Source organism: Oncorhynchus nerka, linkage group LG27, assembly GCF_034236695.1.
Source record: "Oncorhynchus nerka isolate Pitt River linkage group LG27, Oner_Uvic_2.0, whole genome shotgun sequence".
Taxonomy (NCBI): Eukaryota; Metazoa; Chordata; class Actinopteri; order Salmoniformes; family Salmonidae; genus Oncorhynchus; species Oncorhynchus nerka.
The window spans coordinates 44524755-44595272 of record NC_088422.1 but is presented as its reverse complement, the minus strand read 5'-3'; the positions used below and the strand labels follow the sequence as shown (position 1 = coordinate 44595272).

Sequence of the window (70518 nt, the reverse complement as noted above, 5' to 3'; positions counted from 1 at the left end):
TTTTTTATTTGGCACATTTCATGATATTACTTTTACATACAAATATCAAATATATGTCAACAATCCTTCCTCCAAATGACTATTCTAAGGATTACGTTTGAAAATCACAACAACAAAAATTGGTATAGTTTTGTGAGGAATCACTCTACTGCAGTTCAATAACCAAATGAGATGTTTTCAAACTCAAGGTGTCATATCATAACTGACACCCCATTCTTTCCGTAGATATCGTTTAATCTTAATTCGGAGTATATATACAGTGGGGCAAAAAAGTATTTAGTCAGCCACCAATTGTGCAAGTTCTCCCACTTAAAAAAGATGAGAGAGGCCTGTAATTGTCATCATAGGTACACTTCAACTATGACAGACAAAATGAGAAAAAAAATCCAGAAAATCACATTGTAGGATTTTTTATGAATTTATTTGCAAATTATGGTGGAAAATAAGTATTTGGTCACCTACAAACAAGCAAGATTTCTGGCTCTCACAGACTGTAACTTCTTCTTTAAGAGGCTCCTCTGTCCTCCAGTCGTTGCCTGTATTAATGGCACCTGTTTGAACTTGTTATCAGTATAAAAGACACCTGTCCACAACCTCAAACAGTTACACTCCAAACTCCACTATGGCCGAGACCAAAGAGCTGTCAAAGGACACCAGAAACAAATTTGTAGACCTGCACCAGGCTGGGAAGACTGACTCTGCAATAGGTAAGCAGCTTGGTTTGAAGAAATCAACTGTGGGAGCAATTATAAGTAAATGGAAGACATACAAGACAACTGATAATCTCCCTCGATCTGGGGCTCCACGCAAGATCTCACCCCGTGGGGTCAAAATGATCACAACAACGGTGAGCAAAAATCCCAGAACCACACAGGGTTACTTAGTGAATGACCTGCAGAGAGCTGGGACCAAAGTAACAAAGCCTACCATCAGTAACACACTACGCCGCCAGGGACTCAAATCCTGCAGTGCCAGACGTGTCCCCCTGCTTAAGCCAGTACATGCCCAGGCCCATCTAAAGTTTGCTAGAGAGCATTTGGATGATCCAGAATAAGATTGGGAGAATGTCATATGGTCAGATAAAACCAAAATATAACTTTTTAGTACAAACTTAACTCGTCGTTTTTGGAGGACAAAGAATGCTGAGTTGCATCCAAACAACACCATACCTACTGTGAAGCATGGGGGTGGAAACATCATGCTTTGGGGCTGTTTTTCTACAAAGGGACCAGGACGACTGATCCGTGTAAAGGAAAGAATGAATGGGGCCATGTATCATGAGATTTTGAGTGAAACCCTCCTTCCATCAGCAAGGGCATTGAAGATGAAACGTGGCTGGGTCTTTCAGAATGACAATGATCCCAAACACACCGCCCGGGCAACGAAGGAGTGGCTTCGTAAGAAGCATTTCAAGGTCCTGGAGTGGCCTAGCCAGTCTCCAGATCTCAACCCCATAGAAAATCTTTGGAGGGAGTTGAAAGTCTGTGTTGCCCAGCAACAGCCCCAAAACATCACTGCTCTAGAAGAGATCTGCATGGAGGAATGGGCCAAAATACCAGCAACAGTGTGTGAAAACCTTGTGAAGACTTACAGAAAACATTTGACCTCTGTCATTGCCAACAAAGGGTATATAACAAAGTATTGAGATAAACTTTTGTTATTGACCAAATACTTATTTTACACCATAATTTGCAAATAAATTCATTGAAAATCCTACAATGTGATTTTCTGGATTTGTTTCTCCCTCATTTTGTCTGTCATAGTTGAAGTGTACCTATGATGAAAATTACAGTTCTCTCATCTTTTTAAGTGGGAGAACTTGCACAATTGGTGGCTGATTAAATACTTTTTTGCCCCACTGTATCTTTGAATCTTAATTCGGAGTATATATATATATATATATATATAAAAGAGTTTTTGAAAAACGTGGTCACATAAAATGAGGGAGATTTTACCCTCATTTTGTTTCCAAACTACATCTGAATTTTCTTTTGAGTAAACGTGTTTTTGTCACATTTTCGTGGGAAATTGTTCAAAGTAGTCATTGTGCATAGAGTTGGATGGTTTGTTCAACTTTGCAAAATCAGTGATTTTTGTTTGGCAAAAACCTTTTATTCCCCCAGGAAAGGAGAGGAAGGAGAAGCAAAGGAATAGGGATAACAAAAAAAAATGTGTCTAAACGTTTCTAAAATTGCGATACTCCTGTGCAATTGTAAGGAACTAATGGAATATAATTATTCATGTAGAAGAATGGAGTGTGATCCGTTGAGCTGATAAGCCTGCACAATACTTTGTCTGTATTGACAAAACTCTCAGCTCAACTTCCGGGGACGTCTCTCTCCTAGCCGAGGACACATTCATATGACAAGAGGAGGAGTTTGGTATTATATAAGTCTTTGTCCTCTGAGGCAGACAGAGAGAAAACAGAATATGAAAGGCAAAACAACAAGGGCTAAAAAAAAACATGTCTGAAAACAGACTGAAACAATGCCTTACAACGGCAGAGATTCGGTATATATGGACAAGATAAATAGAGTATGAACACACTCCATTTTATTCTTTACTTACACAGGTGAGGTGATCCCATTAAAAAATTGAAAAAATAAACCACTTTTCTAGTCTGAGAAAACTTCTTCTGGAAAGTTCTCTCTTATTCCTCCTCCCACACAGCAGCCTAAGCAGAGAGAAACATTCAGCAGTTCAAATCAGCCAGTTCACCTAAGTACTGTGTGGACACAGAGAGCTGTCAGGGAGATGGGGAGAGAAAAAGAGAGAGAGTGGGTGGGGGAAAGAGAGCAAGAGAGAAATAGAGAGCAAAAAAATATATTTAAAAAAAGATAAAGACCCAACCATCAGAGCTTCACCTGAGAAATCACCGGAGCCCAAAAATAGTAATTCTCTGCGTCTGTACAGACTCCACTGACCAACACCCACAGCCAGCCCAGGCTAACTAGCTGAGATCTGACAGGGAAACGGAAGGTGAGAGCAGTGACTCTAGCCAGTCACACAGGCCATAGAAGTCATTATTCCTCGACTTCTACACACGGAAGAATAGTCCTCCTTACAACACCCAATATAGTTTCTTATTTTTCATTTTTTAAATAGCCTAGCTAGAAAGAGAATTGTCTACTTCATCAGCTTAGTGTGACAGACTCCCTTTGCGAAATGATTCACTTTTTCTTCTTCTAAACTGTTAAAGACTTCCAGACTAGATACTGTACGTTGATGAGAGCAGGAAGCCCTGAGCCAAAGAAGAGAGAAACCACCATAAGTCGAGCAAGAGCGAGAGAGAGAGAGAGAGAGAGAGAGCACAGAAAAGTACACCATCTTTTTTAATTATTAAATTAGAAGAAGGCCAGAAAGGAGGCGAGGAGGATAGGAAAGGAAAAAGGACAGAGCACCAGAGTCGAGGGATCATCTCCATTCCTCACTGATTGAAAGGGACAAGATCCTGTTACATTACATTAGGGGAAGGGGGGCAGAAAAAGAGAAGGAGAAAGGGAGGCAGTGGGAAAGATGAGGCATGCGAGCGAGAGAAAGAGAAAGAGAGAGGACCTGTCAGTGAGTGAATTGGGGGCCGTTTGTGATAAAAGATGTTTCGTAAAGGTTTCAGATGTCAGAGTAGACCTGCCGGTTCCTGGCCTCCTAACCCCACAGGACAGAGGGAACTGTACACGCATCTCCCGCAGACGGACAGACAGAGAGAGAGAGAGAGTGAGAGAGAGAGAGTGAGAGAGAGAGAGAGTGAGAGAGAGAGAGAGAGAGAGAAGAGAGAGGGCAGAAGACTAGGGATAAGAGAGAGAAGAACTGACAATGCTTTCTAAACTATGACCTCAGAGGAAGATGAATTTGTCCGGTGAAAAATGAGGTGAGAGAAAGGGAGAAGGATAAAGAGAACCCGAACATGTCCTATTCTCATAGAGAGAGGCCTACACTGCTACACCAAGCAGATAAGAAATATTCCACTAGGAAACAAGACTTGTTTTTACGCAGTCAACTAAATCCACTCATTAAAAACACTTCATAAGCTAGATTCCGTAGGGCACATATGACTTAGTCAAAATATCTTTATCCTCAGTCTCACACTAAAAGTCTGTAAATGTAAAATAGTTCATTTATGTTTTCGAACTAAACACAGGAGAAAACATGAAAACCAGCAGCCAAATTCGAATCCCGAGATATAGAGATTACTCCTTAGGCCTACAAGACAACTGTAAACAAATCACAATTTTGCCCACTTTCCCTTCTTACAGAGATTAAATCAATTCTTTAATCTGGTCCAAAATGTCCAATTAGAAAAGGGAATTACTTATCGAGCTATTGCATTTGATTCCTCAAAACAGTTGGAGAGAGAAACTCTAGCAGGCAACGCTGTGAGAGAATGAGAATCCTCTACGGAGAGGAGAGAGGGTGGAAAGTGTTCCTGTCCTTAATACCAGGCAAACTTAATGACAATATCAGGCCAAAGCAATGAGAGCGGCTAGACATAACAACTCCTAAAAATATTCACCACCCATTTTTCCGACGGCATGATATGAAGAGGAAGCCAGAAAAACTTCACGCAATCTCACGTCTGAAAAATGACTGTCTGAAACTGATACTGCCGCGTTGAAATATCATTAGCACCTAAATGAATCGCTCACCTCGCTAGAATCGCTATTTTCATAACTATTCAGATGATGAACGGCATTTTAACAGACTGAGCCATTGTTAATAACTTTAAGTGGACTAATTCATCAGGACCATAATCACTCAGAGGAGAGAGAAACATTTTGAGGAAAAGAAGACCAAGCCATTAGGCTCGAGAATAAAGAGGGCGGATTATGATATAATGCTATTCAATACACTTGGAAACAGAACTCCTTTGCACATTTCAATGCATACAAATCCAGAGAAGCCTTTCATGGAAGTGACAAATGTAGAGGATTCTAGCCAGCCTCTGTGGCTTTATTATTAAAAAGAGCACACTTTATCTAGCTACGGCAACCTTGGCTGGCCACGCTCAATAGTGAAGTACCACTGACCTCTAGTGGTGAAGGGAAGGTACTGTCAGGGATCGTTCAACAATCACAGTGGGGAATAAGTGCATCACTGGGGGTGACATGTCAAACTGGGTGGGTTATGGGCAATTCCACGGTGGTGGAATTACGCTGAGACTCCGATTTCGCACTTTAAAATGTATGCCAATCAAAAACCATTGATTTCAAAAAGTTCAACAAACCATACAACTCTATGCACAATTACTACCGTGAATAATTTACACAGCAACAAAAAAAATAAACACAATGTACTGGAAAAAGTGTGGTGATGCCAAGTTCGGTAATAGAATTTGGGTAAAATCTCCCTTAGTTTAACCATAGTTACCAAACTTTCAATCTGCACAGTTTTTCCTATGAATGCGTTTCTGTAAACTTTTCAGTGGAAATTGTTAAAAGTAGTACTTGTGCTTCCGTGGAGGCTGCTGAGGGGAGGACGGCTCATAATGGCTGGAACGGAGTCAATGGAATGGCATCAAACATGTGGATTCCATTGGTTGATACCATTCCAGTGACTCCATTCCAGCCATTACTATGAACCACCCTCCCTTCAGCAGCCTCCACTGTTGGACATAAAGTTCTATGGTTTGTTAAACTTTGAAATCAAATGGTTTTTGTTTTGGATACATTTTAAAGGGGGGGAAAAAAATCTGTTTTAGTGTAATTCCATTACCATACAATAGACAGTCATCAAGCATTCTAGTCACTGAGGCTTTTTGATAAGCTAATTTAGGAAAGGAGTGGACACACTTCAAATATCCAACAGGCTTTCAAAGCCAGAGATTCGAGTTGTCAGGATGTCCAAATCCCCTGCAGAACATGAACACAAGCCAAAATGTGTGTTCAACCGCCGACGAGCTGTCTCACTGCACCCAACTAAAATGAACAAGATTCCACCACAACCAGAAATGCAAAGTTCCGATAATTTTTCCCAAATTCTCAGGTTTTTACAGAATATCTGGTTGGGAGATTCCTGGAATCAGGAGGGAATGAGCTGGAAATCTGGGAATCCAGATTTAGCTCAAGGACCCCAGCCAATGTGTGTGTGTGTGTGTGTGTGTGTGTGTGTCCAGGGAGTATTAATAGTATAGCTGGTATTGCCAGCTGGCACACAAACCAAGGGGTGCAGAATATCCATATTTATTTTGTTGTTTAAGTGCAGACCCCCCTGTGTTGGAGGACTTGGGCCATTCTCACATTGCACTCTAACAGGGACTGTCCCCAAAACACCCCGGCACCACCAGCAGACACACAACAAGCATACTTCGAGAAATCAAACCTACACAACCAAAAATGCATGCAGTCCTCTCCTTCAGCCTAAGCCTCTTCGCATGTTTTCAACAGATTTGACTTGGAATTTGGGATTTGCCTTTCATTTGAAACAGATGGATCACGATCCTTCGATGCCAACAGCAAGAAAATACACCACAACCCCTCTATCCAACACACACACATCACCCACCTAGGCTGTTTCACATTACACATCACAGAGACGCCACTCAACGGTCCTCTAGTAGCCTTCAGGGCCCCAGACAGACAGTGTGTGTGTGATCCACCCCCCCCCTTCCCTGTCCCCTCCCTAGATTTAAAGTCAAACATGTAGGCAGCGTTTCCCCTAACACTACAGAGACAGGGCGGGCCCTCTTACCTTGTTTTGCAGTCCAACAGGTGTCAATGGGAACATTGTGTTGTAGCCTAAGAACTGGGTAGGGTACTCACCAGTTTGTTCTCCTGCATGTAGATTCTCTGCAGCTTGGGACATCCCTTGGACAGAGCCACCATTCCCTCATCAGTAATACTGTAGCACTGGCCCAGGTGGATGTCCTTCAACTCTGAACTGTGTTCTCCTAACTAGGGACACAAGAGAGAGGGGGAGAGAAGGGTTATAGACGACGCACTCTGTCTGCCTGATAACCATGTTATAAATGCATTGTACAAAGTGTTAATGCATCAGATTGATGGATTAAGTAGAGGGAGAAAAGGGGAGGACAGATGGAGAGAGAGGGGAGATGAAGGAGAGAGAGAGAGAGAGAGAGAGAGAGAGAGAGAGAGAGAGAGAGAGAGAAGAAGCACCTTTTTGAGTGCGTCGTCTGTCAGTTTGTCCTGGTTTCCAACATGGACCTTGGCCAGCAGAGGACAGTGTAAGGCCAGGGAGCTGAGGGACAGGTCACTCAGCTGTTTACAGCGGTAAGCTGTGTACCTCTGAAGGCCCGGGCAGTGGGCCGCCAGGGAACACACACCGTGGTCCTGCACGCCACGACAGTCAGAGATGTTTAACTCCGTCACATTCTGCCTCCGAGACGCTATCTTCACCAGGAGGTCATCATTTACCTGAGGGGTGTGTGGGTGAACAATGAACAATACAGAAAATATATACACACAACATGAAAAATGGGACCAACACTTTACATGAGATTAAATAAAATATCCCAGAAATGTTCCATATTCTGTCTGTAATAAAGCCCTTTTGTGGGCTTGACTCCACAGTGGGTAGGCCAATGCCTTACCAGGACCACTCATGGCTGCACCCCTGCCCAGTCACGTGAAATCCATAGATTAGGGCCTAATGAATGAATTTCAATTGACTGATTTCCTTATATGAACTGTAACTCGGGTCAAATCTTTGAAATTGTTGCATGTTGCGTTTATATTTTAAATTAAAATGTTACTATAAAATGTCTCAAATGTTGTACTCACTTGTTGTAGGCCACTGAGGTCAATTTGCTTCCAGAACTGGAAGTCTAAGCAGAGGTCCCTCCAGTACTTACAGACCAGCGAGGCACACAGACAGCGCTCTTTCACCGACAGGTGGGAGAACACCTGAGAGGAACAGAAAACACATTAACAGGTTGTGTATCCAGCCTGTTGTTTGGCAATAACACAGAGTACAAGCAGTGGAGCTAAACAGACCGGTACCCAGGCTACATCCAGCCCATTTCAGTTAGCTTCAGTTAGAATAAAAGCCTTTGAAAGCATCCAATCAAGCCTCCCAAATGAACTGCACTCTAGTGGTGACCTCTGACCTTAAGCAGGATGGAGGAGGGGAGGCGGTTGATGCTGGATGTGTCAATCACGTCACTGCCTCTCCCCTGGCAGTCGTCATGGTGATGCGGACAGCAGGGGGAGGAGTCAGAACTCTGGGGCAGCGGATCACCATGGAGAGCCATCCCACAGCAGCCCTCGACAGACGAGGATGAGGAGGAAGAGGATGAGGGCAGGGGGCAGAGGTGGCAGTGGCCAGTCCCGGAGTTAGAGGAGGCATCCCCACTTCCTCCTCCTCCTCCATCCTCCACACCTCCCTCAGGGACAGGGAAGGCACATCGCGGCTGCTTACAGGGTGTGCACCTCTGCACCTCCGCACACTTCCTCTTACACACCTTGGAGGAAAGAAACAAGGATCAGACACAGATCACAGAGAACCACATGGAAAGGGATTCGACAGAGATGACATCAGAAGAGATACCAGGAAGTGTACGGTACGGGAGCAAACTGTTCAGATAGTGTCTGTTGATTTTCATCCTTCCCTTCTGAAATCAGGGACTGATTCAAACCTGGGACATCAAGTGAGTAGACTCTGGCCAATCAATGACATGAATTAAACAATTAACTCAGCAGCACTAGGAATAAACCCTTTCTAGTTTCTCACCATCTCAGCGTAGTCACTGGCACTACCAGGCACAGAAACAGCCACAGCTATGGGCACTGGAATCCCTGCACTCCGGAACAGCGCTGGCGGTGGAATCAGCTTAGCCGGCACGGCCGACAGTAGACTCCTCCCTTGGCCCTCCCAGATGGCTAGTTCCCTTGGCGACAGCAGGAACTTGGCACAGTCCTCAGGGGAAGTGAGAGCAGCGTACCGCCCAGCGAGCTTTGAGGTGCTTCCGATTCCGGTACCACCTGCGTTGCTGTGACAACGTCCTCTGCCTCCGCCGTTGACCCCGGTGTCCAATTGGTCGCTGTCGTCGTCGTCGAGGCCCCCGCTGTTGCCGTGGACGATGAAGCAGAGCATGCAGGGCCCCTGCAGGAAGCAGTTCCTCTTCTTCTTCTTCCTGTGGTGCAGCTTGCGTGTCCTTTTGTTCAGGCGGTAACCATTTTTCGAGAGAAGATGGCCCATATAGATGACTCACGGAGACTCTGGGTAAGGGAAGAAAGAAGGACATAAAATAATAGAGTTGCACATGTCATTTCCATGTAAATGGACCCATGAGCACCAATGTGAAGTTCATAGGAGCATGTCAAATAAAAATTAAAGCTAAGAGTCTATGTTCGAGAAATTAAGGCATATAGACATTTTTCAAACATTTTCCATCCTAGAAATGAGGAATTAAGCAAATAGTTTGTTTTCTTGTCAAATAGATGGAAAGTGGTTCTTAAAAAATATCTACCAGAAAAAGTCTTTAAAGTTATTGGAAATACATCAAAACACAATCATTTTGAAGTAAAGACCCCTGCCAGCTAATAATATAATATATATTTAGTTTAGATTTTTTTATGCCTTCTGTAAGTTTAAGAAACATTACCTTATGTCTTGAAATTCCGTTACTAAAAACCCACTTATCTAAGATATTTTCACATTTCTCTCCCTCATCAGGAGGGAGGATAATGAAAGTGCACAGGTATTGGTAGATCTATCAATTAGTTATATTTTTACTGATATTAATTTTGTTTATTAATTATTAAGTGATTCAAACATGAAATTCTGTTACCAAATCAGTAACATTGGCTACAATGGGAAATAATAGTAGTCACAAACCACAGTTGGGTCACCTGCTACTGTCCTCTCTTCCACTGGCATACTGTTATGTTCAGCTCATAGGGTCTCCTGCTACTGTCCTCCCTTCCACTGACATACTGTTATGTTCAGCTCATAGGGTCTCCTGCTACTGTCCTCTCTTCCACTGGCATACTGTTATGTTCAGCTCATAGGGTCTCCTGGTACTGTCCTCCCTTCCACTGGTATACTGTTATGTTCAGCTCATAGGGTCACCTGCTACTGTCCCCCCTTCCACTGGCATACTGTTATGTTCAGCTCATAGGGTCTCCTGGTACTGTCCTCCATTCCACTGGCATACTGTTATGTTCAGCTCATAGTGTCTCCTGGTACTGTCCTCTCTTCCACTGGCATACTGTTATGTTCAGCTCATAGGGTCTCCTGGTACTGTCCTCCCTTCCACTGGCATACTGTTATGTTCAGCTCATAGGGTCTCCTGCTACTGTCCTCCCTTCCACTGACATACTGTTATGTTCAGCTCATAGGGTCTCCTGGTACTGTCCTCCCTTCCACTGGCATACTGTTATGTTCAGCTCATAGGGTCTCCTGGTACTGTCCTCCATTCCACTGGCATACTGTTATGTTCAGCTCATAGTGTCTCCTGGTACTGTCCTCTCTTCCACTGGCATACTGTTATGTTCAGCTCATAGGGTCTCCTGGTACTGTCCTCCCTTCCACTGGCATACTGTTATGTTCAGCTCATAGTGTCTCCTGTTACTGTCCTCCCTTCCACTGGCATACTGTTATGTTCAGCTCATAGTGTCCCCTGTTACTGTCCTCCCTTCCACTGGCATACTGTTATGTTCAGCTCATAGTGTCTCCTGCTACTGTCCTCCCTTCCACCGACATACTGTTATGTTCAGCTCATAGTGTCTCCTGCTACTGTCCTCCCTTCCACCGACATACTGTTATGTTCAGCTCATAGGGTCTCCTGGTACTGTCCTCCCTTCCACTGGCATACTGTTATGTTCAGCTCATAGGGTCTCCTGTTACTGTCCTCCCTTCCACCGACATACTGTTATGTTCAGCTCATAGGGTCTCCTGCTTACTGTCCTCCCTTCCACTGGCATACTGTTATGTTCAGCTCATAGGGTCTCCTGGTACTGTCCTCCCTTCCACTGGTATACTGTTATGTTCAGCTCATAGGGTCTCCTGCTACTGTCCTCCCTTCCACTGGCATACTGTTATGTTCAGCTCATAGGGTCTCCTGGTACTGTCCTCCCTTCCACTGGCATACTGTTATGTTCAGCTCATAGAGTCTCCTGCTTTACTGTCCTCCCTTCCACTGGCATACTGTTATGTTCAGCTCATAGGGTCTCCTGGTACTGTCCTCCCTTCCACTGGTATACTGTTATGTTCAGCTCATAGGGTCTCCTGCTACTGTCCTCCCTTCCACTGGCATACTGTTATGTTCAGCTCATAGGGTCTCCTGCTACTGTCCTCCCTTCCACTGGCATACTGTTATGTTCAGCTCATAGGGTCTCCTGCTACTGTCCTCCCTTCCACTGGCATACTGTTATGTTCAACTCATAGGGTCTCCTGCTACTGTCCTCCCTTCCACCGACATACTGTTATGTTCAGCTCATAGGGTCTCCTGATACTGTCCTCCCTTCCACTGGAATAATGTTATGTTCAGCTCATAGGGTCTCCTGCTACTGTCCTCCATTCCACTGGCATAATGTTATGTTCAGCTCATAGGGTCTTCTGGTATTGTCCTCCCTTCCAATGTCATGTTATGTTCAGTTTATAACTTTTATTTACCTTTTGGTCATCTGGTGGTCAAAGCAAGAACTTCAAAAGTCTGGACAACCCGTCCCCCTCTCTCTCTCTCTCTCTTCAATTAACGTCTCCTCTCCCAGCTCGTATTGACACCTACCCATGAGCCCGTCTTTCCATTTACTGTAACCGGCATCCTCACCCACCGAACACCGACCGACACCGGACGTCCATGGACGTTGAAAAGTAGTTGAAATTTGGTCAGTCTGCCCTTGTCTTGTCTTTCAACGTGCAGAGATATCTGGACCGGCCTTCATTTGGCCCAAACATCTAGACGTCCATGATTGGTTTAGATTTGGTCTGGTCAGGTCTAGGTTTCACAACTTTGGACAACAAAGTACAGTACAGTTAAGAAAAGTACATTATAATTCAGTACAGTCCTGTGCTGTACAGTAATATAGAGTGGGGTAGAGTTAAGTACAGTACACAGTAGAGCTTGAGCACACTATAATGTACTGTACTGAACTATACTGAGCTCTAGTGCGCTGTACTTTGATATCAAAACTTGTAAAACATAGATGTCTGTGATTGGTTCAGATTTAGTCCGATCCAACCACATTTGTTCTTGTTTGGTGGCGGAGTCCATTAAAATAATAGCAAGTGTGTAGAATAATACCTAAATATGCAAAGGATATTGCATATTTCTAACTTTGTGTACCTATTTAGGACAAATCACCATGAAGAGAATGACATTCATATCCATAATGATGCATTTCTGTGTAGTACAGATCAGGGACCCATGATGAAATTCTGTTACCCCATTCTTTCTGCAGAAATCTTTGAATCTTAATTCATAACAGATATTTAACTGCGTTTTTGGAAAAGGTGGTCACAAACTGAGGGATATTTTACTGATTAATTTGACCAAACCTGCACAGTTCTTTCAGTAAATGTGTTTTTATCAAAATGTCAGTGTATTTGATTTAAAGTACTCATTGTGCATAAAGCTGTATGGTTTGTTCATCTATGAAATCAATGGTTTTTGTTTGGCATAGATATTAATTATAAAATCTGAGTCTCTGGAATTGCCCATGACAGTTAAAATGTCAGATATGTCTTGCATTGATTAAGAGCTAAAAAAACAAATAATGCAGAAAACAACACATAACAACTTCAGAAAGTATTCACACCCCTTGACTTACATTTTGTTGTGTTACAGCCTGAATTCAAAATGGATTAAATAGATTGTTTTTTCCTCACCCATCTACACACAATACCCCATAATGACAAAGTGAAAACATGTTTTTAGAAATTTTAGCAAATGTACTGAAAATGAAGTACAGATATATCTAATTTACATAAGTATTCACACGCATGAGTTAATACTTTGTAAAAGCACCTTTGGCAGCGATTAGAGCGGTGAGTCTTTCTGGGTACATTTAAGAGCTTTGTACACCTGGATTGTGCTATATCTGTCCATTCTTCTTTTCAAAATTCTTCAAGCTGTCAAATTAGTTGTTTATCATTGCTAGACAACCATTTTCAGGTCTTTCCATATATTTTCAAGTAGATTTAAGTCAGAACTGTAACTCGACTACTCAGGAACATTCACTTTATTCTTGGTAAGCAACTCCAGTGTATATTTGGTCTGGAGTTTTAGGTTATTGTCCTGCTGAAAGGTGAACTCATCACCCGGTGTCTGGTGGAAAGCAGACTGAACCAGGTTTTCCTCTAGGATTTTGCATGTGCTTAGCACCATTCTCTTTCTGTTTTTATCCTGAAAATCCCAGTCTTTAACGATTACAAGCATACCCATAACATGATGCAGCCACCACTATGTTTGAAAATATGGAGAGTGGTACTCAGTAATGTGTTGTATTTGCCCCAAACATAACTTTTTACTCAGGACAAAAAGTTCAATTGCTTTGCCACATTTTGCAGTATTACTTTAGTGCCTTATTGCAAACAGGATGCATGTTTTTTAATATTTTTATTCTGTACAGGCTTCCTTCTTTTCACACTAGGTTAGTATTGTGGACTAACTACAATGTTGTTGATCCATCCTCAGTCTTCTCCTATCGCAGCCGTTAAGCTCTATAACTGTTTTAAAATCAACATTGACCTCATGGTGAAATTCCTGAGCGGTTTCCTTCCTCTCCCGCAAATGAGTTACGAAGGACGCCTGTATCTTTGTAGTGACTGGGTGTATTAATAAACGAACCAAAGAGTAATTCATAACTTCACCATGCTCAAAGTGATATTCAATGTCTTATTTTTACCCATCTAGCAATAGATGCCCTTCTTTGCGAGGCACTGTAAAATCTCCCTTGTCTTTGTGGTTGAATTTGTGTTTGAAATTCACTGCTCAACTGAGGGACCTTACAGATAATTGTATGTGTGGGGTACAGAGATGAAGTAGTCATTGAACAATCATGTTAAAACACTTATTGGACACAGAGTGTGTCCATTAGCTTAATCAAAATGCACAAAGTACTAGCCTATGTAACAACATATTACTACAAATGTTGTTACTAGTGTGAGCTAATTAGGGTACAGTGCCACATGGGTATAAAAGCAGTTACGAAAGTGTTACCAAAACTCTTGCTAAGGCTGCTGAACCAAAAAGTTTGCCTTACAAATTAAATAAAGCCATCGACAGCCTTAAGGCACTAGACAAGCTGCCACTCTATGATCACAGCAAGTCAAGTTCCAAAACATTCCACTGTTCCACTGACCTGCATTAGATCTCATTCAAGCCAACACTGTAACATAGCATCTGCACTATATCACCATAATAGGAAAATATGCCATTACATGAATTTCAAGAACTTCAAAAAGTGACAGTAACACAATCTTTCCCCCTGCTATTCTATATGTGTGTGGTCTTTCATCACAAGTCATGGTCAAACACAACTATGATACTATCTGTGCCTAAATATAATGGAGCAGCTGGTGGTCAGTTCCTCGAAATAGAACGCTACTGTAAGGTCCATCTCGACTCACAACAGTGTTTCCTGTATATGCATTTAGCAGCTGCTATTATTGGTCAAGCACAGACAGTGACAATAGTGGGCAGTGTAAGTCTCTAGAATATCGCTGTTTGTGTATTAAGGCAAGCAGCTACTTAATGTTTCCTACAACGCATTTGATTATTCTTAAGGTAGTTAGCTAGTGTTTGTACAGTGATGATACTGCCCAATAGACAGTGAGTGAGTAAGATGATTTCTGCAACTATTGGTTTCACTAGCTAGGAGGCTACATTGTAAATACAACTTTTGCGAGAGCAGAGATTAAATTGTAACGTAGCACGGAAGACTTGTAAACGAATTAATCAGAATAAACTTTACCTTCCCTCAGCCTTAAATCATCGGTATATATATTGCGATATACCTTACTCAATTATATCCATTGTGAGTTTATTTGCATTACCATTGACATGGCGCAAGCAGGTTCTGGACTCCTATGCTTTTTTCCAACAATGTGTATCATTACAGTGCCTGCCTTTACAACTGACTTGTCATGTAAAACACTTAGCCTGGGGTTTAAAATGGAAGAATAGCAAGCAAGCTATTACTGTTGCTTTATAGAAAATGAAAATAACTTGTTAAATAATACATATCCAGCAATAGGCTACATGGTAAAACTACGGGATAGTAGCTAGTGGTAAAACAGTGGCTAGATCAGCTGGGTTTTAGATAGATAGCTAGTTAGCAACACGGATACTAGCTGAGGATGCATAGCTAGCTTCTAGCTACATTGTATTGCTGCTCACCAGTTCACGCTGTGCTCCCCCCTCCGAATGGTGCTCTCATAATCCACGCGTGCAACACACGGACGAGTATAGCGTTAGAATTTCAGGGCACAATAATGTGAAATTGGCAACAATTCAGGTAAAATATTCTTTATGGTGTTTTGGTCTCCAAAGAAAACACTTCCGGACTAAATAAATACAAGGAGAGGAAGACGACAAAAACGCGATTTTACAATCTGTTATTGGTGGAGCCAAATGTCAGTCTTTGCCCAGTGTGACCAATCCGTGATGTAGTCAACTTTGGACTGTACTGTGTATAAAAGGGGGTAGCGAATGACAATTGGAAATAAAATTGTGGAACGTAGTTGCAATCGGTGCTTAATTTGAGCCGGATCCGCACCTCTCAATGTAGGACTGTTTCGTTCCGGAACCCATTTGCCAGGATTCGATACCTCTCTTGGCATGAAAAATAATTGTCACCGTTTGTAATGTAAACATTTGATTAAAAACAATCAGAGTTAATTCAAGTTGCCTCCTCTGTAATCCTCCTGACACATAAAAAACGTAATGTGAAAACTTGCCTGATATTCTATGAATTGATTCGAGTAACGGCTCGATTACACAGACATGATTATTGCGTTTTGGTACACCAGAAATACATTCATTTCCAATGGAACGCTGCGTTTGCCTTACAGCATTGCGTTGCAGAGGCAGTTGCAGTGCATTTTGTGTTGTGCATACTTTGGATTTATCGAACATATGCATCAAACTGTATGCGTAAACTGCTTGACATAAATGGTAGCAGAAGGTGAATGTTGAACTTTTGTTGCCCACATATCCAGATTATGCGGAGTAATATTTTGCTCATAGAGGCGTTAGGCCTGCCCAGTTTATGGTTTGCGCAACATTGTAGCCTATAGACCAATGCATGGCCATTACTGTGGTGAGAGAGCGAATCACGCCTGTATCTCTCACATAACTAGAATGACATTCATTATTCACTTTCTATGATCTCTCTGCTCTGATAGACGAGCCAACTCCCATCTCTCCAGCGTTGCACTTATAGAAGGGCTCACGAATGGTGCAGCTGTCTAAGGAACTGCATCTCAGCGCTAGAGGCGTCACTACAGACCCTGGCTGGATCCCGATCTATATCACAACTGGCTGTGATCAAATAAAGGTTCAATTTTAAAAAAATCATAAATGCGGGGAAGGTGCTAGAGATGCGGCAGCACCCCTGATGAATTGAAATACATTTGCCAAAGTTATAGAAGTACTGTTGTGTGTTCAGAAAGAAATGAAATCACTCAGAAGACTACACCAGGAGTAGGCCTATAATTTAGACATCTGTCCTTCTTCTGTGGGTTTTTATGCCGGACTACAACCAACTGGACTGGTTGAAACCAAAACAAGGTAAAAAGTAAATCCATATGTGATAGGGAAACTAACTTAATCCAGAGCCCCATATACTACCCACCACTGCGACCTGTATGCTCTCGTTGGCTGGCCCTCACTTCATATTCGTCGCTCCAGGTCATCTATAAATCTTTAAATCTCCCTCACTAACTTTAAGCACTAGCTGTCAGAGCAGCTCATAGATCACTGCACCTGTACATAGCCCATCCAACTACCTCATCCCCATGCTGTTATATATGTTTTTCTCCTTTGCACCCCAGTATCTCTACTTGCACATTCATCTTCTGCACATCTATCACTCCAGTCTCTATCACTCCAGTGTTTAATTGCTAAATTGTATTTATTTCGCCACTATGGCCTATTTATTGCCTTACCTCCCTTATCTTACCTCATCTGCACACACTGTATATATGCTTTTTTTATATTGTGTTATTGACTGTATGTTTAGTTTATTCCATGTGTAACTGTGTTGTTGTTTGTCGCACTGCTTTGCATTATCTTGGCCAGGTCGCAGTTGTAAATGAGAACTTGTTCTCAACTAGCCTACCTGGTTAAATAAAGGTGAAATTAAATAAACAGTCGAAAAGCAGCATAATAATAATAACAGTAACTACTGAGGGGCAGGCAACGTCTTACGTCACAGAAAGGGATTCAGAAACTTGCCCTGCTCACAGACGTCACCAAAGGAAAAACTGAGCAAGAGCGAACAACTGCGCTTCGGATGACACCCTAGCTGGAAAGCAAGGATCGACATTATAAAGCACCGAAAACTAAAACAACCGCAGGGCAGACATATCTCACTGTGCCATTTGGAGATGCTCGCAGTGCATGCATAAAAACAAGAATGAAGCGCAAAAGCGAAAAAAGGCGACCTGAGTCGATGAAAAAGCGCCGTGCAGCCCAGAGAGAGGAGGCGGAGCTAAAGTCAGATATTCACATTAGTGTATCAGGTAAGAAATTGCGGATGAACCCTTCGTAGATTACATTGAGCGAGTTTGGAACATAGACCGTAGGCTACGCTGGCCTTGCAGTGTCTGAATGCAGATTGTATGATGTTGCTGACTATTAGACCTACCATTGATTTCCCTGCAGCTTTTTATCTAAAATGGCGACACCATCGGTTCCTAATCATAAGCTATAGTATTGTCTGTGCTACATATTTTGCGTTGTCAGCTTTTTGATTGCATGTCAGCTACCTCAATTTATGCATTTTCATACTATTAGGCACGTCAGTTAAGAACAAAGTCTTATTTACAATGACGGCCAAACCCGGAGGACGCTGGGCCAATTGTGCGCCGGACTATGGGACAATCACGAACGGTTGTGATACTGCCTGGATTCGAACCAGGTTGTCTGTAGTGACACCTTTAAGCACTGAGATGCAGTGCCTTAGACTGCTGCGCCACTCCGGAGCCACAGACCATGTGCATCACAGGATGCAGAATTCCTGTTTACCCCCCAAAAGAGGATAGACTACAATACATGCATTTTGCTTGATTCAAAAGGCTGATCATGTGGCTGTTTTTATAAGCCAAACCACACTAAAGGAAATGGTCTCACTTGTTATTTTTCAATGAGAATGGGCGAGCTTTTTGCACACAAACAATGGGTGTACTGTAGGCTATTTGTCGGGTTACCTCATAATGCATATTAGGCCTGCGTGATAGGCTAATCTACAGCCGTGTATAACCAACCAAACATTGTCGTTTTGTAATAACTTGGTAAGAAAATGTTTGTAATCAATTCAAACCTTACCGGTTGTTCCAACTATCCCTCACTTGAGGACTACAATGGAAGTGTTCCGTCAAAGTAGAAGATGCATTTCTATTGGCCGCGCGAATCTATTCTCCTAGCAACGGCTTGGGCATCGTTCCAATTAGAATCTCGAATGTCTTCCCAGGCAGAATTTTTTAAATGAGGGGATTCGATTAATATAGCCCGGGCACCCGATTCGCATGTTTTTAACAGGGTGAAAGTTGATTGCATTCGTTTTGGAACGGGGCAACCACCCGGGCGTACGCCAGGTGCCCCGTTCAAAGTCCACGGCGAAGTCAGCTCAAAACAAAGGGGACGTTATTAAGCACGATAAGTAATGATTCTGTGTTTTCACATGCAAACGTGATTGTCTTTGATAAAAACGTATTATCTGCATTAGTTCTAGTTCGACAATTCAAAGATATAAGCTATTTGATGGAAACGGGATGTAATGTTTCTGGACGGTTCATCATGTTGCTTTGTTAACAACATGACCGAGTGGCTCAGATTACTGTTAGATTTGAGAAGGGCGCTCCTGCCTCAGTGCATTTGCCGTTTACGTCACGGGCCGTGGTATGGTGCCCCGTGGTTCAACATAATCGAATCCGCCCAGTCCTTCGTTCATTGAAGTAGAATGATTGGCATGCCAACCCTGCAACAGTGTAGCGTTCACCGTTTCATTGAACCAATAACGTTGCGCGAGAGCATTACATTGTTGCAGTGGGTGGTGCTTATGATTTTATTTCAAAACTATTTTTGAGCAGAGTACGTAGCCTGTCTATGCGGCCTGTTATTTTTCGTCACTAAGCAAGTTGAGGCTTAATTTGTCATATCAGTATATTTTTTTCAACGGAGACAGACACATTTATAGACCTTGCCCAGCGACGCATTATGCTACTTTAGAAATATATTTGCTGCACTTTCTTTTAGTATTTGAGTGGTAGAAAATACCATATTTTGCTGTTCGCTTCTGTGGGGCGTTTTAGTTCCATGGGATAAAGAAAATATATTTTCTTTAATGAGTGTGTAGGCCATTGTGCTGGACTGTATGTCAGACGTTTTCGTTATTATTTAGGCGCGTTTATAGTAAGACTGCAGTGAAAACACTGACTTGCAACTAATTCAACTTGACTTGTAACTAATTGTTGGCTAAAGTCGCTATCAGAATGACCGAGGACAATGTCACGAAAAGTATTGAAATCATTAAAGGTAAGTGCTGTTCTGAAAGCAAACCATACCTTATCTACTATAAATTGTTGCACTATTGATATCCGTCGGTCGAAACATTTCCGGGGGAAAGGAAATTCAAATTCAAACTGGCATGTGCCATTTGTTTTGCCCGCAAAGTGCGGCACAATTAACAAGCATTAATTTGTAGCTAACGGTTCTTTGCATGTTTGTTTGACTGTCCATAATCAAATCTAATCCATGATGAAACTCAAACAGAATATAATGCAAAATAGTTCTCTAGATCACTGAACGGCCCCCTCCCCAAGACCACGACTGTGTGCCAAAAAAGCTTTTAAAACCCCCTTCTATTTTTCAGATCAACTGTATTTCGCAGTACTGCAGCAGAAGATAAAAAGCACAGCTGACAGACATTGCTTCTGCATAGATGATGAGCTGTCATATGAAAAGTAAGTGCTTTTGTATTACAGGATGTTCATAGGCCATATGAGTGATGCCTCATGAAACCAGGTGTGTAGTCATTTCTCCAAACATTTGCAAAACGTTTTGTTTTGCCACAGAAACTAGCATTTCTATTGGAAAGGTTCGGTAAACAGGCCAGACCTACCCAAATCTGGCTAATAGAAACAATAGTTTTGGTTGCAGAACTGAACATTTTGCAACTGTTTGGAGTAATGATTATACCCCTGGGAAACCCAGCCCTGGTTGGATTTGAGATGACTCATGAATTGGAGCCCTGCCAAGTGGTCACTATAGCTGGCACGGCCACAAAGTCATGAAATCAGCGTTTAAATCTTAACCACACTGCTAAGCCTAATCTTAAATTAAGACCAAAAAGCATATTTGTGGTTTCATACATTTTTACAATATAGACCATTTTGACTTTGCAGCTTAACATATATTTAACATTTGTATGTAAAAGCATAATTGAGAAATTATAATTTTTTTGGCCTTACCCAGGCCTCCTGTGTATGACTCCATAATGTTTCATTTGTAGGTGCTACAATCAAAAATATGTAATATGAAGCCTTACCGCTTGCTCTTTAATATGAGCAGTATTCATATTATTATTTTTTACATTCATTTATGAATATTGAAGTATGTTTGTGTGTGTACACACACTACCGGTCAAAATAAACACCTGTGTGTCTGCGAGCGTATATGACTGTTCCTGTCTTAAACCATACAAAAGATATACTTTTACATTTGAGAAAATAAATGTTTACATACAGTGTATGTATAGAAGAAAAAGAAACGCACATCTATTTAGGCGAGGTGCTGGCTAGTGGAGCAGAAAACTTAAGAGAGCCGCACACTCTAGGAGCTCAGATGCAAAAATGTAATTACCAACGTTTCGACAGCCAAACTGTCTTCATCAGGGTATAATCACAAACACTGTGGGATGACTCGTTTATATAGTGTCTGTAATCATGGCCAAGAGTGGCCTAATATCTTTGGTTAATTCTCAAATATTAAAATGGCATACAAAGAACAGCATACAAACAACAAATGGATAGCATACGATCATAGATTCATTTTAGACTACACAGGCTTACAAACAATTACAATGGCAAAGTCACAATAATCACAAGAATGGCTTCAGATCAAAGTCTACTTTGAGACCTAAGGGAGCAAGGGTCTAAGTTAAAGATCCAGGCAGCCTCTCGTTTTAACAATAAATTATCAAGGTCACCCCCTCTCCTAGGGAGTGTGACATGTTCGATGCCAATATAACGCAGAGACGAAATCGAGTGGCCTGCCTTCAAAAAGTGGGCTGCAACTGTCAAGTCAAGTTTTTGCACCTAATGGTGCTACGATGCTCTGAGATACATACTTTTAATTTGCGCTTTGTTTTACCCACATCATCTTTTACCACAAGGACAAGTTATAAGATAAATAACTGCCTTAGTGGAGCACGTAATGACACCTTTTGATTGGGATCGATTTCCCTGTTTGTGGGTGTTCTACATTTATAAGTGCCATTGCATTGAGCACAGCCATTACACTTGTAATTTCTATCCAGTAGGGGCGCAAATAAGACGTTGTTCAGGAATATCTTGAGGTGGTAAATCAGAGTGTACCAATTGGTCTCTGAGATTTCTGCCCCGCGAGAATACGACCAAGGGAAGGTCCGAAAACACATTACCGAGACTATCATCGGATTTTAGAATGTGCCAATGTTTGTGAACGATTCCCTTAATTTGTTCAGAACACTTTGAATAGCGGGTAGTTAGAACTCAAGAATGCGTCTTTTTGCGAGACTGACCTTGAAAAAGGTCATGTCTCGTTTTCTTTTGAATATTAATCTGATCATTTTTGTAGCCCCTCTCCTTGAACTTTCTTTGCGTCTCAGCCATATTTCTGTCGAAATCTGATTGTTTTTTGCAAATTCTTTTGATTCGACGAATTGGCTGTAGGGCAAACTATTTTTCAAGGGAAGTGGGTGACAATTATCAGCTCTCAACAAACTGTTACGATCAGTAGGTTTCCTGTAAAGATCAGTGTATAGAACATTATCTTCACAGAAGATCAATAAAACTGATTTGACGTGTATCAGATTGCTTAGTAAATCTCAAATGATCAGAACAGGAGTTAAGAAAAGCATAGAATGCCTGGAGCTGTTTTGCATCACCCCTCCATAGAACAAAACTATCATCAATATACTGTTTCCAAATAATGATGTTAGGCAAGAAAACATACATACATACAGTATATGCCAAGACTACAGAATGAAATGTGAAAGTGGATGGCATTTAATCTAATGTGTTATCTGATATACAGTACCAGTCAAGTTTGGACACACCTACTCATTCAAGGTTTAAAAAAAAAACTTTTTTCTAAATTGTAGAATAGTGAAAACATCAAAACTATGAAATAACACATATGGAATCATGTAGTAATCAAAATACATTTGAGATTCTTCAAAGTGGCCACCCTTTGCCTTGATGACAGCTTTGCACACCCTGCATCTTCTTCAATTTAAGAATGATGGAGGCCACTATGTTATTGGGGACCTTTTAATGCTGCAGAATTGTTTTGGTACCCTTCCCCAAATCTGTGCCTCGAGACAATCCTGTCTCGGAGCTTTAGTCTCATGGCTTGGTTTTTGCTCTGACATGCACTTGTGAACAGTGGGACCTTATATAGTGTGGCAGACCAGCAGGTTGGGTCAAAACGTTTAGACAGATCAGACACGGACAGAGTATGATTAGCTCAGTTTCCAAAGGTGTTTATTGAAATAATAGTCCAAAAGAGTAGGTCTTCCCAAGAGACCCTCTCTGGGATACCGGCTTGCTGTCGCCTGTGGAGATCAAAAGTTGAACTCCCTCCTGTGACCGTCCCCAACTATACGGGAGTCCTTTCCTCCCCCAGTCTCTCCTCTGTGTGTGGCCCTTCTTGCAGCTTTATGGGACTTGTACAGCTGGTGAGCAATCAGCCCTTGATTACTCACCAATCCTCAATCAGCCCCAATTAGTCCTGGCCGGAGAGCCCATCGAGACCTGGTACGTACAGCAGATGGAGCCATCGCCTCGTGATGTGTGTTCCGTCTGTCACCAGGCCTCGACGAGTCTCCCCCTGGTGGCTGACCTGCTGTACGCCACAATAGATAGGTGTTTGCTGTCGTGTCTTTGCTATGCCGGATTAAGTGATATGACATGTTATTCTGTAAAATAATTTCTCTGTAATTAATATTACCTGATTGAACTAATCATGTAAATGTGATTAACTAGAAAGTCAGGGCATCGCGAAATAATGTTTATAGAGCTGTTATCTTCCTGAATAAACTCTTAAAGACCTTGTAATCTTTTACATCAATAGCGGGTCCATTCTTAATCTTCACCTTATTCAGTCTCATCTGAAGTAGTAGAATTCTTGGTTATCTTCATGAACCCTGGCTAACAAGTTGAATCAGCAATAGAAAATTTGGTTTAATTATTAATTGACCAAATACCTAAACAATTACACATACACAGGATGGGTCATACATTGATTACTAATTATGTTATAAAAGAAAACATCCCTAGCGGACAGAACATATATGCTGGTTACACAAAGAAAGGTGTTGGGTTTTGAATGAAAGTGCGGGAAGACTGAGGAACAAAGGAATTTGGTCTCTGATCGGACCATGTAAAGCTATGCTATCGGTAATACAGAATTTTATGCATTCTAAATAACCGCCCATTTGGAAAAGGAAAATGCAAGGAATATTTACTCTGAGCTGTGCTTCAATAGGTTTGTCGTAGATGGAAGGCCGTGTTGCCCAACAGAGATCTTCCTGTCCTCTGAAGAATGTATGGTAGAATAGATGCGTTGTGGTAACGTCTTGTGTTTGGTAGAAGAGATACTTTGTCCGTCTCTTCCTAGCCCACGTTTACAGCTGCTGCTGCTCACTCAACGTCTAGGAGGTATCACTTCTTTAGTGAATAAGAGTTCAAAGTTCATACCAAGTTGCCATACTTTAAGCTCACGCTGAAGTTGGCTTAGTTCTGTAGTTTGATATTAGCCCTTTTAACGTATGGACCGTCGTCCTCGGGAACACAAATGTTACATTTTCGTAAAGGGCTTATATAGTAGTGGAGAGAAGGGCGTGTTTCATAGTTTACAACCAATGTCTGTTACATGGCCCGTTCCTGTAGGTTCATGCTCTACAACATCCGCAGAGTACGACCCTGCCTCACACAGGAAGCGGCGCAGGTCCTAATCCAGGCACTTGTCATCTCCCGTCTGGATTACTGCAACTCGCTGTTGGCTGGGCTCCCTGCCTGTGCCATTAAACCCCTACAACTCATCCAGAACGCCGCAGCCCGTCTGGTGTTCAACCTTCCCAAGTTCTCTCACGTCACCCCGCTCCTCCGCTCTCTCCACTGGCTTCCAGTTGAAGCTCGCATCCGCTACAAGACCATGGTGCTTGCCTACGGAGCTGTGAGGGGAACGGCACCTCACTACCTCCAGGCTCTGATCAGGCCCTACACCCAAACAAGGGCACTGCGTTCATCCACCTCTGGCCTGCTCGCCTCCCTACCACTGAGGAAGTACAGTTCCCGCTCAGCCCAGTCAAAACTGTTCGCTGCTCTGGCCCCCAATGGTGGAACAAACTCCTCACGACGCCAGGACAGCGGAGTCAATCACCACCTTCCGGAGACACCTGAAACCCCACCTCTTTAAGGAATACCTAGGATAGGATAAAGTAATCTTTCTCCCCCCTTAAAAGACCTAGATGCACTATTGTAAAGTGGCTGTTCCACTGGATGTCATAAGGTGAAAGCACCAATTTGTAAGTCGCTCTGGATAAGAGCGTCTGCTAAATGACTTAAATGTAAATGTAATGTACATGGGCAGGGCCACTGAGTTGAGCTTAGTTCACTTATGAAAACCAATTCTCTCATTTAGAAACTAAAATTACATTTAATATTTTCACAAATAGTTTCATATTTAAACATTCCATGTGAATCTGATAACTTGAATGTGTAGACTTTCCAAGATACAGTTTATGTCATCCTATCATCAGTAATAATGGCTCAGATGACAACTGATCTGATATCATATTCTTTAAGTTCCAATGCATATTTTGAACTGGTTGGATTACCGAAATATATGTGCAAAAACTTCTAAACCTGTTCACTTTGTCATTATGGGGTATTGTGTGTAGATTGAGGGACAAAAAAATATTTGATACATTTTAGAATAAGGCTGTAACGTAACAAAATGCGGAAAAATTCAAGGCGTCTGAATACTTTCTGAATGCATTGTAAGTGTTGAACATTAATGAATAGCAGATGTGGATGTCCAAGTATGAATGTTCATCAGCAAAGAGGATAGTTCACACACAGTGTAACATATGTCTCCACCCATTAGGTCTTCATCAGAGGCATAGGCCTGTTTAGGAGAGCTGATTTATTGATTGACCTGTAATGTTCTGAACAGTCTAAAGAAACTTCGCTTTAACAGTCAAACCTGCCTGTGCCTTGTTCTCTCTTCTCCAGCTTCTATGCAGACTTTGGCCCTCTCAACCTGGCCATGTTTTATCGCTTCTGTTGCAAGCTCACTAAAAAGCTCAAGGTAAAGGAACCCTGTAACCTTACACATACACAAACACGCACTGACAGAAGACTTAGTCAATTGATAGTCAACTGTTCTCTCAGCCTAACCAAACAGAAGTTATGTCACACTAGTCAGAAATGGGTAATGTTTGTAGATTATTGAAGAGAATGTTGGCAGGGTTTTAGAACTCATGATTTGTAGGGGGGGGATGGGGTGGGTCCTCTTTAGACAGACAACTCTCCCAACAAATCTTGAGGCAGACATGCCAGAATGTCGGGATTCGAAACCAAAGTTTGCAGGCAAAACCTTTTGCAGTGGATTTAGTGAAGGTAGTTGATTCAAACTAGCCACTTGTGAAATGCACTCATTAAAAAATAACCTCTGTGATCTCCGTCTTGCTAGCTACTATTTAGTATTTTATTCAAGCGAATAAGGTCGTGACGCAGTTCCTCTATGCCAAACTGAAGTTCTATTGTTAAACCGGAATATTATAACCTTTTGGGAGGAAACTCGGGATGTCTAGAGAGACTAAGAGCATTGAGTTCAGAGATCTCCTAATCCAGTCCTGGACAACTTAATGACAGTCTGGCTTATAGCAGGCCTAGGCCTATTGGTGTAAGACAATCTCATATGGAAAAGTTGTGACAAAAGAAAAACTTTTCGATTTATTACTGTTTTGTATGTTGTCAACTGTCGTAGTCAGGGATCAGGATTGTTTTGTGTAGTGATGTGCAGTATGAGCGTCAGGTAGCCTAGTAGTTAAAAGCGTTGGGCCAGTAACCGAAAGGTTGCTGGTTCAAATCCCAGAGCTGAATAGGTGAAAAATCTCTGTGCCCTTGAGCAAGGCACTTAAAGATGCACTATGCAGAAATCACTCCGCCATTTCCTGGTCACTAAAATTCTAATAGTTCGCCTCATTTCAGTTTGTGACAAAACAAGCAAGTATAGTATAGAGAATCATTGTACAGTCTAAACTGCTGTGAAATATATTGTTCAGAGCGGGAAAATATTATACTTCCAGCTGTTTTGAAGCTGGTGTACAAAACTGAAAGTAAAAGATGCAAAAAAGAAACGTAAGAACGGAACATAAAATAGCGCACATACAGATCTACCGCTTCGTAGACTTGTTTTCATTGAGAATAACAGATCTATAACACACATTTCTATGTGAATTTGGTCGGGTCGCCCAAAAAGTTACATATTGCAACTGTAAATCACTCTAGATCAGCGTGTCTGCAAAATTACTTAAATGTAATTGGCTAATTGTTATTTTGTTGTCGTCTGGAGCAGTCATGCACACTAGCAAAGAAGAAGATAGTCTTCTACACCTGTGGAGATCAAAAGAAACAAGCCAACGCTGCTTATCTCATTGGTTCATATGCAGTAAGTATTTCTCACTCAGCAGAGACATCATACTGATTGATAGCACTGAACCAGTGATTGATTGTGTGTTAACGGGTAATAAAAGTGCTTGTGAATCTTCAATATAATGTTGCTGCTGTTCTCCGTTAGTCGGTCCTCCGTAATGCTGGCCTGTGTTTGTTTGAAGGTGATGCATCTTCAGAAGACGCCAGAGGAAGCCTACAGTCTACTGGTGTCCAGGAACTCTACCTACTTACCCTTCAGGTAAACAAACACACAAATACATGCATACATATACAAACACAGAACTTCTAGAGAGAGAAACTCCTCAAGAGCACACATTAGAAAGTAGTGCCAATCACAATTGATTAACGTTGTACTGTTAAGCTTTTATGACCCTGTATTTATTTAGTCCTTATAAATGTGGTATGAATGCTTTATGCAGATGGATTTGAATTGTTTCTAAATGTAATTGTTTTGTCTGTTTTGAACAGAGATGCCTCTTTTGGAACCTGCATGTACAATCTGAACATTCTAGACTGCCTGTGCGCCATATACAAGGTACAACGCTTCAGTCAGTCCGATGTTAGTCTAACAAGTTCATTTGCAGCTGCACATTTTATGAAATGTAACACATTTTGCATAGTGTTCCATGCTCCAAATGAAATGTACTCCCATAAAATGTATCTCCAGGCTCTGCAGTTTGGCTGGCTTGATTTCTCCCAGTTTGATGTGGAGGAATACGAACATTACGAGGTAAGTTTATCGCTCTCGTACTTCAGAATGCAACTTGGGTAAACACAAAGGATTCGTAATTGTCTGTCTGTGTCTCTTTGTTGCAGAGAGCAGAAAATGGAGATTTCAACTGGATAGTTCCTGGAAAATTCCTAGCGTTCAGCGGTCCTCATCCAAAAAGCAAAATGGAGAACGGTAGGTTGAAACCCTCCAGATTAGCTTTCTTCAATCTGAGCTGTAAGGACATGTTTGCATTTTTTATGTTTTAATACCAATGTGGAACACGCTGCCACATTGATCTTTTCCCCTCTAAGAATGACTGGCAAATTAACTCCCTTACACTGTGTAGCCTATACTTGCAAAGTGGACATCGAAAACATGAAACATTTCAGTCACAGAACTTTATAAAAATGAATGATCATTTTACAGGCGTACACTTCCCCCCTACATGCCGTGTACAAATATATGTGACTCCAGGTGTGCAGAAGTAAAACAATTTCTACAAAAAACATTTTGTTCTCTCCAGGTTACCCTCTTCATGCCCCCGAGGCCTACTTTCCTTACTTCAGGAAACACAATATCACAACCATCGTCCGTCTCAACAAGAAGATGTATGACGCCAAGCGTTTCACCGACATGGGCTTCGAGCACCACGACCTCTTCTTCGTGGACGGGAGCACGCCAAACGACTCCATCGTCAGGATGTTCCTCAACATCTGTGAGAACGCAGACGGAGCTATTGCTGTTCACTGCAAAGGTACATTTACTTAATTACATTCACGCTCCAGTCCTAATGAATGGGAAAGATTGGCAGCGTCACTCTGATCAAACACTACATATCACACGGATCCTAATGTTTTTCAGCTGGTCTGGGTCGAACAGGCACCCTGATAGGCTGCTACATGATGAAGCACTACCGCCTGACTGCGGCTGAGGCCATCGCCTGGATGCGGATCTGCCGCCCCGGATCAGTCATCGGACCACAACAAAACTTTGTGGAAGAGTATGTGTCTGATTTTCTCTAGATTCAATCCATTGTTGTGAAGGTTTTTGCTGTATAGATCAGTGGTCACCAGCTGTAGTCCTGGAAAGCCACAGGCAGACAAGCTCCAACCCAGCACTAACGCACCCAATTCAACTCAAGTGTTTCAGTTCTGGGACATCTTGGATTGAGTTGAGTATCAATTGTTGAATCAGTATCAAAGATGTTTTGTAGGGGGTTGTGCAACTTGAATGCTGTTTTCCCGTTATGCTGCAGTAAGCAGAGCAGTCTGTGGTCGGAGGGCGACGTGTTCCGGGAGAAAATGAACGAGCAGGAAAACGGCAAGCTGGCTGTCACCAGGATCCTGTCGGGGGTTGATGACATCACCATCAATGGCAGCAACAAGAACAAGATGTCCAAGAAAGAAGAGGCGGAACTGGTAAGAGTTTTGGAAATCCTGTCTGGTTACTTTGATGTCAAGAAATTGAATAAACCTTAATGTCAAGAAAGGCGGGAGGGAACAGTGAGTTAATGGATTCCTCTGTCTGTGTACCTCGTTTTCTTACATCTCCCTCAGTATAATGACGATGAGGAGATGAATGGCATCACGCAGGGTGATAAACTGCGAGCCCTGAAAAGCAAGAGACAGGCCAGAGCATCCACAGGCTCCCTATCGTAAGTATCCCATCTACCTTCAACTCCCATCATGCATCACACTGACTTGTTTCAGGATACTGAAATAAGTGAACCCCAAATTCCCTGCATTTGGTTGAGTTATTGAATTGATTAAATGAGTTTATTTTGTCCTTAAAGTTCATAGAATTGTAATTAGGGGAGGGGGGTAGGAACAGGCTTTGTAGTCATGTTATCCAAGTCATTCATTGTATTGATGTTCAGAGAAAGTTGAGGTTTCATTAGGATTCTAACTTGAGATTATTTGGTATTGTAGTTTCCTTTTTTGATGTCATTTCATGCTCCCCCATTCATTCTTGGGTGGCAAGGATTTGATTTTAGCCGAATGATAGTTGGCCCATTACCATTACATTACTGTACTATGGGTTGTAATACAGGTTTTGGGTTGATATTACAGTCCACTTGTTGTTCTGTTGGTGCCATGCATTTGGTCTTGTAGTCATCATGGTTTATTTTTCATTGTCTGCCTCAAAACCATATAATAGCTGCAACTCATGATTCTAACACTGATTGACTATTGTTGATGATGAGAAAGTTGGCTATGTAGAATGACTGAAAGTAGTGTCTTACAAGCCCATATGGGCTGGGCACATGGCACTATTTAAATGAGCGCCAGATTCACTATTTTAATGGGCGTCATGTTCCACTGAGAATCCAAATTCGAATGTTGTGGAAAATGTTGGTGCCCACATGGAGGACAGTTTGTCGACCTCTGTGAACACCTACGGCTGTGGGTTTTGTTATCCCGTGGCAGGCAGGCGGTAGTATACTGCTGGAGCCTCTTAGGCACCGTGTGGCCAGAATGCTGTCTGGATTGTCTGCCTTTCAAAATGTAGCAGAGAGAGCAAGACAGAGAGGGGGGAAAAAAACTGAGAGAAAAACTGAGAGAGGAAGTGAGGTTTTGTATCATGGAGGTAAGTGCATGTCACTTCTTGTCTGACTAGCTTCCTCTTCCTGTATAAATGGTCGCCATGCCAATGGATGTATGGCTTTTGGGTGACTGCGGTACGATTATGGTGTCCTGTGGGTGGATAATGTGATGAATGATTTGTCACCTGCTCGGGCACGTGCTGCTTTGATATGCACAGGCTAGCAAGGGTGAGAACTGGGAATCTCCAGGAGACAGGGATTCCGAGGTCTACTCATACTATTGATTGAGACAGCTGCTCAACCGAATGTGGTTTCTCCATCGTCACGGATACAGTGATATGCTCTGAGATTGGCCATTCATGGAACCCCAAACCTTGCCCTCCTATTATTTAACTCCAGCATAGTCTAGCTACCATTTAGTTTTTCTCTGGGAAAGGGACTTGAAATGGATAATGCAACATTGACTGTGGGCACGTGTGATCTATTTTTACCTCCTATGCATGACACACAAAAAAGCATGATTTAACCTTTTGAACATGCATGGCCTCTGTATTGTACCTAATATGTTATAAGTGTTGGGCCAGGTTGAATGTAAAATGGCTGTTCTTTTTCCATTGTGTTAGTAACTGGGTCAGTGCCTTCCCACTGTCCGAGCCTTGCTTCTTCCTGCCTAAAAATCCTCTTCTCTACTGAACCAAACCCACATTTATCTTGCAAGAATCCCTCATTGACTCTTGTCGTAGTAAGGGTCCAATCACCATAGGCCACTTTCATCAGCGTATTGTATTCATGTCTTGAGAATGATATTGCTAATTATTTTCATGAAAGTCTCAGTTTCTTTCCACCAGTATCTTTCACGGGCACAGTTTATGTTCTAGATTCCAGAGTGTATCCTGCACATGACTGTCAAATGCACTTGGTGTTCGCTGTGAGAACACTCCTTGAGACGACATTTGGGCTTCTGGACTAAGAGGTGTATAAGCCCAGTTATTTTTAGGTGATGTATTTACACAGTCAAACACACGTTGTGTGAAGCTTTTCTTCTGTTGTCCAGGCCTATGGAGGTGCCTTTGTTATTGCACCGTGTCCTTGCTTGCCTTCTCCATTGAAGTCTGTCTTTTAGAGTAAACTGGAAGCAAGCTTTGGTGTTTCCTTACTGATTCTCAATGTTGAACCATACTTAGGGCTATAACTGCGTAAACACCGGAGGTGGTAGACTCTGAAATGCGCCACTAGACCACCATTTGGGGAAACCGTTTTAGCATGCTGTGGAAAACAAGTTGTGTAAAATCAATGCAAGAACTTGTGGAGGTGGTGAGACTTGAATTGGTGAACTTAGCAGGTACCTTTTCTGCTATGGTGAAAATACTTTACTTTTTATTTTATTTTGTAGCCTGGGTGCCTAACTGTTTCAGCATTTAATAATGCCACTTTGCTGCCTTGTCAAGCAAGATCACAACCAGTTGGCTGAAGTGGAAAGGGTCTGGCGCTCAGGCTAGTGGATATGTACAGTAGGACTCAGGACGGGGCGTTGCTGTTGGGTAAGCCTGACCCAGTTCCAATGGAAAAAAGAACGAGTGAGATTCTCTCCTCTGGATATCTCTCTGTCTATGCTTCTTTCTGTCATGTTTTTGTTTCTGTTCTGTTTGGATGTTTTCCCCCTCCTCCTTTTAGATGGTTGGTAGCCATGCTGCTCTCGTCCCTGTGTAGCCTTGCCCTGTGGTGGATTGTGTATGGCTTCCCTTCTTCCATCCTGCATTTCTGTATAGACGGGTTAGGATTTCACTGAGCTCTCCTGTCCGCCCGTCCCCCAAAACTCTTCCCCCTTCCGGAGTCTAACTGAGAATGCTGTAAGTGTGCCCCCTCATCTTAATAACCTCCTCAAGAGTTTATGTGCCGGGTTCCCCCCTCCTGTCCACCATCCTCACCTTCCTTTACACTTCTAAATATCCTTCAGAGTTCTGGTACAAGTTTTGTCACAAACTGGCTGCAACTGACTTTTTTTTTTTGCAAACGAGGAGAGTAGGGATCACGTTTCTGTGATGTGTTACTTAGCCTTTGTCAGTCTTGGAGAGTTTTGGAAATGCCTTTTTTTGCTTTTTAACTTCAAGCACTGCCAGTAATAACCGCTTCCTGCTTATATATTTCACTCCTTGAATCTCTGTTTTGGAATAATTTTACCAGTAGCTGCATATCAGCAAAGCCAATGCAAATCACTCCCACCCCAACCATATTGATCCAATTCCTAATTTAAGTGCTACAACCAGCTTATATTTGACCTCTGGCAAGCCTCCAGCACCTGAATAACCAACAAAGTGCTTATTTTGCCTCACATTCAACTTTGCATCAAACTCTGAGCCAGGAGAAAATGTAATGCTCAACATCTTAGAATGTTCTGGATTATTCTGCGGCTGCTGCCTGTTTGCTCTCTCTCTCTCTCTCTCTGTCTCTGCATCTCCAAGCTGTATGGTCTCAATCTCCTCCTGTCTGTCTTTCTCCCTCCCTTGCTGTTGATGTTGAAATATGGTGTGTGTTTGTGTGTTTACAGACAAGAAGAAAAAAACATCCACAGCAGGTCATCGCAGTCTTTAAGGTACTTAAACGCTTCCTGATTGAGAACTCAACTAGACCGATTGTCCGGCTGCTTGTTCACTTGCTGTCGGCGTGGTGTGTTAAAGGGACCCCCCGCCGTTGGCAACTGAAGGCTGTCATGTTCGCCCGTTTCTACGTGTAGCATCGGTTTACAAATTACGGCCGGCACTCTGTTCAGAGGGGCTAAATACTCCCGGCCGGCAGGCGCTTGACAATCCTACCAGTCTGTCCGTTCTCTAAGTATGTGATCTCGCTCTGCTCCAGGATTCTCCTTCAGTCCAGTGGGCAGAGCTGTAAAGCTGTGGTGAACCCCTCCCATCTCCCTGATGCCTCCGAGAAAAGGAAGAGAACCAGAACCTCACTGCCTGCCAATAGTGTGGGGGGCAGGTTAGTGTCAATGTCTCCAATAAGCCGTGCTATTGAATTCCAACTAGTACTTTCATCGACAGCAGTGCAATATTAATGTGAAAGTCTGTATACGGTGTGGGTAACTCAAGTTAGGATTTGTCAAAGGTAATGCTGATCTAGTTTGCTCTCTTTCTCATATATGTTAGCTGAATATTCTGTCAAATGTTTGAAGGTTATATATACTCAGTCATACAGAAAAGAGTTACTTCTGTGAAGTAAACTGGACAGAATGAGCCTTAGCCATACATGGTTTATGATGACTCGATGAACCCCTTCCCTCCTCTGCCAGCTCCTGTGCCACTCCAGACTAGCCAGGTCTCTAGACAGCATGCATGTAGTGACCAGTGACAGAGAGCCAGTGTGCCGTGAGCCCAGTTGTTGCCGTAGAGACACGGTCAACCTGCCCAACCTAAACATGCTGCAGGCCCCTCGGAAGGCAAGCCCCTCCTCAACCCTTTCTCTGGGCTCAACCTCACTCTCTCCTACTCTGCGGGTCCCCCACACACCAAGGGTCTGCTTAACTTTACATTTCATATGAGCAAACGCCTTCTATATCTGTTTGTACTCTAGGCTTCCGACACCCCGGCTCAAACACTTGAACAGTCTATCCAGCTCTTTACACTCCCTATGGCTTTTTGCATGTCCTGCTGGAATGGATGATTCAGGAGTATGACTGGCTATCGTTTCTCTGGGCTTTTACTGCTCACACTGTCTCCTTGCTTTCAGACCCCGACAACCTTTTGTTGGCTGTTGGTGATTCTGCTGAGAAGTCATTGGGGAATCAATCATATAACCCTTTCATTTACCTTTCACCCTTTTTTACTTTTTCATTTTCACTCCTAACAGACGCACTGTGTCCAGAAGACGGAGAACTCGATGCTCTTTACAATCAATGCGCTTAACGAGACTATGGTATCCGTTTCCCTTTTCTATCCCTTTTGTATGGCTCATTGCTCTGCTATGCTGTTGGGTGTCTCCAGACAACCTGCACTCTTAATTGCCCACATCTCTAAGTCCTTTATAAGATTAGAATAGACTGACTGCATGCATAGTAAAGTCTTGCATATTGTGTTTTTGTAACCCCTCTTTAGGGTCTTTAATGAATAGAAGACATTGTAGTATTGTTGCGGTGTAGTATCTGAATGTCCCATTTCTCTCTGCCTGGGTGTAATTGTGTGCTTTTTGTCCCTTCAGTCACTCCATACCAAAAGCTAGAGCTCCTCTACTGCGCTGAGCCTGGGGTCCCGGAATTCTAAGAGTGGACTCCTGTAGAAGTCTACCCTACAGCTCCTAAAGGGACTGTTGTTTTTTTTTTAACCAGTCCAGTCGATTTTTGATGAAGGGATGATGTTCGATGAGGAAATGATGCATCTGATTGTGAATGGGAAGAACGAGTTATCAGATATGATTAAGATGTAAACCATGTTTGGTTGGTTTGGAATTAATTTGCCAATTCTCTTTATCAAAAGGCACTTATTTTATTGTATATTTCACTGTTTATCGTGGAAGAAATTTTTTAAAAGGTGTGCATCTTAAAATGAAACCCTGTTCTCTATACATTAGTCCTGGCCATAAGTAATGGGAATAGAGTTCCATTTCACACATTTGTTGCCTGCTTGTTTACATACTAGTAGAAGGTTGCCATAGCAATCCAGGCTGATCCTGAACCATCAGACTGTCAATCTGCTTTTTGGTGAAGGTCCTCCAGAGGTAGGCACCGTCCACTTTTCTTAACCTGTTGTATGATCTAGATCAGGTCATGTCCAGCTGTTTGGAAGTTGAGGTGTTTTGTAGATGAAATCATTTGTGAAAAGCTCATGTCGGCCCTCTTGAACATGCACCATGTCTACTCTAGGGGGTAATCTCTTTGGGGAGCATCTTTCAGAATGTTATAGACAGAAATGTAATGCACAGAAGTAATACAATGCCACCCTCTTTTTTTTAAATAATCCATGGTTTGTAAATCCTCATTTCGCTTGTTGTATTTCACTTGGCTCTATTCAATCCGTATCGCGGGAAGTTCAACGTTCCCGATTGATTGAAATTGAATGGCAATGTTCCCGCGTTAGCAGACACTGCATTCACAGTAAACTCTGCATATGTCCGTTCAATCAGAAATGATCTTTACATTTCTAGCGTTTCAGCGACGCAGACTGAATAGCACCCTTAATATGCTCCAGCTTTCTTTCATTCTCCAGTGAAGCTTCCAGTCGGTTGTCTGTTTTTTGTTGAGCTGCTGTACTTAAACTGTAAATAAGTCAACATTTTGATATACTGAAAAATGTATTTGTACTTTGTAAATATTTTTGTACTTGTTATGATCAACCATGCTATCAATTGTAATCAGTCTTACATACAAAATGGTCCTAAAGGGGCCTCATCTCATTCATAATTATCGTGCATTATATATCTGCTCGGAGCACATGGAGTATACCAGCTTTCTAAAATTAAATGCCACCAATTATACTGACCATTGTCTTTGATCATTTTTGGTGACATCCTGCTCATGTGCTACCACAGCAGCCAAATTAATTTTCAGTTTATGGACTCCCCTCGCAAGCACCATTCACTATTCACCATTTTCAAGCTTTATACTTTTAATCTTGTATACTTTGTGCTACATTAGAGCCACTGAGAACAGTAGCTTGATGGTGATTGATGACCACAGGATAGTCAATTATTCATGTTCATAGTGTGTGCTGTGGTGAATTATCTGAATGTTCAGTCTGCAGCTGTGTATCTTCGAACTCACCACTGGGGGACATATAATGTAGAAAACCGCTAACTAACTGGTTAGACTTAAGTGTGTGAAGGACAAGAGACCAACATCAGTGGTGTGCAGTAGATCACCTGCTGGGTGTCATCGAACGGTGGCGATTTAACATGTTGAATCAGAACATTACTGCCAATATTCTGAGGATGCGCATCCACTGTGCAAGGCCTGTGTTAGTGTTGGTCTGTTGTGTCCTTCAGAAGAACAAAGACAAGGCAAGCCATCTGCAACAGTACATCTATTGTCACAGGACTTATTGAACATGGCCTTCAGTGCTTCCATAGGAACACAAGGCAGGAGGAGAAATAACACCCAAATGTGTTAGAATATATATATATATATGTTTAAATGTAAGTGCAACCCATTTCACCAGGAGCCAAGTGCAAACAAAAGGAATACCTTGGTAGTCTTGGTAGTAATAAAAAAATCTCCCCACAGCTAAAGCAGGGAAGTCCTCAGGGTGATCTGGGTTTGGGGCTAGGACATAAGCCTGGAGAGAAGCACAACAGGACATATGAACATGAGTGGTGTTAGGGGATAGGATTATAATACATGTACAGTACTTTTCATGCTCCTAGAAAGAAGTTTCTTCACCTCACAAAATGGTCCCCACAAAATGTGTTATGGTTGTCTAAAAATAATTTTGTCCGTTTTTTACCAAGACATTTTCAAAAACCCTTGCCTTTGGTGTTCACTTAATAGAACTGCTCTGTATAAAACTAATATAAAAAGCCTCTGCCCATATATTGTTAGTTTCCAGCATATTTTCTAAAGGATAGGATACCTACCCTCTGAGTCTTCTCTGCTCTCTCAGGGTGACTAGTCGTCCCCCCTTCGACTGGGGTGCTGCAGGCTGCCAAAGTTGAACTCCAGACAGGAAGTGATATCACTGGCAGACCTGCACAGACTGGAGAAGTGGTTGTCCTCTTCCTCAACAGACTCCGCCTTTGTGTTCTAGTGGAAGAAATGCCAAATATGAGCAACAATAGAAACACATCAAATTTAACAACAAATAAATGCCTAAGGTCAATCTCTGCAGCACTAATCTGAATCACTCACCTCAATGCGTTTGGACTTTATGCCTTGGAGGGCACCTTGCTGTCCAGTTTACGGAGGTTAAACTCCCCCTTGGGGCGACTCAGCTTCTGCAGGGCCTTCCACTCATCCAGAGACACTTCTCCCTCTGTCTCTGATGGTCTGTGATGAATGGGAGGGATGTGTAATACACACATTACCAGTACTAAAAATATAACTGTATACCTGTTGCACTATGCATCTTCCCAGTATCAATCAATGTTATTACCCCCAGAAATTGTTGAGTGCATTTGTTGTATTCACTGGTTTCCCCCCCCCCCATCTATTGTGTGTGTGTTGGTTATCCTATCCTCGTCGGGACCTAAAAATCCCTAATTGTCCCCACAAGGATAGTCAAACAAGGACAACTCTCCCTCATGGGGACATTTCAAAGACTATTTTAAGGTTAGGTTTAGGGTTAGTGTTACCATTATGTTTAGAATTAGGATAAGGGGTTACGGGTTATGGTAAATTGAAGGGTTAGGGAAAATAGGATTTTAAATATAAATTAATTGTAGGTCCCCATAAGGATACAAGAACATAATGTGTGTGTGTGTGTTTTGGTTTTGCTATCCTTGTGGGGACCAAAAGCCCTCACAAGGATGGTAAAACAAGGACATTTTGGAAAAGTGGAGACATTTTACCGGTCCCCACAAGGAAAAAGTATATTTAAGGCTTATGGGTTAGGTTTAGGGTTGGGCTTACAATTAAGGTTAGGAGTTAGATTTAGGGTTAGAAGTAAGGGTTCAATTTAGTTTTAGGGTTTGGGGTTAAGATTAGGTTTAGGGAAAATAGGATTTTGATTGGGATTAAACGTTATGGTACCCACAAGGATAGTGAAACAAATGTGTGTGTTTATGGTGTGTGGTGACTCCACCTCAGGTGGGATTCCTCCTGCATCAGGAGTCATGTCCATCACTACAGAGGAGAGAGTAACCAGGCTAAATGATCAATCGCCAATTTTAAAATTGCACTTTGTGCATTCCACTATTACAACTTCCAAGAGTAAGTGGATGGGGGGGGGCGTAGTATGCTTAGCCTAGCCTACATAGGCTATATGGAGGTCACACTTGCACTGCAGAAGAACTACTGTAGTGTCATGTTCAAGAGGAAATTAGAACAGCACATGGAACAGATGTTATATTTACATAGAGGAACTATTGGTGTAGTGGTCTACTTTTGTGGAGGAGAAAAAAACATTTTGGGGTGCTGCAGCAAACTTCCTTTAAAACTGCAAAATGTTCTCTATGCTGAAAATGTACACTGCTCAAAAAAATAAAGGGAACACTTAAACAACACAATGTAACTCCAAGTCAATCACACTTCTGTGAAATCAAACTGTCCACTTAGGAAGCAACACTGATTGACAATACATTTCACATGCTGTTGTGCAAATGGAAAAGACAACAGGTGGAAATTATAGGCAATTAGCAAGACACCCCCAATAAATTAGTGGTCTGCAGTTCCTGCAAGAGGAAGGCATTGATGCTATGGACTGGCCCGCCCGTTCCCCAGACCTGAATCCAATTGAGCACATCTGGGACATCATGTCTCGCTCCATCCACCAACGCCACGTTGCACCACAGACTGTCCAGGAGTTGGCGGATGCTTTAGTCCAGGTCTGGGAGGAGATCCCTCAGGAGACCATCCACCACCTCATCAGGAGCATGCCCAGGCGTTGTAGGGAGGTCATACAGGCACGTGGAGGCCACACACACTACTGAGCCTCATTTTGACTTGTTTTAAGGACATTACATCAAAGTTGGATCAGCCTGTAGTGTGGTTTTCCACTTTAATTTTGAGTGTGACTCCAAATCCAGACCTCCATGGGTTGATACATTTGATTTCCATTGATAATTTTTGTAATTTTGTTGTCAGCACATTCAAAGAATGTAAAGAAAAAAGTATTTAATAAGAATATTTCATTCATTCAGATCTAGGATGTGTTATTTTAGTGTTCCCTTTATTTTTTTGAGCAGTGTACTTTAAAACGTACCTTATTCTCTCAGCTGTCAAGGGGGTGCCACTAAAAAAATGTGACCACGTGGTGAGGGAGGCTCCCACCAGGCGAGTGAAGAGCCCAGACACAATCTCACCTGTTTTAGAAAGCCCTGACACAATATCACCTGTTTAGAAAGCCCTGACACAATCTCACCTGTTCAGAAAGCCCTGACACAATCTCACCTGTTTAGAAAGCCCTGACACAATCTCACCTGTTTCAGAAAGAGTTTCTATTAAAAGATTTGCCATACAACCTATGTTCACAATTTATGCTTACATTTTGCTCATATTTCATCACATATGCATGGGATCCGATGTGAGGCAGCACACCAACCAGAAGGGGAAAAGGAGGCAACACACACTGTCTGTTGAACTTTATTTCCTTTACACATGTAGGCCTACATGTCCGCACATATCCCATAAGAGCCATGTGCATATGCACAGAGTAAAGTAATGAATCTGTTTTCATTGTCGTTTTAAAAACGTTACAATGCCAGTCTTACATTGGACAAACAGTCCTCTGATAAACAACAGGTTCATTTAATTGAATAGTCCTAATGTAATAATATAGTAATAATTGTATAGTGTAGGACTATTCTACTAGGCATAGGTTAAATGACTGACTGCAACCTTTTTTCAGTTTCATTTCCTCTCTGGTGGCTTGATTATGCCTACCTACGTAACTTTGGCGCCTTTGACTCACCCGTTCCCTTTAAATCGTTCCAAAAATGTAATAATATAAACATAGGCTACTTTATGCGTGGGAGAGGCTTCTGATCCGAAGCGGTCCAATCCCAGTCCACTGTAAAATTAACCGCCCTTCATTGCTATTGGTTTAAGCATCTCAGTGTCTGGAGCGGTTTTTTGCGTTATGCACATTGGTTCAATCTGCTGTCAATCTGTAAAGGCGCGCTCTAGAACGGTTCAAACATTCATTGGATAAAAAGTAGCAACCAATGAGCTTACTTTGAAAGTTCCGATGATGACCATTGGTTCCTGTGTTGCTCTCGTTCGGATTTAGCTCATGCTTTGACCCTTGTAATAGGTTATTTCCCATACATGTGGTAGGAGGATTTAATTTACCTTCAACTGATTTGTCAAATGAACCGCCCAGGCGCGATTTGCAACGCGGGAAAGACTTCCAGAAGTAGGAGCTGTATCCACATTGACCTTGTGAACATCGGACTTTCTATTTCTGTAAATTCATGAATATTTGTGCAATTTTTAATAAGGAATTGTGGCGCGGTTTTCTACGTCGCTGGAAATGAAGAATATTTTCACTCCTGATTGAGTAGCTGAATTTGGTGGGACACTTTCAGTCGTATAGCTGCCTAACCCAACTTCTGTTAGAAGGCTATTTTGCTAACGTTAAGCTACTTGATAAAAACGCGTTTAACCTATCTTTGGATGACAACGTGATTCCTGAACACCATTGTGATACAATTTGAGATGTTATCAGTTTTGAACAAATCGGTCTTCATCTCAGCGATGGCCGAGAACAAGCACCCTCAAGTCATTTTTTGCAGCGACTCCCCAAAGAGGGTCCTGGTGTCTGTGATCAAGACCACCCCGATCAAGCGCAGGAAGAGCGGGTCCCTGATGCCGACCAGCCCTGGATTCAGCGACTTCATGGGTTGCCCGTGGGGGTGGGGGGAGAACGCCCATAATGTGAGTCTGAGCCCTGGCTCGGTGAACGGGGCTGCCTCACCTACCGGGACCAACACCGCCAGCGAGGCTGACCTGGCTGCCTCCTCTGACCAGTTTAAGGTAGGATAAGTTGGAAGTTGTTGTTCATGTTGTTTACCGTAATAACGTTGTGTTGAAGTTGAAATCATATCTAGTAGGCTAGGATAGTTTTACTGACTACAAAGTAGCCTATACATATAGCCTTACTTAGACGTTGCATTAATTGTGTGTCTGTTAGTACACCGTAATAAATGCATGAGCATTTGCATGTAACTTTCAGTTGTTTGTTGTAGTTATTTTTTTTGCAATGAATGATTGGTTACATTGTTTCAACTTGACAATATAGATGATCATGTTACATTCATCGGAAAGGCAAGATACAAATGAACTTTAGGCTACACTGAATCATTGAATGACGCAAAAAGAGAAATGCAATCTAAATCATTGTCGTTTTTTAAAAATGAAACGGCAACTAGGAAAAGTGTGTTTTAAAAAAACGCCCGCGCTCACGGTGTGACAGGATGAATTTTAAAACCCAGTCACTTCCTACAGTAACATCTGTCACACGTGATGTCACCTCGCGCGGCAAAAAAAAAAAAGTTACCGGATGTGCATGGAATGAATGAATACATGCACCTTGCTACAATGTTTAACTGCTTGTGGCCCTGGCACCATTCATTTGTACCAGACAAACAAATATCCCTATTTGACAATGATCATCAAGTTGATTTATATAATGTGTGGCAGCAATGATTTGAAGTTGGAATTGGACATTGAGGGAACTTTTGCTTTGAATGAAGCTGTTCATAAAGCATCGGTATAAGACGACATAACAACTAGTTACTGTTTTAGTAAAACAAACATTGTTACTGGAATAATGCTGCATTCCAAACTGAAAGTATGATGTTGTAAGCCAACATGAACTATTCAGAAAGTAAAGAAAGATGCATTTGTTCATTTAAACTGTAGTTAACTTTGTTTCCAGGACGGTATTCGGCGTGGCCGCCCGCGTGCTGACACTGTCCGTGAGTTGATCAACGAGGGGGAGAGCTCCTCCAGTCGCATCCGCTGCAACATCTGCAATCGTGTGTTCCCCAGAGAGAAGTCCCTACAGGCCCATAAGAGAACACACACAGGTGAGAGCAGAGCACAGATGGCCCTGACACACGGACACCCAGCCTACCAGGACACTATGCTGTTCCCTGTGTTGCAACCTGCATTTGGGGCAACACCAAGACTCCAGCCACCCAAGTCATCGACTGTTCCTTTGGCTACCACCCGGCAAGCGGTACAGATGCACCAAGTCTGGAACAAACAGGACCCTGAACAGCTTCTATCCCCAAGCCATAAGACTGCTAAATAGTTAGTTAAATAGTTAACCAAATAGCTACCCGGACTCTCTGCATTGACCCTGCACATCGACTATGTACTGGAACCTCGTGTTTATAGCCAAGTTACTCATTGTGTTTATTCTTTGTGTTAATATTTTTTCTATGATTTCTAAACGTTTCTCTCTGCATTGTAGGGAAGGGCCCATAAGTAAGCATTTCACTGTTAGTCTACACCTGTTGTTTACGAAGCATGTGACAAATAGCATGTGGTTTTAGTTCAACTCCCCGTCTGTGTTGTCTCTCAGGGGAGAGGCCATACCCGTGTGACTACCCTGACTGTGGCAAGGCTTTTGTCCAGAGTGGCCAGCTAAAGACCCACCAGCGCCTGCACACTGGAGAGAAGCCCTTTGTCTGCTCTGAGAAAGGTGAGCACACAACTAGATCGTCACTTTTGTCCCTTTACATAGGTGGTACCTTGAGACCTTTCATATAGATGGGATGGAGAATCTACCAAATGGAAAAGCATTGACACTAACTCGGATGTTACTGTTATCTCCGCAGCCTGTGGCAGTCGCTTTACCCACGCTAACCGGCACTGCCCAAAGCACCCGTATGCCCGATTGAAGAGAGAGGACCCCAAAGAGGGACCAGGCAAGGCCCAGTCTGTGGACAATAAGGCTGTGGCAGAGTGGCTGGCAAAGTGGGTGGCTCTGTAGGGAGGAAAGGCAGATCAGACGTATAGTAAAAACTCACCCTATTCTGCACACCCCAATACTCACCATATCCCCCCTTGTCTCTGTGTTGTGGCAGGTACTGGCAGACCCGTGAGCAGCGTGCCCCTGTGCCCACCAAAGGGAAAATCCATGGAAAGGGTGGGGTGGAGGACCAGGAGCAGCAGGACCCCCGGGAGTTTCTCCAATCAGACAAGGAAGAAGAGGAGGATCCAATGGAGGAAGAGAAGGGCAACGGGGGTGGGGCTGCCAGACGGCGTCTCCAAGAGCAACGGGAACGTCTTCATGGTGCCCTGGCGCTCATTGAGCTGGCTAATAACCTGTCTGCCTAAATCCCCGCCCACATCCCAGTCCTGAAACCTTTCCCAGTCAATCCCCTTCTGCCTCCCTACGCAGTATGCTTGGGATAGAAGTTTGCCTGTAGGGAAAAACATCTAGGATAAGCTTACCCTCCCCAAATACTTAACCATTAATGGGGGGTTGGGGGGCTAAGCTGACCTTAGATTAGTATGTGGAGGGAACTCCTCCACCTGCAGTGTGGGGCAGGCACAAGCTTAAAGCACCTTATCCAGCTTCCAATATTACCTTATTGGGCTGCTATGATTGTAGATGTCATTATTTGATGAATGTTTTACTCTCCTCTACCTTCTAAAGAAAGGAGGAGAGAGGAACTTTGAATGTTTTTTTGTTTTGTTTTGTTTGCACTTTGGTGGTAACGAGTTATTTGCTGTCTTTTACTTCGGGAACTTAAGCATATTGTGTGCTTGTGATTGTGTGAAGCATATTGTGTGCTTGTGATTGTGTGTCTATTCATATAATGGATGTATATGTGGATTTAGCTCAGATGGAAGGAGTGGTACAGGGTGCGTTCAGACGTAGGATGACTTAGGTGTATCTAAATACTCTGATCTGGACTGTGACAGGATACAGTAGGTGAAAAAGAAATGCTGTGGAAGCCTATCAGGGGATTTTGCTTCTACCTGTCTAGTTCTTTCAGATCAGTGCAGATGAAGGAGAGTAGATGAGGGGAGAAAGTCACTGTAGAGACTCTTGGGATGCAACCCACTGTTAGAAGAGGTGGTCATTGCAAGTCCACTCTAGAGTAGTAGCTAGGCACAAGCTTTCACAAGAATCCAAGCTCTGACACCTTCACCTGTCAAACGAATCCCACCCAGACCTGTAGCTCTAACCCAGGGGAGGGACAACTCGGGTCCTGGAGAGCCGCAGAGTGAGCAGATTTAGCTCCATCTCAGCCCTTAACAAACCTGATCCAAATGGTCATCTTATGGTGGCAGTTTAGACCACAATCAGTCGATCCGGGTGTGTTAGAGCTAAGGCTGTGCAGGCGCTGACCGTCCCTGCTCTAACCAAATCACATCGCCGGACAGAAGGAAGAGGAAGACATGCAGAGCCAGGATATGTAAAGTCAGGAGTGCTGCCATCTTTTATATTAAAAGATGCTAGCTGATTGGAGATACGGACGTGGTAGCGTTCATTGGCGGTGTACGTACAAGCCTTCTTTGCAATCAACGCTTCCATAGGTATTTATTTCATCATGTTTATTTGACCTTATTGACAACAACGATTTGCTATCACAAGCTTTCTCCGAGTACGGACATACTGAATAATTCCACTGAGCAGTATTGATCATGTCCCTCCTCGGTCATTTAGTATATCCATGTCAAGTAATAGCAATTAGAATGTCACACCCCTTTGCAGCAGAACTAGTGTCTGTCTGCTATTAAGTTTTGCCTTTATGGATTAAGTTTTCAATGTAACGTTTCCACTTATCAGACCGGTCTAGAGAAATGTCTAGAGGATGTAATGATTGCTTGGCGTTGGCGTTTTATTATTTGTTAGCAACACTACATCTTTTAACATTGTGTAAAGGTTTTATGATCAACGGTCAATTGTTTTTAAATATATGTTTTGGTTGTTTGATTAGGCTTGTGCTTCTCGCAATACCCAGATCCTTTATTGGCCATATGTGATTCAATATGTTGTATCCCACTGGGACACAAACTGGTTGAATCAATGTTGTTTCCACAGCATTTCAAAAAAAAATGTGAAATGCAATGTTATGACGTTAAATCAATTTGGAAAACTGTTTGGATTTACAAGAAGTCATCAACATTAAGGAATTTTGGTTTGTATTTTTTTCACCCAACTTTTAACCAATGACATGGTAAAAAAAAATAAAAAAAGATTTCACATTGAATTCACTTTACTTTACAATTCAAACAAATGTAAATAAAACTAGACGTTGAATGGACCACACTGTCCAGTGTGATAACGTGTCCTATACATCTTTTGATGGAGTACAGGCTAAACTGGACAACAGTTATTATTTGATAGTCAAAGCACCAAATGATGTATTATTATACCCAAGTATAATGTATATATCTTGTTTTTCTAACTCATTGTTTATTATTTGGTTTCAAAATGTTTCGTCAGTTAATATATTCCCTAACTTGTTTGTTTGAAAAAGAGAAGGAGAAAAATGACTGCACACAATCTACAGTACAAGAGCTTGAAGTTCATGTGTAGATGATTGTGAAATTCACTTTCTCTCCCACCGTGTTAAACAGACCATAGACAGAATTGGTATGTTTTAGGCCTTGATAGGAAATGTTCTGATTTGCTCTGTGGAGATGACATTGTTGGTGTTTAAAGCCGAGATTCTCTTTATAGGCAGTCCACTATTGGTACTAGTTGGTCTTCAATAAACACCATCATTGATCATGGTCTAGGAGCTAGTTTCATTTCTTCACGTTTATTGTTAGGTTCATTGATTGTTAAGAGCTGCATCACTAAACTGTAGTTTAGTTCTCATTGAACATACAGCTCTATACACTACACTATAGTATGTCTTTCAGTCACACACATTGGTTTCAAGAGGTGGTTAGTAACTACTAGTGGTCATTGCTATTTACATGTGTAATAATACATATAGTATTGCTATTTATATGTGTAATAATACATATAGTATTGCTATTTGCATGTGTAATAATACATATAGTATTACTATTTGCATGTGTAATAACACATATAGTATTGCTATTTGCATGTGTAATAATACATATAGTATTACTATTTGCATGTGTAATAACACATATAGTATTGCTATTTGCATGTGTAATAATACATAAAGTATTGCTATTTACATGTGTAATAATACATATAGTATTGCTATTTACGTGTGTAATAATACATAAAGTATTGCTATTTGCATGTGCAATAATACATATAGTATTGCTATTTGCATGTGTAATAATACATATAGTATTGCTATTTACATGTGTAATAATACATATAGTATTGCTATTTACGTGTGTAATAACACCTATAGTATAGCTAAACCCTTGACAAGACAATTGAATTGCAGGTTTCAACTTGCAACACAAAAAAATGAACATTGGCCAAAAATATGATTATAATTTAACATAATGATCATTTAAGTCTACAAAATGCTATAACTTTTGCTCCACTATGGAGCCGATACCAAAGGCAGTGTTTACTGCTTTACAGTACAGAAAAAGACTACGGCATCATGTCTCACCTGGTTCATCACAGGTTTATTCACTTATTTCACAGGGAGTCTGTCTATGGAATCTTCCATCATGGGAATGATCAGCTGGTCCTGGTTTCCCTGTATTCCGCTTTCATCGCTTTGGGATGGTTTGCTGCTGCTGTGGAACGTCAGGTAGGAATACACAAGTCCCCCTGATATACTGACGAGAAGAGAGAACTATAGAGTTGGACTTTGGCAATAACTTAAACAGAATGGCATAGCAACAGTGTTCTTGAGCTAATGTGTCACGGCTTGGAAACTCATCCGCTCTTACCAAATATTTAACCCCAGGAAGTTGGTCCATGAAAACAGGTAGTCTCCACCTAAAAACATGCCGATGTAGGCCACAGCAACGTTCTGCGGAAAACAATTGATCTTAATACACTAGTTTCCTTGGCATGATATGCATGGATATGTGGACTTGTGAGAAGGACATGATCAGAAGAGGATTGTGCATTTAAAAACATCCCCCCCCCCATTTTGTGCTCACTGAACCTGACCCAGCTGTGTCAACACAGCCCCGAAAAGTTAGGAACAAAGATATTGACCCACATGTTACTGGTCCACATGTGTTCTTCTTACCTTAATTGCTCCCACCACCGTGGTGGTCAGTGCAGAGTTGTAGTGGCTACACAGCACTATGGAATACATCAGCACAAACCTTAAACAGAGGCGCAACATTTTTGTCATGGTATACTTACATTTCATATGATTTTTATGATTATTATTTATTATTATTAATAAGACCACCCCCCCCCCCCTTTTTTTATTTTTTTACATAGATTGATTTTTCATGTTCAAATATACATTATAGAACACCATGTGAACGATCCTACTTTTTAGAAGAAAAGGGAAAGAGAAATAAAGAAGAATAGAAATTCTAAAAAAGGATTTATTTTTTTACATCCGTAAAAGGACCAAAATAAGTAATAATGCTAATAATTACAGGAGTTTATTTCAGTGTCATTAAATGAAGGAAATGATTCTACAAACACATGTCCCCCTTTTTGTCTATACAGTTATTGGGCAAGGTACAATCTGTTGGGAGTCCATTTCGACAGAAAAGTATCCATCTTTAGTTGTAACCTGGCTGTCGTATTTTCCATAATTGTCCTTTTTTCCCCATTGACTTACAGTTGGCGGCTGTGGTTTAAGCCAATTGAACATAATCATTTTCTGTGCAATCACTAACAGTGCCCTTAATATGTACAGTTGTTTTTTTTATCTTCCAGGTTATAAGGTACTATACCCCTAATGAAATGAATGTTGGTTCCAGTGGCAACTCAATGTCTAGGAGTGTCTTCACTTCTTTTTTTAATGCTCTTCCAGAACCCTTGTAACTTTGGACAGTACCAGAAGATGTGTGGTCTCATATTTTTCCACACAGCGACTCCAACATCGTGCCGAAGCTTTTTGATCAAATGTTCGATGTCAACAAAGGTGTTTTAAAGTAACTCATCTTCACTTACCAGTCAAAATCCCTCCACGCTGGGCTACTATTGCATTTGTGACTACTTTCACAAATTCTCTCCCATGATTCATCTTCCACCACCACATTCATTTTTTAGTTCACATTTTCCTTTAACATCCCACGTGTGTTCAGAAGTGGTCATTTGAAACCTTTTATGTAACTGAGACACCTCTTTTTTGGCTGCTACTTGCCCTTCTAATATGTTTATGAAATATTGCTCTACAATGAATGGTAGTAGGGGCCTTTTGTATTACTTTTTTAATATGTTCTAAGATTTGTTAGGGGAGGTTGTGTTGGCAACGATTGAGCCCAATGGGACAACATCATGGCTAAAGTGGGACGTGTCTGTGTTCTGCTCCGCTTCCAGTTGAGGAAGGATATCCTCATGGAGACTACACTTCCTTGAGACACATCTTGCTCTTACAATGTTGAACCACAACATATCAAATTACAGAAGTTGAATAATCCCCCTTTAACAGCCATATAAATAGGGATACGCTGCCAGTTTCGTTTTGAGTCATTTGTACACTGACTTACCCCATGAGGCAGGAAATAAGGAAGCAGGAAACAAAGGGGGCATTCAACCAGTGTTCATATGTGATGGCCTGTCAACGGAAAACAAACACACAGACAGCGGGTCAGACAGACAGACAGACAGACAGGAATGAACTGATCCTAGATCTGTGGCTAAAAGCAATGCTTATCCTGAGAAAACAAGAAATCCATTTACCTTGTGTAAATCCCCAGTAAATGCACTTGCCAGAAGAGTTGGGATGACGATGATGAATGCATTGTAAAATAAGATCCCATATTTTCCAAGACCCTTTAAAGAAATAGAAAACTTTATTGAATGTGAATCCGAATGACACAAAACACTTCGCTATTCAACTCCTCAAATGTTCAACCATGAGAGGATAGTGTTGCTGGAGCTTAAAGATCCAGAGATCCACAGTGAAGGCAGGTTACGCATTTTGCAGTGTTTACTTTAAGGGTGGGCATCCAAACAAATGAATCAACGTAGCCTGGCCACGTTTAGGTGAGTCATTATCCTGCCAATTCAGACCCTATGCATTGTAAGCGATAGAACAGAGGTGACTCTTTCAGCAACACCTCACTTCACCTTTCCTCGCGGCTCATGGCTGGAATGTAAACATGCAGGATGCAAATGTATCGATTGTTGCAAAGCTAAGGACTAGATTCATTCAACCTGCCGTAGAAATATGTATGTATTCTCCTGTGCCTGTTTAAGAATCTCTTAATCTGAAAACGGGAGGTATCTACCTGTAAGGAGAATGTAGTCCAGGTGCTTGGTATTGTCACAGTACCCAGACCCATTCTGGGATTTTTTTTATTTGACGACGGGGTTAAAACATTTTTTTAAAGAGGTATGTTTACGTGCTTAAATCAATTCTTTATCCCTTCTTAATTGCCCTGGTCTACATGTTAATAGGGAAAACAGGTGGATGACATATAGTGTGGCTACAATGTGTCCCACCTCAGTTCCCAGCTTCTTCTTGGTGTACACACCACTGGCAGCAGTGAAGACATCATTAAGCAGAATGAACGTGTAGCCCTCTGCATCAAAGGCCAAGTCAGAGCTATTGGAGAAAATAAGTGGCGCATTTGATTCATAGTGGTAATGAAGATAATCAGTGATTCCTTTGAAGTACTATAGATGTTTTCAGAGGTAATATCTGAACATGTTAACCGTGTGAAAGTCTATTAGTAGCATATCAGGGTTGGCAATCTATTGGACCTACCTGGCAGCCACCAAAGCTCCAAAAACTATGGCCAGAACACTGTAGATAAGACGATTAGGGAATGTTTTTCTGGAGAGGAAATGTAAATGAACCTGTTAATACTTTAAGGCCGAACTGTAAAAGATGTGCAGTTATTACAGTGCAGTAGACATGTGGAAAAATGGCCACAAACCTCAATAGCCTTGCTTCCATGATCATTGTCATCAATATGGTGAACTTCCTTAATACCGTGAACATGGGTAAGCTGTAAAAGGATCAATGGATCAATCAATCAATCATTCATATTTGATCTGCTTTTTTATAAATGCATTTGTCACAAAGTGCTTGGCGCCCAGGCCTAAGTCCCTATGGGTAGGGAGTGTTGTTCACATTGTACAGACTGTAATTGAGATGATATCTGAAACTAATGCATTAAGTTTCACTCATGCATTTAGGCTCCATTGTACCTTAACTTCTTTGTACTAGCCAGTCCTGTTATGTGGTTTCCAACATACAGCAAAGGTAGGGGGAAGATCTGTATGTCCAGAATGTATTAAATTAATTAAATCAAGATTATTATATTGACATGTTGGCAAATGGCAAAATTATGTTGTTTTTTAAAAACATTGGCTCCTTTTGTGGCTCATTGTGGTTCACCTTTTGTTGTATGCATCTGTGACAGACAGAAGATTAAAATAAAGGGAAATCACTTACTTTGACGAGAACACTTCTGTCAAAGTCTTGGAAGTGAACTGTTTGGTTCATTTTAGCAAAATAGAGAATGAGGATTGTAGTAGTCATCTGTAAAAAAAAAAAAAAAAAAAAATTAAGATAAAAGAAGGGGGATCAATGTTTATGAATAGATGGCAATTCCACACTCAATGGTGTAGTTGATGTTACGCTACTGCTAATGGTCAGTTCTTATTTCATCAACAGTTTGATTTTGGTTGTGATACGGGAAGGTAACCTGATCCTACATCTCTGTGGTGCAACTTCTACCTCAAGAATCCTGAATTGAGATACAGTATAGCCTACCTGGCCAATTCCTAGAAACATGTAGGAGGGAAATCTAAAAGCAAGGAATGTCATATTATTGGATAATCAAGATGTCAAGATGTAGCCTATAAACAATACAATACAGAATGTAACCCATGATAACTGGCTGCCTGTTTGAGCCTCAAATTGTCATGTTAATTTAGCATGTTATTTGTTGAACCTCTCTCTGTACACAATCATTGCAGTGACGAAACGACCTTACCTGTAGTTTGTGAGAATCGTTTTGTTCACAACAATGATCAAAAAAGAACTGACAGCGTAGAACGCAGCAGATGAAAACTTTAACAGTCCGGAATGTTCGGGTTCTGGAAAATTAGCTGAGGTAGACATGGCAGACATTAGTTCAAGAATAGTTGTTATCGCAAAAATATATATAATGATCTCGGTTGCTTTCACTTAGGCTTTGTCGCGATCATTTGGTAAAAGGGGAGGACGTTAATTAGAGTGGGCCGGGACCGTTCAAACAGGCTGAAATTTGCGAAGGGAATGACATAATTCTGGAAGATTATAAACAATATCTTTACTTTTTCTTTTTTTGCATGGAAGGGAGGAGATATCCGTATAGTGCCAAATATAGACGTTATGCCATTTTGCTGAATCATACGGGCTGCTGCTTGATTATTCACAATTAATTTTCATGGATTGTCAAAATGGTCTTTTGTTTCCCCTATAATATAGACCTAATCTCTTGTAAGTAAAATTACATGGAATTTCAATGACTGCCTGAAGTACGACTAAGCATAACACACACACAGTCACACAGATAAGGATTGATGTAAATATAATAAATCAAGGGAACGGGAAAGGGGATTATTTGGATACTGTGTTGCTATAATTATTTTATTGCACCATGACACAGTAGTTAACGATTTATGACCTATTCCAGCTGTACAATTCTCAGTCATTATTCATCTTCAAAAGGAAGGCAAGTGGTTGTTAATTCCTTTAGGGGGCGCCATTGTGTCATTTTGTTTTATATTGCTACTCTTGCAGCCTGTAACTTTGCACCTCTCTTTTTGTAGCCTGGGATCAGATATCTGGTCTAGTCTGGTCCCAAATGGGATATCTGATCTGGTCCCAGGTTAGATCAACCTGTAGGCTGCAGGCTGGCAGAGAGCTTGGGAGTCAAAAATGTTTGTCCCCTCCCTAATATATCTATTTCGATCTGTCTGTCTGAGTCCACACTTGTATTTTCTCTTGACGATCTAGAAAGGGATAAAGAAGGATTGGACTGTGCTGCAATGAATCTCAATATTCACCCGGATGTGAAATGGAAATTCAGTGAGTCCATTTGAGTCTACACAGGTTTGTAGGCAGGTGATAGATAAGTGAGTTGAGCTGAGCAATATGCTAAAAGGCTATGTATTTCTCTGCTCAGCGTCTCTCCCAGGGCCGACTCCAGGCATAAGCGACAAACTTTTTACATTTTATGAAAAAAATTGGAACTCATTCGGTGTCTCAACTTACTGTTGAGAGTTATAATAGTAGAATACGTAAGGTGCGCCATGACACAGTAGTTCATGATTTATGACCTATTCCAGCTGTAAAATTCTCACTGTCATTATTCATCTTCAAAAGGAAGGCAAGTGGTTCCTTTAGGGGGCGCCATTGTGTCATTTTGTTTTATATTGCTACACTTGCAGCCTGTAACTTTGCACCTCTCTTTTTGTAGCCTGGGATCAGATATCTGGTCTGGTCCCAGGCTAAGAGTTAGAATAGTAGAATACGTAAGGTGTTAGTTTGAAATTTGGATGTGCATCAGCCAGGGGGACCCGCATTGATTTTGCTCGTCACGCCCACTTAGATATCATTAATATGGCATAAGTCATGGCAAAATGTGTAGAATTGCAGGACATTCGCCACCCGACCCATTCTCTTAGGGCCTCCAAAAGGCTAGAGCCAGCCGTGGTTTCTCCTCCCTTTCTCTCTACTTCCTGCTTCTCCAGCCTCACAGACTTAATTAAGCACAGCCTCCACATCTCTATCCCTGGAAGGGAGAATGGAATACCAAGGTGGGTCTAAATAGTGACTTCCTCTCCTCTCCGTCTAGATTGATGTGAAAGACATGAACACCTGGGTATCCATCTACCGTATTGCTTGCCCATGTTTTGTTGATCATTGCAGATGAAGGAGAGGAGGCATTATTTTTGTCATTGAATATATTGTTTTGTTGCTCATACACTGCTAAATTTGGTCATTTTGGTCCTGGAGGTAAAGTATCTTCCTAATTAGTAGACCTGTGTTCTCCTCCTTCACATGTGTAGAGTAATCCCTCTGAAGCAGAGGTTACTTATCTCGTTTATCCGGTCTTTGTCCTCCACCCATAGCAATAAATCTATGTGCTTTGGCAAAGTTGCGAATGACTTCTGTTAAGTACGGGACGTCATTTTACTCACAAGCAGCAGGCTTTGCTATGAAGGTCACCTTCTTCCTGGACCACCTCAGCATTTTCACAGGTCATAGTGACCCACAGAAACACACCACAACCAAATGTCACTCCTCTGAGTGCTCCAGATACACACGTCAGTTGCGTTTATTCATATGTGTGGTCATTGATGTTTTCTCTGTATATATGGCTCTACTGGTGTCTGTACATGCCTCTGTTGTACACCAGAGCTGGTGTGTTAGCAGAAGGATTGTGTGTGGTCTTGGTTTGAGTGCTGTTGCTAGGTTGTAAGGCAGTGGTCACCAACCCAGGTCCTGGAGAGAGAGATTGTTGGGTGTTTGTCTCAGCCCAGCACTAACACATCAGCTACTCAACAAATGATCAAAAACCTAAATGAGCTGAATCAGGTGGGTTAGAGCAGGGCTATAGCCAAAGCCTGCACACCTCTTCAGAATGAGCGTGACTGACTGATCGCAACGCAACCCTTACGGAAAGACTGCATGATTTCACACGTGACAAGTCACAGGTTTTGCCCATGTACAATTTTATTTCAGATGTGAAATTTCTGATGTGAAATCATGTGAAACCATGTGGTTTTGGAACACTTTAAATGTGATGATATTTCAGATAACCTTGCACATGTGGATTAACATTTTCACATGTTGCCCTGCAAACAAAAATGAGTCGTTAGGATGTCTCCGGAACATAACGAAAAAACCACAGTGTTTTCAAGTTACATATTTGAATGTTTATACATAAATTATCATTCAAGGTGTCATCACATGGGGTTTGAACTCACACCCTCCTGGTTCACAGAATTCCAATATTCCTGCTATGCCGCCATGTCTGCGTCAATCACTGACTTCATCTGTATTCCTACACTTTGGCCTTCAAAGTAAATCTCAGCTTTGTAGAACACACTCAAGAAAAACTATTATATTTATCATAGTGATTCAGGAATAGCATTAAAACAGAACAATATGCTCCACCAACATTAGACAACTATACAGAACCCCTCAAATTGATGGCACTATTTTGCTAAGTGCAGAGATGTATTATAGGTAATGAATGTGCACTTTTTCACATGTAAGGAGAATAACATGTTTTCAACTTTCACTTGTGAAATTGCATGTGAAATAAAATTAGCATTTTCACATATGAACATTTTCTCTGAAAATCTAACTCTCAGATGTGAAAATCAGATTTGCACGTATAAAACATTTGCATGAAAATCGTAGTCTCTCATGTGAAATAGCATTTTCACATGTGAAAAACTTTCACACGGAAATCGAATTTTCACTTTCACATGTAAAAAAAACGTTCAAATGTTGTCACGTGTAGTTTCCTGGTATCACGTTTAAATGTTGCATCCCAAATGTTTTCACATGTGTAGTTTCATGTTATCAAATGTTGCATTTACATGTTGTCACATATTATGTAAAACACTAGATCACATGTGAAATTCATGTGGCTTTTCTACAAAGGAATATAATTGCAGTTTATACAAAAATCAACAACACAAGAATGTTTTGGGATAAGTATAGATTTTACTTCAGATATCACAGCTCTTGATTATTTATACAATGAATAAGTAGAAAACAGTTTTGCGAATGCTATAGATTAGTTGGTGGATTACATGTCGACATGTATTCGATTTTTATTACACACACCACAGGTTTCTGCCTCACACACATAGTAATGCTTTTACAAAACTCCTCCAAAACACATAATGATAACCAAGGAAAATGTCTAAAAAGACATGAAAGAAAAGTCAAGCTGCTGCACATTAATCTCAGTTAACCTAGAAGTAAAATGTTGCATCATTTTGTCAGGTGACAGTTATGTTTACGTAGTCTGTCCACAAGGGGATTAACCGCACATTAACAAGTTCCCTCACTTCACAGAGCACTAATTCCTTTTCTGTTTTCCGTCCTTTTTTCTCTGTATCCTCTTCAGCTTTCTCTTTAGCTTCGGGTGGGCACAGAACTTCTTCCCTTTCACGTGCAGCCTATGGGAATGGAGGAGAAAAGACAGTCATTGTCTCAGGTCACCATCTGACATAGAGGGCCTTCAAAGGTCCTGAACTGTCATTCTGAAAAATACATTTTCTTTCATTTTCTTTCATAACTACCAGGAAAGTATGAAAAGACAGGCTGAGTGAGCAGGGAGCTTATATTCCTGAGCTCGCCTTTACTGACAGCTCTTTGAAACGCCCATGCCAAGTAACTTGGATGCAGTGAGTAGTGTTGCAGTAAAATGATCCCCAGCAAATTTGTTGATACACAAAGCAACTCAAATAACATTGAAATTGCATCAAATGATACAAACAAATGTCATACACATCTCCTTTTTGGCATGTCATTTGTGATGCGATTCACAGCAGCACTGACAGGTGAGTTGACTTGACAACTGCGTATGTTTTGAACAACCCCCCCCCCTTTTTGTTCCATGCTGGCTGAAGACCTAGCTAGCCAGAAGCGAGCTAACGCCAGACACAGATGAAAGGGGAAACAAGGCGGTAAGAGATACGAGAATATCATGTTGCCATTGGTGTATTAAAATGAGAATTAAGGTGATGTCACCTTGTCCCTTTAATGATGAAGCTAAGTGTTTGACATGGGGGAGGGGACCAGTAACTTTATCATAAAAGGTTATCAATGTAGAAGTGACAGTCATTTTTCATACTTTGATCATCATACCTTCGAATATCATCCAATTTCATGAAAAACATAATTTTGACTGTTCTGAACTTTAACATAATTTGTATCAGACAGTGGAATACTAACACTAGTATGTCATGACAGTTTTCAATGATAGTAAATGTGTAAGTGGGATACTACAATTAGTCTACTCTAGTCGGTATTGCGATGAACTCACACGAGTGCGTTGATCTCACAGGCACCATTGTTTCTCTGCATCTCTGCTCTCTCCACCTTCCTCAGCACATTGGTGGGAATGTCCATAGATGTCGTCACACAGCATTTAGGAATGCCCCCTGCAATGTTTACCATCAGTTGTAAGAGTTGCAGTAATCGTGGCCTAAGTGATGGTAGTGGTAATTGCAGCAGCTCTAGTGGAACTTGTCGTGGTGTACAGATGTAGGATCTTAATTTGATCACTATTTTGTTGTTAAGAATTTTCCTGCACAGCAGGAAATGCAAACCTGTAGTATATTCAAGGTTTAAAAAGGCTTCAATAGTTAGTAATTGTAGTAATGTATCAACCTCCTACAAAAAATGTCCATGAATTACTGTATAATCCACATATTAATTAACATTACCTGTTGCTGCAGGATTATTTCCCTGCTGTAGCAAACTGGCTCAAATCAAGATCATACATCTGTAGTAGTGGCTTCAGTAGGCATGGTAATAAAATAATATTAGCAGTAGTAATAATAATAGTAGTAATAGTTGTAGTAGTACAGGTAGTAGAGTGTTTTTTCAAAGAACAAGGAGTTGGAGGGGTAGCTGAAGTAGTAGTTTAGGTTGCTCCAAGAATCACAGACCTGTGTTGTTTTAAGCTGTGACTATGGAATGACAGTAGAATGACAACCTAGTGGTTGATGAGTATCAACTGAAAGTAAGCGAGTCACAACAGATAAAACCCACAAATGATAATCCTGCCTGTGCCACCAAATAAACCATTTTTGGCAATACCATTCAGGCAACATAACTGCCATATGATAGTAACTTCCAATCTCTCTCTCTCTCATTCTTTCTTTCTCTTTCTCTTAATCGCATGTGCACACACACACACACACACACACACACACACACACACACACACACACACACACACACACACACACACACACACACACACACACAACAAGCTTCAGCATGAATACTAACATTTCCACTGAGCTCTTGTGTCTACTGTCACACAGCCCCAAAAAATGAACATTCAAGGCAGCTAGCTACTTATTGAGTCCTATGCAAAGGAGTGATGATTTGATGACCGGCCAATAGGTAAAAGTCATTGGTTACTAGACCACTGCTGTTCTGTTTTGTCAAATATCAATATTTGTTTTTCTAGCAAGAACTACTGCAAAATGTTCTGATGATAGAAATTCCAGTGGCAGGGGGCCATATCCTGAAAATGTATTAATTTATACTGGTCCCTTAAATAAATTCTATACATTAATAAAATATTCTGCATATGAATTTGGCCAGAGCATTTGTATGGTTTAAGATACAAAAGATGAATACAGCATTCCTGAAAGCTACGACTCTAAGGAATACCTACGTGCCTTCTGTTTCCATCTCTGATACTCACAAGGACTCTGTTAGAAGGGAGTGTGACAAAAAATGAATCTAATGACTGAGGGAAATTCATTCAAAGCATACTGTACTTCCTTCAGACTGGAATTTGGCATTACCTGATGTGTTATTTATTGCGATTCTTAGTTTTCAGATTATTTTAAAATGATCTCATTACTTTTAATAAACTATTGAACAAAATAATGGTGAGCAAGCTTTGCACCATTTCCTTTTCAATGATGATCAAATGATTTGGTTGCACCTCGTTGGTTGAGCGCCCTCCACTTGTTTCCTAATTCGTTTCAGAAACATTTCATTTGAAGAAAAGTACTTTATTGGTGGTTGCGTTGCTTTCTTATACAGTTCTTCCAGAGAATAATTGCACGTGGAAAATGTCCGGCCCCTCTGCAATTGACCTTTTGTACATCTGCCCCCCCCTATGAATATAGTTGAATAGACCTGGATTACAGTGTCTTCCTTACCTTCAGCGGTTGTGATGGCCAGAGCACACAGAAAGAGCAGCATCACCATCACTCTAAGATCCATGGTGACAGCGGGAGTGAGAGAGCAAGTGAAACTCATCAGAATTTATACCGAATTCCTCCCCCTTCCTATCGCTGTGGGTTGCTGGTATTGGTCTGGCAGGTTTTAACAGGTTCGATTACTACTACATTTAACTTAATGAAAGACTACAACAACCTCACAATGCTTTGTGAGAGCCATCATGTAGAATTGATAATAGAATATAGGTCGCAAACCAAAAACAGAGATCTAGGTGGAGCAGCCGGGTTAAAGCCAGGGTAAAAGTGAGGGCAGTGCATACCAAACCAACACAGTAAATAAAGGGGGCTATACTGTCAATATAGCGCAAATAATGCAATTGAAGGTTGAGCTGTGTTGTCAACAGGCGTTGACAACATCTTTTTCAGTATGTATTTTGTTGTTCCATCAAAGAAAGTATGAAAACACCCCTCAGTGAAATTGCTAATAAATCGATTTGCTGATAAATTGAAGAGTTCTATACTCCAACGCTATGCTATTTCCAGAAATCTTCACATGGTAGAATTCCCACTGGGGAATTGTATGGTGAGTAAATAGTTGATTGGTTTGTCCAGGAAAACATGCTCAGTAAGAGCAGAGCTATCAAAACATAGATGAAGAGTGTTTGTTTAGCACTGTGACAGACCTGCTAAATCATCTCAACACTGGTTTGACAGTAGTGAACTGCTAATGACTTGCATATGTTCCACCCCCCTCTCTCTCACCACCAGGCAATTTGCAATTGCCTTATTGCAAAACCACATATGTGACGACCCTCCCACTCTGTCTGCCGAATTCTTTCTCTTTGCTATTGTTTTCCTTAATAAGATGGGTAGTCAGTGAAATGGAACACACCTGGGCTCGGGTGTGTCCCAGGGATAAATACACCTTTCCCCCATTCATTAGAGAGACTCTCTCCATGCAGGCACACTGTATTTTTGGTTGTGGCATTTTGTGGCTTGTTTATTTTGGCACCGCTCAACACCCCACATTATCACTACCTTTGCACGCAACCACTCACTTACACTACTGATTACTGCCTACACACGCACCATTGTTAATTGTATATAGTTTACTTTATTTAATAAACATCTTTTTGTTATTCCGTTATCTCTGCGTTGTCTCCCTCTTTGTTACGGGCTACGAGCCGGTTCGTGACACATAGGTGTCTTCTCAAACCTCCTCAGACCCTTTATAATTAATTATCCAGGTATTGGCTACACATACACACACACACACACACACACACACACACACACACACACACACACACACACACACACACACACACACACACACACACACACACACACACACACACACACCGTAGAACCAGTCAAGACACATCCGTTTCTTTCAGTAAATCAAAGCTATGAGACAGGTATAATTATTCTTTAGAAGTACAAAACCTGGCTTGGAACTGGGTACAAAAGACAACCGACAAGTTTGGTTGGTAGTGATTTCTTGATATCTTTAATTCAATTAAACAACAGCAGTGATTCTCAGTAAATGGTGATTCATAATAGTAATATCTGTAATGTACTGCATTAATGTAGTGATCTACAAGCACTTCACATACTAACAACAATGATTGTTGAACATTAATCTGATCATTCTACAACACTGCAAGAAAACTATTTATTTCCTACATATTTAAATGTCTGTATTTCTGTGGTGTATACATGACCTATTTATATTGAGGCATTAGGAAAAACAATGTCTTGTTGAACATAAAACTTATATATGTAATGTATGTATGTGCATATACATTCTTAGGTGGAAAAAAACACTCTTGTTGACAGTTTATAACTTGTATCCATTTTATCCTGTTATTTCTGTCAGTTTAACCATTTTGCCTGATTCCAAATCGCCCGCTGGCCCCTAGCCTAGGTACTGTATAGGTGTAAAAGGTTTTGATAGTAGTGGTCAACAATATGGCGAAATCGCCATCACTAGGCAAGGTGGAACAATTACCATATTGCTAAAACCTATCCAATTACTTGAAGTTCCTTCTGAAAAAATAAAGTAATTAATTTCAATATTTTCCGATCTACGAGAAGTGTCAAAAGCTAGTAAGGGTTGATTTGGAATTAGGCAACATGTAAGCGAATCTCTGGAGTGAGATTGTTACTGTTAGTATTCACTTTGCCCCCTGGTGGCAAAGTGTAGCAGGCGCAGCAGCAGTTCCCCCGGTGAGTCACTTGTGGCGCCAGCGCTGTGATCCGCAGGAGAGTGGTACCGACTCTCCGACAAACAGTCTGGATCTAGAACACAGCTCTCTGTCGACATACATACAATGATGAAAGTCAGAAAGCGAATAAACATAGCATTTATTGTGCAAGTATACACCGGTATGTACAGACAGACAGACAGACAGACAGACAGACAGACAGACAGACAGACAGACAGACAGACAGACAGACAGACAGACAGACAGGTAAGCGCACAACCACACACACAGACGAAACACAATAGACAGAAATTAACAATGACACCCTACTGTACCTGAGTCACAGCAAACTCCTGGTGCAGCGCAGCGTCCTGCATCAGTTCCACAAGGTCTCCCTCCTGTCTGGCATGGGGTGGGCAGGTAATTCTCCTCAAAGCAGCGGGCTGTCTCTGGGGAGCCCATCCAGCAGCCCAGCCCCTCCCCACAGCAGATACTGGGGCCAAAGCAGTGGCCCTGGTCCCCTGGTCCACATGTCATGCACTTCAGGGGGAGAGACCAGTTAGCTGGCTTCCTATTGTTTTTATGGTAGTAGAACCTCAATGTGTAATTTGTTTATGATTCAATTATTGATAATAGTTGGTATTGGAAATACAATTAATGTTTTCATTGTTGTAGGCCTATGTGTGTTTTCAGGAGCACTGGAAGCACAGATGAACTCCAAGAAGAAGAAAAAAGAATAGCCTACAATTATGTAGGTTCAATCTAAATTCAATTCTGCATTTATTATGACCGTGTAAACACTGAATTGTATTAAAAAATAGGCTCTATATTGATGAGTTGTCAACATAACAGTATGACCATTAGAAAAAACATAACTGTAAAATGCATTAGGTGAAATAAATTACTGCACCCGGTCATTTTCAAATGGTCATTATCCAAACCTTTAGGCCTATGGATTATAATGAAGTTGTGTGGTGCGTTCCCCTACTCTGGGGGGGAAAAAACAGCGCAAAAAGCATAGTGTAGCCTATATAGAATAAAAAAGAGGACTCGGAAAATAGAACAGTCTGTAACGTAGGCCTACCTGTCTGATGCCGGTGTCCTGTAACGCGCGCTTCCCGCCTCTGGGACAGTTCTGGATGTAGCACGCAGAGGAGAACGCTAGGAGTCCGATGACGCACAGTAGAAGCGTGGAATGTGGCATTGCAATTGTGCAGAAAAAGCGCACCTATATTCCTCTTGCTGCTTCACGGATGACTGACAGATATTCGATGCTATCCGTTACTTATATGGGATGGCTTTGTCATTCAAAGTTGTTTGACGTCAGAGTTTTTTCATACATTTGCCTTTAGTGATGGAGTTAAGGTACTCGGGGGTAACTAGCCCCCAGGAGTAACTGCCACCCCCCTGTAATTCACATTAAGACCACAAGATGTCACCAAATTATTTCCCCAACATTTTCCCTGGCTGACACTGCTCTTGCTCAACAAAAAATGTCCTATGTGTCATCACAACTTTTTGAGATATTTCAACAAAATGGTAAGTTCATTTAAAAAAATCAAATTTGAGAAAGTTGTAGTTATATTCCAATTAAGTTAGATCTATATATATATTTGTAAATATACAAGTAGGAAAGCCTTAACATAATAATCCACTTGTTTAGAGAGGAAAATTGAGATAATTTGTTTGTAAACTTTCTAGCTAGCAACTTCACTAGCAGTAAATGCTAGCCAGCTAGCTAGTTGGCATAAGCTGCTAGGAGTGCTAGCTAGCAATATTACTACCAGATCGTCTGAGGTAAAATACATTTGAAAAAAAAGATAAAGTAGCTTAATTGCAAATTTTCCACTAATGACTGACAGTTTTACACTAAATGATACTTTATAGCCTTTCAACTATTTTACATAGCTTTTATGTCATATAGCTAGATAGCTACCTACGTTTTTGAGTTTCTTGTTTATTTTTATTAATTAACGTTTCAGTAACAGTACCGGTTTTAGCCAGTCGGCTAATTTTCAACTGAAGTCCCTGGGCAGGTTTTCAGAGAGAGCTCCTCCTGTTTTCAGTCACAGGTGGGGACTGGATAAGGTTTGAGCAGTGAAGTGAAGTGAGCAGGCTCATGAGTTGTGCTCCAATTTTACTTGAGGGAAAGATGAACGGCCCAGCCAGAGTGGCCCAGCCAGCCAGAGCTCGGTCTTGAACCCGATATAACATCTCTGGAGAGTCCTGAAAATAGATGTGCAGCAACGCTCCCCATCCAATTTGACAGAGCGTGAGAGGATCTGTATAGAAGAATGGGAAAAACTCCCCAAATATACAGTTGATGTCGGACGTTTACATACACTTATGTTGGAGTCATTAAAACTCATTTTTCAACCACTCCACACATTTCTTGTTAACAAACTATAGTTTTGGCATTTCGGTTAGGACATCTACCTTGTGCATGACACAAGTCATTTTTCCAACAATTGTTTACAGACAGATTATTTCACTTTATCTCAATTCCAGTGGGTCAGAAATACATACACTAAGTTGACTGTGCCTTTAAACAGCTTGGAAAATTCCAGAAAAATATGTCATGGCTTTAGAAGCTTCTGATAGGCTAACTGACATAATTTGAGTAAATTGGAGCTGTACCTGTGGATGTATTTCAAGGCCTAACTTCAAACTCAGTGCCGCTTTGCTTAACATCATGGGAAAATCAAAAGAAATCAGACCTCAGAAACAAATTGTAGACCCCCACAAGTCTGGTTCAACCTTGGGAGCAATTTCCAAACGCCTGAAGGTACTACGTTCATCTGTACAAACAATAGTACGCAAGTATAAACACCATGAGACCACGCATCCGTCATTCCGCTCAGGAAGGAGACGAGTTCTGTCTCCTAGAATGGAACGTACTTTGGTGTGAAAAGTGCAAATCAATCCCAGAACAACAGCAAAGGACCTTGTGAAGATGCTGGAGGAAACCGGTACAAAAGTATCTATATACACAGTAAAACAAGTCCTATATCAACATAACCTGAAAGGCTGTTCAGCAAGGAAGAAGCCACTGCTCCAAAACCGCCATAGAAAAGCCAGACTACGGTTTGCAACTGCACATGGGGACAAATATCGTACTTTCTGGATAAATGTCCTCTGGTCTGATGAAACAAAAATAGAACTGTTTGGCCATAATGACCATCGTTGGAGGAAAAAGGGAGAGGCTTGCAAGCTGACGAACACCATCCCAACCGTGAAGCATGGGGGTGGCAGCATCATGTTGTGGGGGTGCTTTGACGCAGGAGGGACTGGTGCACTTCACAAAATAGATGGCATCATGAGGGAGGAGAATTATGTGGATATATTGAAGCAACATCTCAACACATCTGTCAGGAATTTAAAGCTTGGTTGCAAATGGGTCTTCCAAATGCACAATGACCCCAAGCATACTTCCAAAGTTATGGCAAAATGGCTTAAGGACAACAAAGTCAAGGTATTGGAGTGGCCACAACAGAACTGAAAAAGCGTGTGCGAGCAAGGAGGTCTATAAACCTGATTCAGTTACACCAGCTCTGTCAGGAGGAATGGGCCAAAACTCACCCAACCTATTGTGGGAAGCTTGTGGATGGCTACCCGAAATGTTTGACCTTTTAAACAATTTAAAGGCAATGCTACCAAATACTATTTGAGTGTATGCAAACTTCTGCCACACTGGGAATGTGATGAAAGAAATAAAAGCTAAAATAAATAATTTTCTCTACTATTATTATGACATTTCACATTCTTAAAATAAAGTGGTGATCCTAACTGACCTAAAACAGGTCCTTTTTCTAGGATTAAATGTCAGGAATTGTGAAAAACTGAGTTGAAATGTATTTGGCTACGGTGTATGTAAACTTCCGACTTCAATTGTAGGTGTGCCAAGCTTGCAGCATCATGACTGTAATCTCTTTCAAAGGTGCTTCAACAATATACTGAGTAAAGGGTGTGAATACTTATGTCAATTATGATATTTCATGACATTTTTTTAAATAAATAAGCAAAAATGTTTTAAAAAATCTTGTTTAGTTTTGTCATAATGGGATATTGTGTGCAGATTGATTAGGGGGAAAAACTATTTAATAATTTTTAGAATAAGGCTGTGACGTAAAAGTCAAGGGGTCTGAATACGTTCCGAAGGAACTGTATATTCCATTCCAATATTCCAATGAACCTTTTTTTACATTAATTTAAAACTATTGAAAACCTTTCGCTCCTGAATGTCATTTTAAAGACTGCTGGGATTTAAAATCTTGCATTATTCAACTAATATTTAGTGCAATTGTACATAATGGACTGTATGGAAAAGGAACAAAGGAGAAAGAACAAATCAAATGAATGTGCAAGTGAGATAAAAAGAGGATCTTTACATAAAATCTCCTTATACTGCGGATATTAATGGGGACATGTGCAACACCATTCCCCCCCCCCCCATATTTTATAAAAAATAATTCAAATTAGACAACTAGACTTAGCTTTTAAGTATTGCATATTAAAGCATTTAAACCCCACCCATTAAATGGATTTAACACACTTCTGTGAAACCCTATGCCATTATCTTCTACAGGGGTTACTGGCAACGCGGTACTGGCTAAGGTACCCCCGTACTTTTAAAAAACACCCCTTTTCTAAAAACAACATTTCATGAAATACCTTAAAAAAAGTGTAAACTGTAGGCATTTATTTTTCTTTATTGTTCATTTGCCTAAGCATGACCTTCATCCACATACCATTTTTTCCCCCCAAGGGTTGCTGTTTTGTGTTAGCAATTAGACATCGATCATAGGGGGGGCTAGTTACCCCCTAGTATCCTGCAAATTAACAATTCCCATTAGCCTAAGCCATACCATATTCTATTTTGCTTCTCAATTCAGTTAGACTTTTTGTCCTTCCCGTGTGGCATAACCTATGCCACCATGATGTCCTTTCAATTGAGAGTTTTTCCTATTCCTTTTCTGTTTTGCCTCTGATTTTAGGATGGTGCTGTTGCATGTTCTTTGAGAGTTGTAGGTTGCCCACATTTAGAAGGAAGGAGAAAGGTAAAGACCACTCAGGATTAGATCCACCCTTTGTATAAAACAGAAATAAACTATTTGTTCAATAATGTTAGGCAGACAGAAAGTGCCCTGTTTGGAAACAACACGTATCCCCGGAACTTCATGTAGCCTATAGGCCACCTGTAGCTCCACATTGCTGTAATAATTGTTTGCTAAGATACAATAAAGTTACACTAGCTAAATCATTTTTGGGGTTAACATAGAATTCTCTGGTGATGTCATTGAGATCAATAGATACATTTAAATTGTCCTCGATATTCAGATGAGTTTCAAAGGAAGAAAACATTTTCATGCATTTTGGTGTAGAATGTCCCACCACAAGTGACCTTCTCACAGTCATTAACCCCCAAAATTCCCCGCTACCTATGCCACTGATGCTGAAGAATATCCTATGGGAAACACTGTACCTATCCAATCCTTTTAGATCGGCATAAGTCAGAGCCATGCACAAGGGCCTGGGGGTTAGGGGCTAGAGGTTGTTTCAATGTTTCTGAACAGAGCCAAAGATAACCTGTTCTGATAGCTAGATAGCAGAACACTCAGTGCAGGGGTGGGATGTATAGGCACTGTAATGGCCTTGACTGTATGACCCTACGAATAGAGGGATGGAGGTGGTCACTTGTTTTCAGGACACCACAGAGCTTGGAGAGGGTTGAAGTTAATAGAAAGAGAGAACAAGGGAATGAGAGGGAAAGGGAGAGGGAAGAGAACGAGACGTCACACAGTGTCTGTCTCTGCATCCAAAATTCTAAATTATCTGAGCAACAAAAGAGAACTTTGAACCTGGCAGAAGAAAACATCTAGTCTGTATTCAAAACTGCATGTACACTAATTTGGTTTAATTTGTATGAATTATTTATGTACAAGTAACTGCCAAATGAATGGAAACACTTGAGAAAATGAGGGATAAAGTTGTCTATATTGAAAGAAGGTGCTTCCACACAGGTGTGGTTCCTGAGTTAATTAAGCAATTAACATCCCATTATGCTTAGGGTCATGTATAAAAAGCTGGGCAGGCCACTATTTTGGCATCCCCATAGGATTACAATGCTCTCATCCATAGGACACGAGTGGTCATTGAATGGTTTGATGAGCATGAAAACAATGTTAACCATGTGACATGGCGGTTTCAGTCACCAGATCTCAACCAAATTGAACACTTCTGGAGCGGCGCCTGAGACAGTGTTTTTCACCACCACCAACAAAACACAAATTATGGAATTTCTTGTGGAAGAATGGTGTTGCCAGGGGAGAATGACTGCTCCCTCTCAGGCATTATTAACAGAAAACAGGATCCCCCACTATAGCGAATATAACATTTTAATCTTCGGGGTCAATCTTAGTGTAAATAAAAAAATGTTTTTGAAGACAACCACGGTACCAATAATTGCTTCTAATACACCAGATGTAGAATCAGAATCACATGTATTGTCCTTCACGATGAAACTCTTGGCACAGCTCACACATGTATTGTTCTTCACGATGAAACTCTTGGCACAGCTCACACATGTATTGTCCTTCACGATGAAACTCTTGGCACAGCTCACACATGTATTGTCCTTCACGATGAAACTCTTGGCACAGCTCACACATGTATTGTCCTTCACGATGAAACTCTTGGCACAGCTCACACATGAATTGTCCTTCACGATGAAACTCTTGGCACAGCTCACACATGAATTGTCCTTCACGATGAAACTCTTGGCACAGCTCACACATGTATTGTCCTTCACGATGAAACTCTTGGCACAGCTCACACATGTATTGTCCTTCACGATGAAACTCTTGGCACAGCTCACACATGTATTGTCCTTCACGATGAAACTCTTGGCACAGCTCACACATGAATTGATAAAACAAATATGAAACAGACAAAAGGCATAAATCGGAGAAATTACATAGAATTTTTCACTATGGTGATACCATGAAACTGAAACTCCTCCCGAAACGCGCAGTGATGCCACTCTGACATTGCTCATCCTAATACTTATATATTCCTTAATTCCATTATTTGACTTTTAAGTTGTGTGTTGTGAGGGATCAGCCGGATCAAGTGGTCCGACTGCGCCGTTTCCTGGAGGTGAGCTGCAGTACAGTCACTACTGATGCGCTCACCTGAGGTTTGTAAACAAACTGGTAGGGATCAAGGGAGGAGTGAACAGTGGCCAGTAGGATGTTAAGAACCAGTATTTCCAAGCATTTCATGATCAGTGATGTGAGAGGAACAAGTTGGTAATGGTTGAATTCAGTCGGGGGAGACTTTTTGGGAATGGGGACGATGGTAGATGCCTTCCATAGCATGGGGATTGTGTATGTTATTGAACCGATTATTTTACAATTGCACACAGAAGAATTTATAAGGATAGGCCTAATTTAGTTGCTAATGGCAGCCTGCAGTACCCTGGGCGGCCTTCAACTTGAGTAAAGCCATGTTCACATTGGCAGTTTGAAGTGACTCAAATCCTATTTTATGGCATATCCAATTCAAATCTGTTCTTTTTCCTTCAGTCTGAAGAGCTTAAAAGCACATGCAATCGGATATTTCAAGCCACATTTCAAACCACCTTTGTAGGTTGTTTGAAGTCAGATACAAATCTGATTTAATTGCCCTCAAGTGGCTTTTAGAATGTTATTTGGCATATATTTGGCATACAGTTTGACAAGAACATGTGGTAGCTAACTAGCTTGTTTAGAAGCAAATGAGTGAACGTGCTAGGAAAGTAAACAGCTACCTAAGAAGCTAGTAGTCTGCTGTGGCTCACCAAAAATGACTTATTTTGAAAGTTGGATCATCTTATCCTGAGGCTTTAAAAGTGTATAATTGTTGTTGTTTTTTTGTATTTTTTTGTTCCCCTTTTTCTCACCAATTGGTCTTGTGCCATTGCTGCAACACCCCTACGGACTCAGGAGAGGTGAAGTTGGAGAGCCATACGTCCTCCGAATCACGACCCTGCCAAGTCGCACCGCTTCTTGACACACTGCTCGCTAACCCGGAAGCCAGCTGCACCAATGTGTCGGAGGAAACACCGTCCAGCTGGCGACCGGAGTCAGTTGCAGGCGCCACAAGGAGTCGCTAGAGCGTTATAGGACAAGGAATTCCAAAACCCAAACCCTCCCCTAACTCGGACGACGCTGGGCCAATTGTGCGCCGCCTCATGGGTCTCCCGGTCACGGCTGGCTGTGACACAGCCTGGGCTCGAACATGGGTCTGTAGTGACGCCTCAAGCACTGCTTTAGACCGTTGTGCCACTCGTGAGGCCCCTTGTGTTCTTACACTATGATTTTGAACATGCAAAGCAACTGGGAAAAGTCTATGGCAGGCATTGTCACCTTAGCTTGCTACATAACTTCTGAGTAGGAAGCACGAGCACCGACCAATCAGCGTAAACTACTGCACACACACCCATCGTTACAATGACAATTAGCGTAGAACAGTCATTTGTAACTTTCTGTTTGGACAGTCAGTATTCCAAAACAGATTAGAAAAACAAAACTGATTTGAGCATTAAGGCCTGCAATGTGAACAAGGTTAAACAATGGAAATACATGTCCTCACAAATGGAAGGCAAGCGGGACTAGGCGAGATCTGGTGGGACCATTCTAGCCCAGGGGTTCTTAAACTTTTTCAACCTGGGACCCAAATGAGAAATTCTGTGTTTTCCTGGGACCCGAGCTTTTCTGGCAATTGTGCCAGATGTTAAGACAACAAACCGTTATTAATGGCCTATTTGCGAGATTTCCTTATATCAATAGGCATTGGCTAGGCATACTGACTAACATCTGGGTTTGAAATTGTAATTCAACTTTGTCATTGTAATTCAACTTTGTCATTCAACTTTGTCATGGTTTGCTGAGCTAGTTGCAGGTAGCCTATATTATAGCCCCTGAAAAAGGCCAACATGTTATTTCAGAGCGAATTTATCGAAAGAGCTCTTGTGCGCCAAAAGTCATTTTCCAATGATTTGTCGCCGTTATCGGTTCTAGCGCGTTAATGTTATACGGAAAAAGTGTGTCTCCATAATAACAAATCTAAATAGCCTAGCTACAAATGGTAAAACGATGTGCTGCAACTACTCCTTGACACAGCTGCCTCTGCCGCAGCACTCTCTCCACGCACACACACCCCTCTGGCCCTCCCCACCCTTCATTCGTTCACTCACTCAGTAACAACCTAACCCTGGTCATGCTGTGGATGTTTGACCAGGGCGTGTCGTTTTAATTTGTTCGTTTTGAGAGACTCATTACTAAGCACTTCCCAACACAAAACACACTGTGGGCGCTCCTTGTTACTTCTCAAATTTCGTATGAAACGAACAGAGAGGAACTCATCGCTGTATTTGCGTTTCATGGCGATTGAGCCCAGTCAAATTTTAGGCAGCGGCGAGTGGGAATGACAAGTCATTGGCTGGGTCGCGGAGTGATCTTCAAGGAAACTGCAGAAAAAATATCTGGTATACGGCGAAGTACACGGGTATCTCCCTCCCACTCGCGCAGCTGACACCGCTAAGCAGAGAGCGCACTGAACAGAGCGCTGTTGTTCTTGGTCAAAAAATATTCAAGTAATTAATTAAATAATTATACATTTACTCTAACACATCGACCCATACTTTAAGAAAGGCTGTTCTAGCAAATGAGAGGACAGATACGTGTGTGAACAACGGGCAATAGAGATATCTTTGTATCTGTGCCATTATAGTGTCTGTAACAGCATTGACAGCGCCATTGAGGCCATCTCCATTTTAAAGTAGTCCATTTTCTTCTTCATTCCCGCACAGTTGACAACTTTAAAATGGTGCAATCCCTCAATGGCAATGTCCATGCTAAAGTGGATTATATCCCCGATGAGTCCTCTATCTAGCTCTATGACAACAGGCACACCTCCGATACAACCTCTCGCTTCGCTTCTTCCTCTCCTGCGCTATTGAGTCTTCACATATGAACGGAAAAACGTATTCGATGGCTTTGGCCATTCATTGAGTCTCACATCTAGTTACCACAGCCACACAGTCAAAATGGGCTATCGTAAAAGTTCATGAAAACAAACATGAGCTTTTTGGTCTTAATTTAAGGTTAGGCATAAGGTCAGCAGTGTGGTGAAGTTTAGGTTTAAAATCACATTTTAAGAAAATCTATTGTAGAAATAGGCAGGTTTATAACGTTGTGGCTGTGGTAACTAGTGACAGCTAGTTACATACTAGTACCTGGTACATACTAGTACCTGTATGTGGCAGCTAGCTAGGTGGCATGAAAGCAACCCACTGGGCATACACTGGTTGAATCAACGTCGTTTCCTCGTCATTTGAAGCAATGTGGAATAGACGTTGAATTAACGTCTGTG

The 70518-nt window shown here is 41.5% G+C and overlaps 6 protein-coding genes across 15 annotated transcripts in view; 2 read left to right on the top strand and 4 right to left on the bottom strand.

The window, feature by feature from the left end:
• fbxl17 (F-box and leucine-rich repeat protein 17) overlaps positions 1-15497 on the bottom strand; it is a 314946-nt gene extending 299449 nt beyond the window's left edge. For 2 of the 4 annotated variants that reach the window (XR_003860846.2, XM_029638370.2), the window contains exons 1-6: positions 15296-15496; positions 8683-9170; positions 8060-8413; positions 7734-7856; positions 7110-7367; positions 6756-6887 (exon numbers count right to left, since the gene is read on the bottom strand). Coding sequence is in view for 3 of the 4 variants with exons in the window: in XM_029638370.2 (XP_029494230.1) it covers positions 6756-6887; positions 7110-7367; positions 7734-7856; positions 8060-8413; positions 8683-9150 (1335 nt within the window). In the remaining variant the exon portion in view is untranslated. Of the gene's footprint in view, positions 1-6755; positions 6888-7109; positions 7368-7733; positions 7857-8059; positions 8414-8682; positions 9171-11683; positions 11907-15295 lie in introns of all 4 variants that reach the window. The other 2 variants (XM_029638371.2, XM_065011703.1) reach the window with 2 other exon arrangements.
• Positions 15498-17357: 1860 nt separating this feature from the next.
• Positions 17358-35788, top strand: LOC115111863 (dual specificity protein phosphatase CDC14A-like). 7 transcript variants are annotated; one of them, XM_029638365.2, is made up of 16 exons: positions 17359-17640; positions 19992-20082; positions 25618-25693; positions 26966-27058; positions 27225-27301; positions 27532-27598; positions 27731-27793; positions 27880-27967; positions 28299-28529; positions 28637-28775; positions 29031-29193; positions 29332-29429; positions 32866-32910; positions 33174-33296; positions 34164-34229; positions 34512-35788. In XM_029638365.2, the coding sequence occupies exons 1-16, from the start codon at positions 17535-17537 to the stop codon at positions 34549-34551; spliced, it is 1566 nt and encodes a 521-aa protein (XP_029494225.1). In that variant the 5' UTR covers positions 17359-17534; the 3' UTR covers positions 34552-35788. The 7 variants fall into 7 exon arrangements, 6 of the variants coding, with proteins under 6 accessions (XP_029494227.1, XP_029494228.1, XP_029494225.1 ...); XM_029638366.2 differs by lacking the exon at positions 34164-34229; XM_029638364.2 differs by having other exon boundaries at positions 34164-35788.
• Positions 35789-40219: 4431 nt separating this feature from the next.
• On the top strand, positions 40220-45657 carry LOC115111862 (zinc finger protein 367-like). Its single transcript, XM_029638353.2, has 5 exons — positions 40220-40932; positions 41837-41987; positions 42488-42607; positions 42744-42882; positions 42993-45657. The coding sequence occupies exons 1-5, from the start codon at positions 40615-40617 to the stop codon at positions 43243-43245; spliced, it is 981 nt and encodes a 326-aa protein (XP_029494213.1). The 5' UTR covers positions 40220-40614; the 3' UTR covers positions 43246-45657.
• LOC115111861 (nucleotide sugar transporter SLC35D2-like) lies at positions 45120-51205 on the bottom strand. Its single transcript, XM_029638351.2, has 12 exons — positions 50953-51205; positions 50730-50763; positions 50409-50495; positions 50162-50229; positions 49888-49959; positions 49716-49784; positions 49451-49553; positions 48686-48778; positions 48493-48560; positions 47067-47145; positions 46759-46841; positions 45120-46644 (listed from the first exon to the last, which is right to left on the bottom strand). Exons 1-12 carry the CDS (start codon positions 51087-51089, stop codon positions 46497-46499), a joined length of 1041 nt encoding a protein of 346 aa, XP_029494211.1. The 5' UTR covers positions 51090-51205; the 3' UTR covers positions 45120-46496.
• A 3458-nt stretch (positions 51206-54663) lies between these two features.
• On the bottom strand, positions 54664-57992 carry ccl27a (chemokine (C-C motif) ligand 27a). Its single transcript, XM_029638350.2, has 3 exons — positions 57878-57992; positions 56014-56131; positions 54664-55144 (listed from the first exon to the last, which is right to left on the bottom strand). The coding sequence occupies exons 1-3, from the start codon at positions 57975-57977 to the stop codon at positions 55045-55047; spliced, it is 318 nt and encodes a 105-aa protein (XP_029494210.1). The 5' UTR covers positions 57978-57992; the 3' UTR covers positions 54664-55044.
• A 1478-nt stretch (positions 57993-59470) lies between these two features.
• On the bottom strand, positions 59471-61336 carry avp (arginine vasopressin). The gene is made up of 3 exons (XM_029636955.2): positions 61190-61336; positions 60441-60645; positions 59471-60214 (listed from the first exon to the last, which is right to left on the bottom strand). Exons 1-3 carry the CDS (start codon positions 61307-61309, stop codon positions 60069-60071), a joined length of 471 nt encoding a protein of 156 aa, XP_029492815.1. The 5' UTR covers positions 61310-61336; the 3' UTR covers positions 59471-60068.
• Between the last annotated feature and the right edge of the window lie 9182 nt (positions 61337-70518).

Bases quoted from the DNA above. Each gene is read 5' to 3' on its own strand.
- LOC115111863 (XM_029638364.2), top strand. From the start codon at position 17,535: ATGAAGCGCAAAAGCGAAAAAAGGCGACCTGAGTCGATGAAAAAGCGC. The intron at 17,641-19,991 runs GTAAGAAATTGC...TCTATTTTTCAG, and splicing joins TATTCACATTAGTGTATCAG to ATCAACTGTATTTCGCAGTA. The intron at 27,599-27,730 runs GTACAACGCTTC...ATGTATCTCCAG, and splicing joins GCCTGTGCGCCATATACAAG to GCTCTGCAGTTTGGCTGGCT.
- LOC115111862 (XM_029638353.2), top strand. From the start codon at position 40,615: ATGTTATCAGTTTTGAACAAATCGGTCTTCATCTCAGCGATGGCCGAG. The intron at 42,608-42,743 runs GTGAGCACACAA...TTATCTCCGCAG, and splicing joins CTTTGTCTGCTCTGAGAAAG to CCTGTGGCAGTCGCTTTACC. The intron at 42,883-42,992 runs GTGGGTGGCTCT...GTGTTGTGGCAG, and splicing joins GTGGCAGAGTGGCTGGCAAA to GTACTGGCAGACCCGTGAGC.
- LOC115111861 (XM_029638351.2), bottom strand. From the start codon at position 51,089: ATGTCTGCCATGTCTACCTCAGCTAATTTTCCAGAACCCGAACATTCC. The intron at 50,764-50,952 runs GTAAGGTCGTTT...CCTTGCTTTTAG, and splicing joins ACGATTCTCACAAACTACAG to ATTTCCCTCCTACATGTTTC. The intron at 48,561-48,685 runs GTAAATGGATTT...TTCCGTTGACAG, and splicing joins TTACTGGGGATTTACACAAG to GCCATCACATATGAACACTG.
- ccl27a (XM_029638350.2), bottom strand. From the start codon at position 57,977: ATGAGTTTCACTTGCTCTCTCACTCCCGCTGTCACCATGGATCTTAGA. The intron at 56,132-57,877 runs GTAAGGAAGACA...TAAACATTGCAG, and splicing joins GGCCATCACAACCGCTGAAG to GGGGCATTCCTAAATGCTGT. The intron at 55,145-56,013 runs GTGAGTTCATCG...CCATTCCCATAG, and splicing joins TGTGAGATCAACGCACTCGT to GCTGCACGTGAAAGGGAAGA.
- avp (XM_029636955.2), bottom strand. From the start codon at position 61,309: ATGCCACATTCCACGCTTCTACTGTGCGTCATCGGACTCCTAGCGTTC. The intron at 60,646-61,189 runs GTAGGCCTACGT...CTCCCCCTGAAG, and splicing joins AGGACACCGGCATCAGACAG to TGCATGACATGTGGACCAGG. The intron at 60,215-60,440 runs GTACAGTAGGGT...GTATGTCGACAG, and splicing joins AGGAGTTTGCTGTGACTCAG to AGAGCTGTGTTCTAGATCCA.